Genomic DNA, 72089 nt, shown 5'->3' on the forward strand with positions numbered 1-72089 from the left:
CTGGGCCAATCGATTCCCAATGGGAAGCAGCACCCCTCGAGGTGGCGGAGCTCCTAGGCTGCCGGTTGGCTGGTGTCTAACGTAAGGGTGCGGGGCCGCAAGTTCGCCACGGAAGCAGCGCTTAGATGGCTATCTTAGAGTTGCGTGGGTTGAAGGTACTGCCGCCGCCGGATCTGGATGACTGGGAGTCTTTGTGGATGGGCCCGGGGGTGGCGCAACCATGGCAGTGCGGTGGGGCGAGGAGCGGGGTTTTGGCCGGGGCCACGGACGGCGGAGGAAGGCTGCTCTGCCGTTGGTCGCTGGCTCTTTGGGGAAGATTCCTAACAGTGTCAGCCGGGAGGCACAAGACGGCCATCAAGCCATCCGGCGTAGATCGGACAGTACCAAAATAAAATAAAATCATGTGACCCCAATTTAGTCTTCAGTCAACACACGTGTGACCACTCTCGTACCTTGTTGTTGATCTCTTAGTGTATTTCTTCAGATCAAAGAGATGTGTCGTTCTTAACATTATGTGTTATCTGCATCTTCAGCCACACCGTCTTCCGACTCACCACAGCTGCTCCAACAGGGGAAGCATACACCAGAAGGGAGCTATAGTCCCCACTCAACAGTTCACTGCATTGAATGCACGTGCCCGACATGGACAGCCACAACAACTGCAGGGCCATCGACAAGTCAACACATGATGCTCACTCCTATGGATGGCGGCCAGATAGGTTGTACCCTCATCTTACTTGTGTGCAACATTTATGGCTTTGTTATTCATCTAAGCATGGAAAATAGATTATCACCTTTCACTGTATATTCATGTTGATCTCTTACGGGTCTTGTTCAGGAGTTAACGCTGTTCCATAGTTCAGCTAAGATACTTGTTATTTAGGTAACGTTGTTCTGTAGTTATCATCCATCAACCAATGCTATCCACAGGCTGGTGATTATAGTATTATACCACTTCTAGTATTACCTATGTTGTTCTTTAATACTTTTGTGTGTCATCTAGTTAATCTCGAGTACAAACGATACATATTCTGTAGCTTTCATCTGTGTTCTCCCTTTAGTTTTTGAGACCTGTTGCTGCTAGTTAACCCCAGTCCTACTATTTATGTCGTCTCCTACATGCACTCATTACATAAATCTAACTACTAGTTGTCTTCCATGCATGTCAGATATAATTGCACACTGATATATCCACAAGAACCTCACGGAGCAATGTAAAGGCCAATAAACTTGATTTCAGTGATACCCAATATGATGGAACATGTAAAGGCAGTTCTTCAGAAGACTTGCAGAAAGATGTTGAATCCTCTTCACCCCACAAGGTCCTTGCTCTAACTTGGCCCGTGATATGGGTACAACATGCATATAATGTCCTAGAGTGTATCTACTCTGTTGCAATGCCATGTGCTTAGCATGCTGATCATGCATGTAAATATGTCATGCCTTCCTGTTTTTCAGTACCTATTCCATTCATGATAACATGTTTTCAAATTCAAGTACTGTCATTCTACTCTATCGCAATGCCATCTGCTTAATTTGGACATCATGCTTCCGAATATCTTATGCACTGGTATTCATCAGTATGTACTTCATCTGTCTACCATACCATGTTTTTTTACATTGAAGTGATGTTCTAGTGCTCTGTTACAATGCCATCTTAGTTTCCCAATCATACACGTGTATGTTGCCTTAGTTTTTTTATACGTATTCCGCTAGCATACAGTTTTACATTCAACTAGTGTTTTTTACTGTGTTGTCTTGTCGTATCCCTAGCTCTTACACCATACTCCCTCCGTCCGGATTACATGTTGCCGAAATGGATAAAAAAAGATGTATCTAGAACTGAAATACACCTAGACCCATCCATTTTTTTCCGGATGGAGGGAATACATGTCAATATGTCATGCCTTTCTATTCTTCAGTACCTATTCCATCTCTCTGCTGTAGCATGTTTTATAATTGAAGCACCATTCTTCTATACAACGCATGCAAGGGGAAGACGACTATGTTAGAATCTGAAGGGTTACAAACCTGGTCTTTGCAAAAGATCCAAACGCCAGGAGATAATAAACCAACTCCAGTTTTTATAGATACTGCTCCAGCACAGAGAAACCCAACTCCTACTGATAATAAGCAGATTCCAGTGGCCAAAGAACTAGTCCGCTCCAGTCCAGGAAAAATATGTCAACTCCATTCTAAGAAGCGTGTGCGTATTCTTGCATCATGAAATTTTATAGCATGCTGATCATATTTTCTACATGTTTCTTACCCATCTCTCTTTTAGAAAATAAGCTTAATAGATAGAAGAATTTCTGCATTGGTATCGTCTGTGAGGAAAGATTTTTTACAGGAATTGTCTGTGCTCCAATGCAGATGTAAGTACCTGTTGTATATCACTATATTTTTACATCAGCATGTATTTTGTTAATCGGCGTGAATCCAACCTTTATCTGATCTAAATTTAGTTGTAGCAAAATGTATGATTAAAGGCCACAATGTTGATTTTTGTAAGGAAAACTGCCTGGTAGTTTTGCATCCTGAGCTACATGAGTGTACTATCTCATATCAGTGGGTTTGAATACTTTGGTCCTGCAGTGGGTTTTTAGTGTTTTTTTACTGTGTTGTCCTGTCGTATCCCTAGCTCTTACATCATAATCCCTCCGTCCGGATTACATGTCGCAGAAACGGATAAAACTGGATGTATCTAGAACTGAAATACGCCTAGACCCATCCATTTATTTTCGGATGGAGGGAATACATGTCAATATGTCATGCCTTTCTATTCTTCAGTACCTATTCCCTCTCTGCTATAGCATGTTTTATAATTGAAGCACCATTCTTCTATATAAGGCATGCAAGGGGAAGACGGCTATGTTAGAATCTGAAGGGTTACAAACCAGGTCTTTGCAAAAGATCCAAACGCCAGGAGATAATAAACAAACTCCATTTTTCATAGATACTGCTCCCGCACAGAGAAACCCAACTCCCACTGATAATAAGCAGATTCCAGTGGCCAAAGAATTACTCCGCTCCAGTCCAGCAAAAGAATGTCAACTCCATTCTAAGAAGCGTGTGCGTATCCTCGCATCATGAAATTTTATAGCATTCTGATCATATTTTCTACATGTTTCTTACCCATCTCTCTTTTAGAAAATAAGGTTAAATGATAGAAGACTTCCTTCATTGGGATTGTATTCGAGGACAATATCTTGCGGGAATTATCTGTGCTCCAATGCTGATGTAAGTACCTATTGTATATCACTATATTTTTACATCAGCATGTATTTTGTTAATCGGCGTGAATCCAACCTTTATCTGATCTAAAATTAGTTGTAGCAAAATGTTAAAGGCGCCAATGTTGACTTTTGTAAATAAAATTGTCTGGTAGTTTTGCATACTGAGCTGCATGAGTGTACTATCTCATATCATGCACATTACTGAATTGTAGTGCTGCTCTGGTTGCCCATTCATTCATTGTGTCAATGTTGCTTTCGTATTACCTTACCTGGCTGATGATAGCTGTGCCATATTGTGTTAATTTGGTGTTGGCTAGTTGCCCAAACGTTCATTGTGCCAATGTTGCTTTCCTATTATCTGACTTGGCCAATGATAGCAACGCTAGTGTGTTAATTTGGTGCAAGCTGCTGAAGATAAGAAGACAAACTCTGAAAACAGCAAGGTGTGACAGCCTGGTTTTTGCCCTCTTCTTTTTGCCTGATTTTCAGTTGGTTTGATTTTGAAATTTGGAGTTTTGAATCTTTTCATATGGACTTAAACACTTGGGTACCCCTTGACTTTCGCCCAAGTGCCTCATTTCCCTCTCTAACTATCATTCCCTCTCTGGTTCACCTCAAAATAATATTTTGAATATTTTTCTTAAATGAAAAATATTCATTTCCCTCTCTTAAACCCTAGCCAGCTCAATGTGCTCCAAAGCAATCCCAATTTTTCTTGCCCACAAAAATCTGAGAAAATTCACAAATATTCTTTGAACCCTATGGCACCTTCCTGAGCAAAAATATTTCCTCACTTTTTGGAATATTTTTGCTAAGAAAATATTTTCTGTTCTGGACAGAAATGTTGGTTTCTACAGCAACTACCATTTTACTTGCTCCTTTGTGGCTGATTTTTCTTGTGCATCATCATCTTAGTAGATGATTGCTAACCTCCAAAGCCCAGCTCCCAACTCCCAGTAGTATGACCATAGTAAGCTCTCAAAGTTACTGATCAGAAACTTACCAAGCAGTTGAAATCTATTCTACTGCGCCTGCGATCAAACCCAAGTGTGGTAAACTCTAAAACTACCACGAACAACATGCCAGACATGAAGTTTGGACTTAGGTCAGCCTGAGGGTAGAGTTCACGCGGTGACCACGCGTGTGCATGATGCCAACCTGCATGTCGACGCGCTCTGCGTCGCGCCCGAGATTCTGTTGCTCGCGTGCTCGCTTCCCCGACTGCCTAGCCTTGCCAAAACATGCCACAATCGTTGTCCCGAACCTCTTAACTCCCTCCTGGCGCTCGCCGACGCCGGAGCTCGCTGCAGCGAGCACGGGCGCGGTCTGGCCAACGCAACAGTGCGCGGTGCACTGTGCTCGTCGCCTTCCCCTCGCCCCTGTGCTCGTCCCCGATCGCCCACAGTTCTCGCGTGAGCTGCGTCGCCTTCTCCCTCTCTCACTGACGCCGTTCGTCGCTGGGCGCCGCGTCCAGGTGTCCACCGGCGGAGCCCGATCCCCCCCTCAACGCTCGGCTATAAATAGACCCCTCCCCAGCCTCCTCCAGCATCACCCACTCCTCCCACACACTCCACGATCTTGTAGAAGCCGTAGCCCGGCCGGGCAGGCCGCGGGCCGCCGTCCTCGAGCTCGATCTTGCCGGCAATCCCCTCGGGTCGTCTCTGTAGCTCCAGCACCTGCCAGGCCCGAGCAACCCTTCCAGGGCCTCCGCCGCTCTTCGGTGGTGCTGTTCCGCCTGGTTGGAGCCCCTGGAGTCGCCTCTGTTCGCCGTCGTCTTCGTCTCCGGCGACCTCCGCTCTCTGCCTCCGCTAGAGAGCCTGATTCCGACGCCGTCCAACCATCCCTAGCTACTCTACGGGTACGGGCAGGTGCGCCTCCGTCTCCTCTCTCGATCCCTCCCTCTCGTTTTGGCCAAGAAGCCCTCGTCGCCAGCGTGTGCTCCGGCAAAGCCGCGCCGTCCTTTGTTTCCTTCTCCCCCTCCCCCTCACCTGACTATCTGGGCCCGCTAGTCAGCCACTCAGTCCGCGCGCGAAGCGGTACGAGTGGTGGCGCCCGCGAGGCTTTACGCCTTCGACGTCACCCCTAGTCTGTTTTTATTTAAATTCAAAATTCATTTTTCAGAGAGCTTCAAACAGCCAAAACTCTTTAACCATAAGTCCAAATGAATTGATTCTTTTTGCATCATGTTCTTTGTAAAGAAATCTAGCAGCTCACCAAAAATGGGATTTTTCCCTGCTGTCTAGATTTTCTGGTGAATTTCAGAAGGGTTCTTGATATTTTATTTTTGTGTTTATAAATATTTTCAGAGAGTGAAGCTTGTCTTGAGGATCACCAGGAGGCTTGTGAACCTCATCTGCACTAAGGCAAGCCACAACAACATTTTCATGGTGCCATTGCAATATTTGTGATTTTTATAACTTGAATGAATGATTTAATCCATGCATTTAAATCACTATTATGTTATTTGCATTCTGTTAGTTGCTTGTTTAAGTTAATATGCTTGATTTACAGAAGGTTTGAAGCTAACTAAATTGGTAAAGAAACTAGAATTAATTTTTTTTATGAAAGAGTAATATGGTTATGAATATAAGTAATTATTTGGAGTTATTTTCTTGCATGAGAAAAATGATAAAATTTGTTAGAAAAGATTCTGTTTAAAGTGTGGTTTAATCCTAACCAGAGTAGTGTCATGAGTTGTTGATGTTTATGCTTAGTGTGGATATAGTTGACCCAGTTATTTCCGATGATATATGATGCATATGTTTGTGTTGCACTTGCATGGCATGTTATGACACCGGTTATTTTCACGTTAAGTTGAACCTGTTAATAACTCAACTTGAATATATCGTTGACCGGGTCATGGTGCCACTGAATCGAGTTTTTCCCAGTGCAACCACATTTGCCTTTATGGGAAGGCCTTTATTCGGTCCGTTGTCATGCCTCTGGTCGGTGTCTCCAACGAGGGAAGGTTATGGGCGTGCGGTACCCTGGCCCGGTAAGCAGACATAACCTTGTGTGCCCGTTGTTCAGATTATGGTACCGTGTCCCCGTGTGGGACGTTTATGTTTTGGCCACGACGGTGGTCGTTGGTGTCTTTGGTAGACACGGGGCCACCCAGGACTAGCCCAGTGGGGAGTGAGTCGGAGTGGCCGGGAGAGTGTCATGGCAATGGAGGGGTTTCGTCGGAATGCCGTTGGTCCACCTGAGTGGGATGACGAGGCCATGGGTTCGGTGGTGTGGGTACAGTGCGCTACCTCTGCAGAGTGTATTAATCTATCGATAGCTGAGTCCACGGTTACGGACACGCTCAAAAGTAGGTCACACCATGGGTCAACGTTTAATAAATCTTGCACACTAAGTTATGAACTTTGCACTGTCAATGATGGCGGGAAGGTCATCTTGCTGTTTGAGACCAAGTGTTGGTCGTGGTTGTGATCGCCGGAAGGATCACCGTTTGAGACCAAATGTCGGTCGTGGTTGTGGTCGCCGGAAAGATCACGAGATATCCCTAGTTAAGACCATGAGGTTGGTATGTTTGTGATCCAAGAGCGATCACCGTTGGTAAGCCAGTCCGAGTGACTTTTCTCACAAAAGCATGATCACAACATGTTGGATATATTGTTGCATTATTAATAATTGGTTAATTATCATGATATTGTTTGTCATTATGTTTATGCTTGTTGTGAGCTTGCAAGTACATTCAATGTACTGACCTGGCGTGTCATGCCAGATTTCAGGGAAGTCTCGTTGGAAAGGAGTGCTGTCCGAGTCTAGATCGTGTCCACATCGGTGTCCCTGTGCTATGGAGTTTCGCTACGACGCTGTTCTGCTGCCGCGTAGTTGTTATGATCGAGGCCCCTTTATGTTCACTAAATAATGTACATATTGTTCAGCCACACCGTGTGTGCCGCTTGGCCTCGCTACCTGTTGTAATATAAACTTTGATCCGCTAGCATCAATAAAGCGGTTGTTTTCTGTACCAAGATGTTGTGTGTTGCCAGAAGACATGGTCTCTGGGCTGGCAATGCATGGTAAACCGGTTGCTCTGAGCCGGGGTGCCACACAAGGCAACCCCATTGTTTCTTTCCAATAAATCTAGGCCAGGTAATATGGCAATAACTCATGATTAATCTGTTTGGTTCCCCTCCTAAATTATGTTATGATGAAGTGGTCGAGACACTCTCCACTATCAATAATACAAGCCTGCCAAAATCGCCATCTGAATCTGTTCAGTATCCTCTGTCTCGAATGCAACGAAAAAAATGTATGTTTGTGAACCAATTAATGGCTGAAGCAATGATGGAAATGGTGGAGGAATCAGAGGTGCAGAGTCATGCGACACAACAACTGATCAATGTTTTCAGAGACAGTGTAGCAAAGTAGCAAGAACTTGCCCACATGCTTATGGGCGTCATCTGTGCTCAGGTTGCAGATTGTGACATTGTAGATCGTTAGGTTCTGTTTATTTATTTGCACTGGCGTCAATCTTTGATTGCCCAGTGGATGTAATTTCCTGTAATATATGCTGGATGTGCAACGTTTTTCCCTGTATGCCGTACCTTTGCTTGATCGGTTTTGGTCCTGTGCATAATTGCTCGTCGTAATGGGCTCAAATTATCTAATTTGGCCTAAAGACATGTACGAACTTTAGTGGGCCCATGAAGTTAATGGGCCGTTACCAGGCTGAAAGTTAATGGTCGGCCCTCTAAACTCCCGGGTCGTTAACAGGCCGACATCGAAGCGGGCAACAGGTGGGCCCAATTGATTTCACGGGCCGTTAACAGGCCGTTACTAAGTTCGGGCTACATATGGCCCAACTATACTGTGGGCCTTTAGCAGGCCGAAAGCGACAGCGGGCTTGTACTGGACCATGAAGAGCATGGGCCGCTAAGAGGCCGAAAGTTAGGTTGTATTGTAAATGGCCCAACTGTGTTGTGGGCCTTTAGCAGGCCGAAAGAGAAACCGGGCTGGTATTGGACCATGAAGGGCATGGGCCATTAAAAGGCCAAAACTCAGGTCCGACTACAAATGGCCCAACTTGTTTATGGTTCGTTAACAGGCTGAAAGGCACACAGGGCCGGGAATTGGCCCAACACTTAAATGGGTCGCTAAAAGGCCAAAACTCAGGTCCGACTACAAATGGCCCAACTGATATATGGGCCGTCAACAGGCTGAAAGACACACCGGGCAGGAAATTGGCCAAACACTTAAATGGGTCGCTAAAAGGCCGAAACTCAGGTTTGACTACAAATGGCCCAACTGATTTATGGGCCGTCAACAGGCTGAAAGACACACCGGGCCAGAAATTAGCCCAACATTTAAATGGGTCGCTAAAAGGCCGAAAGATGTACATCGTGAAAATTGGCCCATCCATTGAATGGGCCGTTAACAGGCCGAAATCTCATCGGGCCGATATTGAGCCCAAATATATAGCGGGCTATTAACGGGCTCGAACTGACGATGGGCTGCAATGGTGTCAAATCTTTAACGGGTCGTTGACGGGCCGAATTGGCACATCTCATATGGGTCGTGGGCTTAAATGGACCTGACACAAGTAGGCCTTATATGGGCCGGCCTGCTAATTTTTACTGGGCCGGCCTTTTTCACCGGAATGGGCCACTGTTGGGCCGTGCCACGTGTCGACCTATCATAGGCGCCTCCTGTCCAATGAGTGGATGACATCTGTCCCAATGGTGAGGCAACACGTGTTTCCTCCGGCCAATGATGATTTTACACATGGAAAATCCCCATTGGTCCGGGCTGTTAACGAGTTATCGGATCCAAAACCGGACCCGATAGCTTAACGGCGTTCCGTTATGGTGGATGCCACGTGTCGGTCACCCTTGACAAAAGCACTTCTGTGACGCACGATTTATCATCATGGAAGTGGACACTTCCGTGATGATAATTTTGGTAATGTCATGGAACACTTCTACGACAGCACATGTATGACTATCATGATTCTATCATAAAATCGTCATGGATGTACATGCATGACAAAAAACGCGACCTACTATGACAAACACGTATCATCACGGAATTGTTTTTTTGTAGTGCAAGCCCTAAACCAATTCGGTTTGGGCCTAGGGGAGGGGGCACCCCACAGCTCGCTTGCTGCCCTCTGTTTCCACTAAGGCCCATGAAGGCCCATTGACCCCCCGGGGGGGTCCGGTAACTCCCTGGTACTCCGGTATTTATCCGGTGACCCCCGGAACCTTTCCGGTGTCCGAATATAACCTTCCAATATATCAATCTTTATGTCTCGACCATTTCGAGACTCCTCGTCATGTCTGTGATCTCATCCGGGACTCCGAACAACCTTCGGTACATCAAAACACATAAACTCATAATACCGATCGTCATCGAACGTTAAGCGTGCGGACCCTACGGGTTCGAGAACTATGTAGACATGACCGAGACTCATCTCCAGTCAATAACCAATAGCGGAACCTAGATGCTCATATTGGCTCCGACATATTCTACGAAGATCTTTATCGGTCAAACCGCATAACAACATACGTTGTTCCCTTTGTCATCGGTATGTTACTTGCCCGAGATTCGATCGTCGCTATCATCATACCTAGTTCAATCTCGTTACTGCCAAGTCTCTTTACTCGTTCCGTAGTGCATTATCCCGCAAATAACTCATTAGTAATATTGCTTGCAAGGCTTATAGTGTTGTGTGAGGGAGTCCTGGACTAAGGGGTCCTTGGGCGTCCGGCCTGTTATCTACTGGGCCAGACTGATGGGCTGTGAAGATATGAAGACCGAAGACTGCACCCGTGTCCGGATTGGACTCTACTTGGCGTGGAAGGCAAGCTAGGCGACCTATTATGAAGATTTCCTCCTATGTAACCGACCTCATGTAACCCTAGATCTCTCCGGTGTCTATATAAACCGGAGAGCATAGTCCGGATAGGACAGATTCATGACCATATACTCATAGGCTAGACTTCTAGGGTTTAGCCATTACGATCTCGTGGTAGATCAACTCTTGTAACACTCATATTCATCAAGATCAATCAAGCAGGAAGTAGGGTATTACCTCCATAGAGAGGGCCCGAACCCGGGTAAACATTGTGTCCCCCGTCTCCTGTTACCATCAATCCTAGATGCACAGTTCGGGACCCCCTACCCGAGATCCGCTGGTTTTGACACCGACATTGGTGCTTTCATTGAGAGTTCCACTGTGCCGTCGCCAAGAGGGTTGATGGCTCGCCTTGTTGTCAAGGATAATATCATCTCCAGAGGAGCCCTGGCCCCAGGCCAGACCCTCCGACTCGACGGCTTCGTCATGACCGCCGGCTCGGCCCTTAAGCCGACGATGACCTCTCAAGTCATCGAAAATTGCCTCCACGTTGATCCCGAATACTCCGCTCGCATGGATCCAGTGGAGTTATCGTCGTTGAACGAACTCCTGGATCGCGTGGCCGCCTTGGGGGTCGCTACAGACTACGATCGGGTCGGGCTTAAACCCGACCAGAGAGAAATTAAAACTCCACCGATTACCCATCAGATAGCGGTAGTCGAGGAGCGGAGCAACTCTTCCACTATATTGAAGACAAACTATGTTCGGATTGCCGATCTTGAAGAGCCGGATATTTTTCGGCAGAAAAGCATGTCTCTTCCTCCGAACATAGAGTCGGATGACGAGCCTAAAAAATCAGTCGATATCCCGGAGCCCGAACTGTCCGGCCCGATGGACCTCCAAACTCCAGATCCAAAATCGGGTCAGGGTTCGGATTCAATTCCACCCACCCACCCGGACATAGATGCTCTCAGGAGCATGAAACAACAGTCTCAGGAAACGGTCCACCACTTCTGGGCCAGATTCCTCCTTGTTAAAAACAAGGTAAAATACTGCCGCGACGAAGACGCGATAGCAGCATTCTGCAACAACTGTGCGGACGAAGGTATCCTTAACGCCATCAATCGCCGCCGCATACCAAAGTTCGCTGACCTAGTAACTATCGTACAAAAGTACAGTGTGATGGAAAGCGCCCGGAAAACTCAGGCAGCTTGCTGGGAACCATCCCGGCTCCCCTTATAGGCGAAAAGGACGCGCCCCCGTGGCACGCCCAGCCGAACAGTCAAAAAACATAAACCAATTACATTGCACGGTACCGTTCTGGAGGGATTGCTCAATGGCCCATGCAAAATACACACGACGCCGGATACCGTGGCAACCCACAGCCTTAGAGCATGTTGGATACTTCGGCAGGTAGCCAAGAGCGGCGAGGACATCCTTATCAAGGACACCCCAGAACAACACCCTCCAGCAAACGACGACAATAGAGTATTGGCAGTCTTCGAGACATTCGCTTCAACCAACAAGCGTAAAAGGGCCCTGCGCGATCTCGCCGAAGTTTGCCAGGTCGCTGCAATTGACCCCTGGAACGACACGGCCATAATCTTCAACGCTAGGGACGAACCTAAATACAGAACAATCCGAGCGCCAGCTGCCCTAGTCCTCAGTCCCATTGTGGACGGCTTTCGACTTACAAAAGTCCTCATGGACGGCGACAGCGGACTAAACCTCATTTACGAGGACACGCTCCACAAGATGGAAATAGACAAGAGCCGCATCGAGAAAAGTAGCACAACCTTTCGAGGTATCATTCCCAGCCGGGAAGCTCGGTGTGCAAGAAAAATTACACTTGATGTGGTGTTCGGCACGCCAGAGAATTATAGGTCTGAAGAAATAACTTTCCAGGTGGCCCCTTTCAACAGTGGGTACCACGCCCTGTTAGGGCGAGAGGCCTTCATGCGCTTTCAAGCCATACCTCATTATGGGTATATGAAGCTAAAAATGCCCGGGCCTAATGGAATAATCACCCTCGTCAGCGATCCGGACATAGCACTCCGCGCCGAGAATAAAACCGCATCCTTGGCCCTCGAGGCATTGTCTGAGGCCCTTGCGGCCGAAGAACTAACCGCACTACGCTCCACCGTGGATAAGGACGATGTGATCCTGGACAAACGACCCAAATCCACTTCCTTCAAGCCAGCAGAAGAAATAGTCAAATTTCAGGTCCATCCAACAGACCCGAAGAAGACAACGTCTATCGGAGCGCAACTCAGCCCTGCAGTCGACGCCGCACTACGAGACTTCCTGCGCGAAAACTGGGATATATTCGCCTGGCATCCTTCCGATATGCCAGGAATCCCGCGCGAGTTGGCCGAACATAGCCTCAACATACTAAAGGGATATAAGCCGGTCAAGCAAACTCTGCGGCGCTTTTCCGAACCCAAACGACAAGCTATGGGGGAGGAGCTAGCCAAACTCATCGAGGCCGGATTCATCAAAGACATTAAACATCTGAAATAGCTGGCAAACTTGGTAATGGTACCAAAGAAAGATAAATCCTGGCGCCTACGCGTCGATTTCAAAGACCTTAACAAGGCTTGCCCTAAGGATCCCTTCCCTCTTCCCCGCATTGATCAAATCATTGACGCTACCGCAGGTCACGACTCGCTGTGCTTCCTCGATGCATATTCCGAATACCATCAAATCAAAATGAAGGAGTCCGATCAAGCCGCAACAGCATTCATTACACCATATGGGTCGTTTTGCTTCAATACCATGCCTTTCGGGCTCAAGAACGCCGGCGCCACCTACCAGCGCATGATCCAAACATGCCTCGAGAAACAGATCGGCAAAACAGTGGAGGCCTACGTGGGCGACGTCGTCATCAAAACTAGACACGTCGAAACACTAATAGACGACTTGCGTCTCACATTCGACAACCTCCTTACATACGACATCAAGCTTAACCCGGAAAAGTGCATCTTCAGCGTCCCCGCCGGTAAACTATTGGGCTTCATCGTTTCCAATAGAGGAATTGAAGAAAATCTAGCCAAAATCCGAGCTCTGTCACAACTGGCTACGCCAACCGAACTCAAGCAGGTCCAAAAACTTGCTGGGTGCGTGGCAGCTTTAAGCCGCTTTATCTCCAGGTTGAAAGAAAAGGCGCTGCCGCTATATCGCCTTCTACGGCGCACCGATAACTTCGAGTGGACAGACGCGGCGACGGCCGGACTGGAGAAATAAAAGCCCTTCTGGCAAGCAACCCAATCCTGGCCGCGCCAAACGCCGGTGAACCAATGCTCCTATACATATCGGCAACACACCAGGTGGTGAGCGTCGTACTCGTCGTCGAAAAAGAACAGGACGGACACAAATTTCCGCTCCAGAAGCCGGTATACTACGTATCCACCGTCCTCACACCATGCAAATCCCGGTACCCCCATTATCAAAAAATAGCATATGCAGTCTTCATGGCATCTCGAAAATTGCGACACTACTTTCAGGAGTGCTCTATCACGGTGGCCTCCGAAGTGCCCCTCAATGATATAATTAACAACCGGGATGCAACGGGCCGGATTGCCAAATGGGCCATTGAGCTCCTGCCATTCGACATCACGTACAAACCACGTCGAGCCATCAAATCCCAGGTACTGGCTGACTTCGTCGCCGAATGGACAGAAGCCGAACTCCCTAAAGAGTATGACGCATATTCCAACTGGGTGATGCATTTTGACGGCTCCAAGATGTTGGCAGGGCTAGGGGCGGGCATCGTATTAACGTCCCCCACAGGAGATATCGTCCAGTACGTACTCCAAATATTATACACAGACTCCAACAACGCAGCCGAATACGAGGCCTTGCTACATGGCCTCCGGATGGCCGTATCAATGGGCATACAATGCCTGGAGGTGTGCGGGGACTCAAACCTCGCAATATCCCAAATTAATGGAGACTTTGATGCCAAAGATCCAAAGATGGCAGCTTATCGCAATGCCGTTTTGAAGATGTCGGCTCGGTTCGAGGGACTCGAATTTCATCACATCGCCCGCGAAAGTAACCAGGCGGCAGACGTCCTTGCTCGCATCGGCGCTAAGCGCGACCCCGTCCCACCTAACATCTTCCTCGAAAGGCTCTTTAAGCCATCCGTGGTATGGCAAGGGGGAGATAGCAACGACAGTCCCGTTCCGAACACAAACACAGATAACGAACACGCCGATATCATCGGAGGCTCAACCACCAAAGTAACACCATCGGCCCACCTCATCATGGCAGTAATTGCCCCGTGGACCAAACCATTCTTGGCCTACTTTAATAGGAAGGAGCTCCCAGAAGATCAGAACGAGGCTCGCCGCATAGTCCGGCGTTCGAAGGCCTATAAAGTTCACGAAGGAGAGCTCTACAAGAAAAGCACTACCGGAGTCCTTCAAAGGTGTATCTCCGAGGAGGAGGGGTGGCAACTTTTGGCAGAAATTCACGCCGGTCTCGGTGGGCACCACGCCGCAGCCCGGGCACTTGTCAGCAAGGCCTTCCGTACAGGATTTTACTGGCCTACGGCCCGGGCAGATGCACAGGACCTCGTCCAGCGCTGTGTCGGATGCCAACTCTTCGCCAACCAAAGCCATATGCCCCCAACCGCTCTACAAACAATCCCCATTACATGGCCCTTTGCGGTCTGGGGCTTGGACATGGTCGGACCCCTTGAAGGGGGAAGCCATAAGAAAAATATTTGTTGGTCATGGTGGACAAATTCACCAAGTGGATAGAGGCTAGACCAGTTAAAACGGCCGAGTCCGGACTGGTGATTGCATTTATATCCGATGTGGTACACGGTTACGGTGTACCGCGCAGCATCATCACCGATAACGATTCAAATTTCACAGCTGATGAGGTGAAAACCTGGTGTGCTAATCTGGGCATTAAGCTTGATTACGCCTCTGTCTACCACCCGCAAACAAACGGTCAAGTCGAGCAAGCTAATGGTCTTATTATGAGCAGCATCAAACCCAGACTAGTGCGGTCTTTGAAAGAATCAGACAAGCACTGGGTCGAGGAGCTCGACTCCGTACTCTGGGGGCTGCGGACCACACCTAACCGTACTACCGGATACACACCTTTCTTCATGGTGTACGGTGCAGAGGGTGTATTGCCCTGTGATATTATACACGACTCACCTCGAGTGCGTATGTACGAAGAGAAAGAGGCCGAGTTGGATCGGCAGGACAGCCTAGATGCCCTGGAGGAGGAGCGCGACGTCACCAAAGCCCGTTCAGCATTTTATCAACAGCAGGCTCAAAGATATCAAAGCAGAGAAGTACGGGCCAAGACCTACAATGTTGGCGAACTCGTTCTACGCTTGCCGGAGAATAAAAAGGACAAACTCAAGCCCAAATGGGAGGGTCCCTTCATAATTGACGAAGTTCTTACCATAGGAGCGTACCGTCTTTGTGACGCATCAGACAATCGCCTAGAGCCAAACCCCTGGAAGGCGGCCAGACTCCGAAGGTTCTATGCCTAACGCCGAACCCTTTGTTAGTCTCCTTCTCCCCTACAATTTCCATAAATCTTTCCCCCTTTTACACAATTTTTCGCTTTAAAAGCTGTAATTCGGCTTGACCGAATACTGCTGGCGTACACATTTTTACGAACATACGCCCATTATACCTGGGGGCTTTTTTTAACAGAAGCTTGTTAATATTACTTGCCGAGCATTAAGCTCATCACACATACACGTCTCTCCCGTATGTCTTTTCTTCACCATTATATGCATCGATATGACTTAAGTTTTGGCCAAGCTGGGTTGCCTGGCTCCTGTGCTTACCCCTATGTTCCCGATTGTTCGGCTAGGTGGTAAAGGGAGCACCTCTGCGATTGTTACTGCCAGGTCATCCGAATGTGTACCTCAGACTGGGTGAAGCCGAAAGCTAGCGTTCTTAAGGGAATTTTCGGTCGGTGGATGAAAAATATTTTTTGCACTCACTCTATTGTGAACCCACAGAAGTTATACACACTGTGATTTTCACATCACAATTCGGACATGTCTACTAATGCATGCACACCCAGGGAAAGGAACCCTTAACGGAACTATTCTCCCTGGAAGATGTTTCTTACAATCTCAATGTAATATAACATAACTAGCCGGATACAACTTGTCTGTTCAAGAAACTATGACCCCTATGCTTAGTTTTCCACGCATACCCCGGCCTATTCGGCCGTGACGGTATTCGGAAACACTCCGCACCTTCGGGTCCGGAGGTCAAAGCGAAAAGGTCTGCCATGACAAATGATATACAATTCGGCTAGAAATTCCACATGGTGAGGAAAGTACATAGTCACTTGGACTCAAACACTTCTGCCTCTATACCATCTAACAGGCAGTCTAATTTACAATCCTGTTGGGAATATTTGGCGGCCACCTCTACTTGGTCATATACTAAACTAACGGGAATTTCTTCCCCATTCGACCCTACCGGTCCGACCCGCGCCATGTGATTAGGATCAAGCTTGGTGTACCGAGTTTTCACCATGGCCCAAGCCTCTCGCGCACCCTCTCGGCAGGCCGATATCTTCCATAGCCGGATACGTCGCCGCGCTCCTTTAAACAGCTCTACAAGCTCCTCCATACTTCCTGGAGGGGAGGCGGATGGCCATAGAGCCTTGGCAACACTCCGCATCGCCAGCCGAGCCTGTTCGTGCACTCGCGATAGCCCTTGCAGCAGATCACTCGATGATCCGGACACCTCCTCTTCAGGACGGCCCATCAATATACCTGCGATCACAACTATATCAGTTTCATCCACTTCCGAACTACTTTCAAAATAGTTCAGATACGTACTGAATATGCCGCCCGCAGCTTCTTGTTCTCCTTCACGGAATCGGCTAGCTGGGCCCGCACATCTTTCAGCTCTTCGCCTAGCTGGGTCTTGCAATCCTGGAGCTGGTTTTTCTCAATAATGGCATGCTTCAGCACACGATCGCCTGTAGCTTGTAGCCTTTTGGCTTCTTGCTCATTCGCTTGCGCGACTTCCAATGCCTCTTTGAGTCCCCCTGACCATTATGTCATGGTATAAGCAAGACTGTTAGTATTCTGGGCATATAAGTATATTTTCTCGTTGGAGGGGAATATTACCAGGTGACGCCTTCTTGAACTCTTTTAGTTCGGCGGTAGCAGCATTTAGCTGCGTCCGACATTGTTCCAGCTCTTGGGATAGCAGGTTGTTCTTCTCTGTAAGAACCTGGTCATACAACGGTCCTTAAATCAGTTGTACCAACTGCTTTCAGTCCCGGGGGCTACTGGCATAGGCTATCCTTTTTTGACAAAGTAACCTTACCTGCACATCTGTTAGATATTGCCTCGTGGCTTTTCTAAGCCCGTCTCGAGCAGCTCGGATGTATGCGTCGCCCGAGCTAAAGGCATTAAATGCCTCGTCCGAGAACTTCGGGTCTCGTAAAACAGCCCTGCAGCGCCGATGATTCATGGCGCTCTCTACTTCCGAGTTGGTAACGGACATATTGTCCGAACCCTCGGCCGAAGGGCAGTCCGGCTTTGTTCCTACATCGGCCCCCGTCTCCCCGACCGGATCTAAATCTTGGTTGTTGGGAACGCGGCCGGCCGGACCCCCGGACACAGTTCGGCAAACCTTTTTCCTGTAATCAAACAGGCGCATAGGTCACAGTTGGATATGGCCACTGAAAAATATATTTATCCGTACCTCCTCGATGAAGGCCTGGCGGTGCCTTCAACGGCCCTCCTCTTCGAAGATCTGTCCGGCGCAGGAACCGATTTCCTCGGTATCACCGAACGCCTCCCCTGTAGAACGCGCGACAATGCGGTGGGTGAGGTAGAGTAAGAGCACCCTTTCAGAGAAGGTGTTTCTTGATTACTTACCTGTGAAGCAGGAAGAAGACCAGGGTAGACGGCGATGATGGCCACTTCTGTGCCATCATAGCTCGTCTAGTAAAACACCCCCTCCGCGAGCACCACAAATATATCCGGATCCTCTTCAAACCCGGGATCAAGCTCCCAGTTGTGATCCTCTGGCTGCGGGGCGGGACTATGAAATCCCTCGGTGACCTTTCGCCAGTGCTGTCATAAGCAAACAAGCTATAATTTTATCAAAGGTAATTCGGAGATGGAAGGAGCAAAAGCAGAGGGGTTGGGCCTTACCCAACTGGGAGGATTATACATAGAATACCCGTCTCTGAGTTTGATGCGAAGAAATTCCTTTTCCTCCCCTTTGAACAGTTCGGCTAATATATTAGCCAAAGCGGCTGGGGTGTCCGGACCTTTCCGGCTGCAGCGAGAGGCGTCATCCTCCCCATTGTAGTGCCACATTGGAAGCCCTCTGTATTGGAGTGGCTGGACCCCTCGTGCTATGGAAATCACCATAATCTCAATAACTGTGAGCCCGGACTGAGCGAGCTCTTTTATCTTGCTCATCAGCTGACGAACCTCCGCGCCATCCTCCTCTTCAAGGCTCCGGGGACGCCAACTGTGACGTTTCTTTAGCGGGACGCACGCAAATTCAGGCAGACCCTTTCGAACTGGGTCGAGAAGCGCGGCGTCCTCAATATAGAACCATTCGGAGGGCCATTCATCAGGCGCCTTCCTTGGAGTGCCGGATAGATATCCGGTATTGGCGACGCGCCATACTGCGGCTTTGCCCACTTCAAATATCGACCCTTCGTGATTGCGCGGGACGAGATAGAACAGCTTCCTCCACAACTCGAAATGAGCCTCGACACCCAAAAATAATTCGCATAAAGCGACGTAACTCGCAATGTGCAGAATAGAGGCCAGAGTGAAGTTGTGCAGCTGGAGGCCGTAATACTGCAGAAGCCCTCGGAGGAACGGATGGATTGGAAATCCAACGCCTCATAGCAGGAAGGGGACAAAACACACTCGCTCTCCCCCAGACGGATTGGGGAAGTCCTCTGCCTGAGTCCCCTCATTGAAGGAAGCTAGCCCCATTCGAACAGGGACTACATCCGCAGGGGGAAGGAATCCCTGCGTTTGCAACTTTATCAATTGGCTATGAGACACAGAACACCTCTCCCACTCGCCTTTCTCTGGGCCGGGATGAGCGGAGGAGCTGGGAACACTAGCCATGCTGGAATGGTTTCTCCTAAACAGTCTCTGGGGATCTCTTCTACGCGGCGCTAAATGGATCTAGGATCCAATCTCTTTAAATAGGCGCTCTTCCCCGCATGGACGAGGTGTTATTCGCAAAATACCCTGACTTTCCACATTCGCTCGACACGTGGAGGGTAGAGATTATTTAACGTACAGAAGCCAAGGAGGCGACATTGGATCAACGGCCGAATATATTACTTGGAGAGGGAACCCGCCTTGCAACGCCGAAGACTATCTACACGCCGAACACCTCGTCATTGAAGCCTGGTTCGGGGGCTACTGAGGGAGTCCTGGACTAAGGGGTCCTCGGGCATCCGGCCTGTTATCTACTGGGCCGGACTGATGGGCTGTGAAGACATGAAGACCCAAGACTACACCCGTGTCCGGATTGGACTCTACTTGGCATGGAAGGCAAGCTAGGCGACCTATTATGAAGATTCCTCCTATGTAACCGACCTCATGTAACTCTAGATCTCTCCGGTGTCTATATAAACCGGAGAGCATAGTCCGAATAGGACAGATTCATGATCATATACTCATAGGCTAGACTTCTAGGGTTTAGCCATTACGATCTCGTGGTAGATCAACTCTTGTAACACTCATATTCACCAAGATCAATCAAGCAGGAAGTAGGGTATTACCTCCATAGAGAGGGCCCGAACCTAGGTAAACATTGTGTCCCCCGTCTCCTGTTACCATCAATCCTAGACGCACAGTTCGGGACCCCCTAACCGAGATCCGCCGGTTTTGACACCGACAATGTGCATTACCGAGAAGGCCCAGAGATACCTCTCTGACAATCGGAGTGACAAATCCTAATCTCGATCTATGCCAACCCAACAAACACCTTCAGAGACACCTGTAGAGCATCTTTATAATCACCCAGTTACGTTGTGACGTTTGATAGCACACAAGGTGTTCCTCCGGTATTCGGGACTTGCATAATCTCATAGTCAGAGGAACATGTATAAGTCATGAAGAAAGCAATAGCAATAAAACTCAACGATCATAATGCTAAGCTAACGGATGGGTCTTGTCCATCACATAATTCTCTAATGATGTGATCCCATTCATCAAATGACAACACATGTCTATGGTCAGGAACCATAACCATCTTTGATTAACGAGCTAGTCAAGTAGAGGCATACTAGGGACACTCTGTTTGTCCATGTATTCACACATGTACTAAGTTTCCGATTAATACAATTCTAGCATGAATAATTGCTACCTCTTGAGCACTGCGTTGGTTTTCCCTTGAAGAGGAAAGGGTGATGCAGTAAAGTAGCGTAGGTATTTCCCTCAGTTTTTGAGAACCAAGGTATCAATCCAGTAGGAGACCACGCTCGAGGCCCACGCACCTACACAAACAAATAAGAACCTCGCAACCAACGCGATAAAGGGGTTGTCAATCCCTTCACGGTCGCTTACGAGAGTGAGATCTGATAGAGATGATAAGATAATATTTTTGGTATTTTTATGGTAAAGACTAAAAGTAAAGAAAGCAAAATAAACAAAGATAGAAATAGCTAGTTATCTGGAGATTAATATGATGGAAAATAGACCCCGGGGCCATAGGTTTCACTAGTGGCTTCTCTCAAGATAGCATAAGCATTACGGTGGGTAAACGAATTACTGTAGAGCAATTGATAGACCGACTCCTGCCTTCATCTAATACTATTACTCCACACATCGACCGCTATCCAGCATGCATCTAGAGTATTAAGTTCATAAGAACAGAGTAACGCTTTAAGCAAGATGCCATGATGTAGAGGGATAAAATCATGCAATATGATATAAACCCCATCTTTTTATCCTTGATGGCAACAATACAATACGTGTCATTTCCCCTGCTGTCACTGGGATCGAGCACCGCAAGATTGAACCCAAAGCTAAGCACTTCTCCCATTGCAAGAAAGATCAATCTAGTAGGCCAAACCAAACTGATAATTCGAAGGGACTTGCAAAGGTAACCAATCATACATAAAAGAACTCGGAGGAGATTCAAATATTGTTCATAGATAATTTTGATCATAAACCCACAATTCATCGGATCTCGACAAACACACCACAAAAAGAAGAGTTACATCAAATAGATCTCCAAGAGAATCGAGGAGAACTTTGTATTGATATCCAAAGAGAGAGAACAAGCCATCTAGCTAATAACTATGGACCCGAAGGTCTGAGGTAAACTTCTCACACATCATCGAAGAGGCTATGGTGTTGATGTAGAAGCCCTCTGTGATCGATGCCCCCTCCGGCGGAGCGCCGGAAAAGGCCCCAAGATGGGATCTCACAGGTACAGAAGGTTGCGGCGGTGGAAATAGGGTTTTGGCTCCTCTGCTGATGGCTTGGGGGTACGTAGGTGTATATAGGAGGAAGAAGTAGGTCGGTGGAGCTACGAGGGGCCCATGAGGGTGGAGGGCGCGCCCAGGGGGGTAGGCGCGCCCCTGCCTCGTGACCTCCTCGTTGATTGCTTGACGTCCACTCGAAGTCCTTTGGATCACGTTTGTTCCGAAAATCACGTTCCCGAAGGTTTCATTCCATTTGGACTCCGTTTGATATTCCTTTCCTTCGAAACACTGAAATAGGCAAAAAACCAGCAATTTGGGCTGGGCCTCCGGTTAATAGGTTAGTCCAAAAAATAATATAAAAGTTGATAATAAATCCCATTAAACATCCAAGACAGAATATAATATAGCATGGAACAATAAAAAATTATAGATACGTTGGAGACGTATCAATAATAAACATTTATCATGATAAGGAAATATAAATAACAACTTTATTATTGCCTCTAGGGCATATTTTCTTCACATGGGGGGGGGTGCTGCCTCCCCTTGTGGCCCTTCTCTCCTTTCCACTAAAGCCCAGTAAGGCCCAATACTTCCCCCGGTGAATTCCCGTAACTCCCCGGTACTCCGAAAAATATCCGAATCACTCGGAACCATTCCGATGTCCGAATATAGCCTTCCAATATATGAATCTTTACCTCTCGACCATTTTGAGACTCCTCGTCATGTCCGTGCTCTCATCCGGGACTCCAAACAAACTTCGGTTCATCAAATCACATAACTCATAATACAAATCGTCGTCGAACGTTAAGCGTGCGGACCCTACGGGTTCGAGAACAATGTAGACATGACCGAGACACATCTCCGGTCAATAACCAATAGCGAAACATGGATGCTCATATTGGCTCCTAAATATTCTACGAATATCTTTATCGGTCAAACCGCATAACAACATACGTTGTTCCCTTTGTCATCGGTATGTTACTTGCCCGAGATTCGATCGTTGGTATCATCATACCTAGTTCAATCTCGTTACCAACAAGTCTCTTTACTCGTTCCGTAATACTTCACCTCACAACTAACTTCATTAGTCACATTGCTTGCAAGGCTTATAGTGATGAGTATTACCGAGAGGGCCCAGAGATACCTCTCCGAAACACGGAGTGACAAATCCTAATCTCGATCTATGCCAACCCAACAAATACCTTCGGAGACACCTGTAGATCATCTTTATAATCACCCATTTACGTTGTGACGTTTGATAGCACACAAAGTGTTCCTCCGGTATTCGGGAGTTGCATAATCTCATAGTCTGAGGAACATGTATAAATCATGAAGAAAGCAGTAGCAATGAAACTGTAAGATCATAATGCTAAGCTAACGAATGGGTCTTGTCCATCACATCATTCTCCTAATGATGTGATCCCGTTCATCAAATGACAACACATGTCTATGGTTAGGAAACATAATCATCTTTGATAAACGAGCTAGTCAAGTAGAGGCATACTATGGACACTTATGTTTTGTCTATGTATTCACACATGTACTAAGTTTCCGGTTAATACAATACTAGCATGAATAATAAACATTTATCATGAAATAAGGAAATAAATAAGAACTTTATTATTTCCTCTAGGGCATATTTCCTTCAGTCTCCCACTTGCACTAGAGTCAATAATCTATTTCACATCGCCATGTGATTTAACACCAATAGTTCACATCACCATGTGAAAGTTCACATCGCCATGTGACTAATACCCAAAGGGTTTTACTAGAGTCAATAATCTAGTTCACATTGCTATGTGATTAACACCCAAAGAGTACTAAGGTGTGATCATGTTTTTGCTTGTGAGAGAAGCTTAGTCAATGGGTCTGTCACATTCATAGCCGTATGTATTTTGCAAATTTTCTATGTCTACAATGCTCTGCATGGAGCTACTCTAGCTAATTGCTCCCACTTTCAATATGTATCTAGATTGAGACTCAGAGTCATCTGGATCGGTGTAAAAGCTTGCAACGGCGTAACTCTTTACAACGAACTCTTTATCACCTCCATAACCGAGAAATATCTCCTTAGTCTTCTAAGGATAATTTTGACCGCTGTCAAGTGATCCACTCCTGGATCAATACCGTACCCCCTTGTCAGACTCATGGCAAGGTACACAATAGGTTTGGTACACAGCATAGCATACTTTACAGAACCTATGGCTGAGGCATAGGGAATGACTTTCATTCTCTTTCTATTTTCTGCTGTGGTAGGGTTTTGAGTCTTACTCAACTTTACACCTTGCAATACACACAAGAACTCTTTCTTTGGCTGTTCCATTTTGAACTACTTCAAAACCTTGTCAAGGTATGTACTCATTGAAAAAATCTTATCAAGCGTCTTGATCTATCTCTATAGATCTTGATGCCCAAATATGTAAGCAGCTTCACCGAGGTCTTTCTTCGAAAAACTCATTTCAAACACTCCTTTATGCTTTCCAGAAAATTCTACATCATTTCCGATCAACAATATGTCATTCACATATACTTATCAGAAAGGTTGTAGTGCTCCCACTCACTTTCTTGTAAATACAGGCTTCACCACAAGTCTGTATAAAACCATATGCTTTGATCACCTTATCAAAGCGTATATTCCAACTCCGAGATGCTTGCACCAGTCCATAGATGGATCGCTGGAGTTTGCACACTTTGTTAGCACCTTTAGGATCGACAAAACCTTCTAGTTGCATCATATACAACTCTTCTTTAAGAAATCCATTAAGGAATGCAGTTTTGACATCCATTTGCCAGATTTCATAAAATGTGGCGATTGCTAACATGATTCGGACAGACTTAAGCATCGCTACGAGTGAGAAAATCTCATTGTAGTCAACACCTTGAACTTGTCAAAAACCTTTTGCGACAATTCGAGCTTTGTAGATAGTAACACTACTATCAATGTCCGTCTTCCTCTTGAAAATCTATTTATTCTCAATGGCTCGCCGATCATCGGGCAAGTCAATCAAAGTCCATACTTTGTTTTCATACATGGATCCCATCTTAGATTTCATGGCCTCAAGCCATTTCGCGGAATCTGGGCTCATCATCGCTTCCTCATAGTTCGTAGGTTCGTCATGGTCAAGTAACATGACATCCAGAACAGGATTAACGTACCACTTTAGTGCGGACCTTACTCTGGTTGACCTACGAGGTTCGGTAGTAACTTGATCTGAAGTTTCATGATCATCATCATTAGCTTCCTCACTAATTGGTGTAGGAATCACAGGAACTGATTTTCTGTGAAGAACTACTTTCCAATTCGGGAGCAGGTACAATTACCTCATCAAGTTCTACTTTCCTCCCACTCACTTCTTTCAAGAGAAAACTCCTTCTCTAGAAAGGATCCATTCTTAGCAACAGATATCTTGCTTTCAAATCTGTGATAGAAGGTGTACCCAACAGTTTCCTTTGGGTATCCTGTGAAGACACATTTCCCCGATTTGGCTTCGAGCTTATCAGGTTGAAACTTTTTCACATAAGCATCGCAGCCCCAAACTTTAAGAAACGACAGCTTAGGTTTCTTGCCAAACCACAGTTCATATGGTGTCGTCTCAACGGATTTAGATGATGCCCTATTTCACGTGAATGCAACTGTCTCTAATGCATAACCCCAAAACGATAGTGATAAATCAGTAAGAGACATCATAGATTGCACCATATCTAATAAAGTACGGTTATGACGTTCGGACACACCATTACGCTGTGGTGTTCCAGGTGGCGTGAGTTGTGAATCTATTCCACATCATTTCAAATGAAGACCAAACTCATAACTCAAATATTCGTCTCCCTGATCAGATCGTAGAAACTTTATTTTCTTGTTATGATGATTTTCCGCTTCACTCTGAAATTCTTTGAACTTTTCAAATGTTTCAGACTTATGTTTCATCAAGTAGATATACACATATCTGCTCAAATCATCTGTGAAGGTCAGAAAATAACGATACCCGCCGCGAGCCACAACACCCATCGGATCGTATACATCAGTATGTATTATTTCCAATAAGTCAGTTGCTCGCTCCATTGTTCCGGAGAACGGAGTCTTAGTCATATTGCCCATGAGGCATGGTTCGCAAGCATCAAGTGATTCATAATCAAGTGATTCCAAAAGCCCATCAGCATGAAGTTTCTTCATGCGCTTTACACCAATATGACCTAAACAGCAGATCCACAAATATGTTGCACTATCATTACCAACTTTGCATCTTTTGGCATCAATATTATGAATATGTGTATCACTACGATCAAGATTCAATAAACCATTCACCTTGGGTGTATGACCAGAGAAGATTTTATTCATGTAAATAGAATAACAATTAGTCTTTGACTTAAATGAATAACCGTATTGCAATAAACATGATCCAATCATATTATTCTCAACGCAAACACCAAATAACAGTTATTTTAGGTTCAACACTAATCCCGAAGGTAAAGGGAGTGTGTGATGGTGATCTTATCAACCTTGGAATCACTTCCAACACACATCGTCACCTTGCCCTCAACTAGTCTTTGTTCATTTTGTAACTCCTGTTTCGAGTTACTAATCATAGCAACTGAACCAGTATCAAATACCCAGGGCTACTACGAACACTAGTAAAGTACACATCAATAACATGTATATCATATATACTTTTGTTCACTTTTGCCATCCTTCTTGTCCGCCAAGTATTTGGGGCAGTTCCGCTTCTAGTGACCATTTCCTTCGCAGTAGAAGCACTCAGTTTCAGGCTTGGGTCTAGCTTTGGGCTTCTTCATGGGAGTGGCAACTTGCTTGCCATTCTTCTTGAAGTTCCCGTTCTTTCCCTTGGCCTTTTACTTAAAACTAGTGGTCTTGTCAACCATCAACATTTGATGCTTTTCTTGATTTCTACCTTCGCCGATTTCAGTATCATCAAGAGCTCGGGGAATCGTTTTTGTCATCCCTTGCATGTTATAGTTCATCACAAAGTTCTAATAACTTAGTGATAGTGACTAGAGAACTCTGTCAATCACTATTTTATCTGGAAGATTAACTCCCACTGGATTCAAGGGATTGTAGTACTCAGACATTCTGAGCACATGCTCACTGGTTGAGCTATTCTCCTCCATCTTGTAGGCAAAGTACTTGTCAGACGTCTCACACCTCTCGACTCGGGCATGAGTCTGAAATACCAATTTTAGCTCTTGGAACATCTCATATGCTCCATGAAATTTCAAAACATTTTTGAAGTCCCGATTCTAAGCCGTAAAGCATGGTGCACTAAACTATCAAGTAGTCATCATACCGAGCTTCAAACGTTCATAACGTCTGCATATGCTCCTGCAATAGTTCAGTCGCCTAGCGGTGCATCAAGGACATAATTCTTCTGTGCAGCAATCAGGATAATCCTCAGATCACAGACCTAGTCCGCATCATTGCTACTATCATCTTTCAACTTAGTTTTCTCTAGGAACATATCAAAATAATAATACAGGGGAGCTACGCGAGCTATTGATCTACAACATAGATATGCAAATACTATCAGGACTAAGTTCATGATAAATGAAAGTTCAATTAATCATATTACTTAAGAACTCCCACTTAGATAGACATCCCTCTAATCATCTAAGTGATCACGTGATCCATATCAACTAAACCATGTCCGATCATCACGTGAGATAGAGTAGTTTTCAATGGTGAACATCACTATGTTGATCATATCTACTATATGATTCATGCTCGACCTTTCGGTTTCAGTGTTCCGAGGCCATATCTGCATATGCTAGGCTCGTCAAGTTTAACCCGAGTATTCTGCGTGTGCAAAACTGGCTTGCACCCATTGTATGTGAATGTACGTAGAGCGTATCACACCCGATCATCACGTGGTGTCTCGGCATGACGAACTGTCACAACGGTGCATACTCAGGGAGAACACTTGTACCTTCACTACAAAAAAAAGACACATCCGTGAAATTTTGGGCCGAACGAATTTTTTTTCTGTCATACTTATGACACTTCTATGACGATAATTGTGACAAAACCCGGTATCATCATAGATCTGGTGGGCTCCTACTTCTATAACAAAAAATCATGACAAAAAATGGGTTTTTCGTCCTGGGCGGGCCGGAGACACAACTGCATGACATTCTTTGGGCCGTCCATGACGGAAAAACCGTGGTAGAAGCGAGGGCGAGGAAAATATCAGGGAGTTCCCGGTTACGGTGGGTGGTGGGGGGCCGAGCGATGCGCGTTTCTCTCGTACATGGTGTGTGGGTGCGAGGCGTTGGGCTCTAACTGAACCTGACCGATTGCTCTAAAGGCTACGCGTTACTAAACCCGAGCGATCGATCAATCCCTTGTTGTTAACTGAACCCGAGTGATTCCTTCGCTACTGCTGCTAACTGAAGTCGATCGATGCTGCCTCTGGATGAACAGTGAGCGTTGTTGGGGGGGTTTGGATGAACAGTTCCTGGCGGGGGGTTGGATGAACAGGACCCTGTGGTAGTAGAGGTTGTTGCCGCTGGATGAACCGTACCCCGATCGATCGAGTCGGTGGATGAACAGGACCCCGTGGAGGGCTGCATGAACAGGATCCCGTGGAGGGCTGGTTGAACAGTAGCCGGTGGAGGGCTAGATGAACAGTAGCCTATGGAGGGGTGGTTGAGCAGGACCGCGTGGAGAGGGCTGGTTGAACAGTAGCCGGTGGAGGAGTGCGCGGTGGAGGCTGGATGAACAGGAGCCCGTGCATGAACAGTCGCAGGTGGAGGCTGGAGAAGGTCGACGGTGGATGAACAGTAGCCCGTGGAGGCTGGAGGAGGTCGACGGTGGAGATGAACAATATCCCGTGGAGTCCCGTTTTGCGGTACGCCACACCCCTCCCGATGAACAGGACCCCCGTTTCGACCGTAGCACTCCAACACAAGTCTGTTTCCTCCCTTTTGTGGTACGCCACACCCCTCCCGATCAACAGGACCCCGTTTTGACCGTAGGAGGTATGTTTCCTCCGTTTTGCGGTACGCCAGACCCCTCCCGATGAACAGGATCCCGTTTCAACCGTGGCTAGTCGAACACAAGGTTGTTTCCTCCGTTCTGCGGTACGCTAGGCCTCGTTTCCATCGGCTGTTCCGTCCAAGCCGGTTGGCTCCCGATGAACACGACGAATTCCGTTGCCTCCCGATGAGCACGACGCATTCCGTTGCCTCTCCATGAACACGATGATGACACAGTTTCTCCATTCTGACCCAGCCATGTACATGAGCCATGGCCATGCGTATGCACGAGTAGGCATTCGAGACCCCGCCCGTATGTACGTACGTGGCCGTATTTACTTTCTTGCACCCTGGCCACTGTATGTACGTGCACATGCTACGTGCGCGCCTCTACAACGACCAGTATGTACGTACACGTTCGAGACCAGAATGACAACGCTATGTATGCTTCAACTAGGTGGGTCCCGACTGTAAGGCACTTCCTTGTGTGTGAAGATGTAGCTGGTGGGTCCCAGCAGTCAGCGGGTGAATCATTTTTTCTGCCCGTAATATGGACACACTTCCTTGCGTGCAAAGATGTAGCTGGTAGGTCCCAGCAGTCAGGGGGGAAACGTTTTTTTCACGAAATACGGTGGCCCGTCCGGTGGGTCCCTGCTGTCAGGTGGAGGAATCATTATTTTTGCGTAGTAAGGAGGCACTTCCTTGCTGCGGCCGTGGACCCAGCTATCAGCCTCTCCACATACAGTACTCTTTCGATGGAAGTCGGTCGTTGACCACATTGACCTCGCCGCGCCGAGAGCACCATGGCGGTGGACAACGGTGAGGCCTAGAAAGGGGACGACGCGGAGCCGGGGAAGACGCGGCAGTGGATGCCCATGTGGAGAGGAGTATGAGGGTTCACTAGTTCGGCTACGGTGTGAGGATGCCGTCACCGCAGGGCCTGGCCAGCGGTGGGAGTGGTAGGGGCGGTGAGGCCTCCGAGGCAGCACAGCCGGCCACGGGAGGCAGGAGCAGGCGGCACGACTGGCGCTGCTTTGGGCAGCTGGAGCAAGAAGACCAGAGGTTGAAGAATCACGACGGCCGTTGGATGGACATCGTAAGGCCACTGCAGCTAGAATCGTTTATATTGACTAACTTGACAAAGCCCTTGGTACGCGTCAACTTAGTAGGCCCACAGGTCAGCCTCCAAAACGGTGCGCCCCAGATGTCAGGGGGAGGAATCATTTTTTGGGCGGCTGAAGCTAGAATATCCGAGATTGAAGAAGAAACATGACATCCATTGGATGGACATCCAACGGGCACTGCTGCTAGAACCGTGTGTTGACTATAAGTTGACAAAGCCTTGCATACGCGTCCAACTTACTTTTTTTAGGGGACACGTCAACTTAGGAGGCCCACAAGTGTGTGGCAGAGAACTTATAGCCCATTTGCGATTTGTAAGAATGTACAACCCATTTTTGAGTTCTAATGGAATTTACTACAGCCCATTTACAGTTTGTTAAAAGTAGAGCCCATTTTCTAGCTAGGACAATGATTAATAATTTCAACCAACCGTTCAAAACAGAATTCAATAAAATTTCCCACATTTTGATGGGATCCGAAATATTTTTATCCTGAAATTTCTAGTCAGATTAAATACAATTTCAATATAAATTTGTATTACGTAAAAATCCAACGAAACATTGCACGCACAACAATTAATGAAATTAAAATTTTCAAAATCCAAAAGTAATATTTTATAAAGTAATTACGTGTTTGGTGCATTTTTTATAGTTACTGCCCAATTTTTATAATTACATCCCATTTATTATTTCTTAAAGCCCATTTTCTTGTTAAGCTTAATGCACCCCTCCTAGGAAAGATTTGCAGCCCAGCGGGGCGGAGAATAACAAGTTCACCCGGATTGTGTACAACTGTCAGCCCAGTTGCATTGCTGATGTTGAAAAAAAAGGCTTGTGTAGTACAGTACAACCTTACATGGCTACTCAGCCCACATTCAGCGATGCCGAAAAGGCCCAAACAAGGCTTCTGTAAAAAAAATTGAAGTCGCTGAGCTCAATTAATAACTTAAGAAAAAAGTTAGAGTACAGTGGAACCTAATTAAAAGCTGTCACGAGCGAAGAAATAATTCAACGGGTCCCACTTGTGCATGTGTGTGTGTGTGTTTGTGTGTGTGTGAGAGAGAGAGAGAGAGACCCATCGGTCGATGCTCGTAAATACATCTTTTAGTCATATGCATTGATGATGCTCAGTAAAAATTTATATAGTTGACACGATCATATAGAACATCATAGCACACTGAACTTGCATACAAAAATTTCACGCAGGCGGCATAATCAGGGTGGAAGCAGTGGATCGCTATGGGTAGGGCTATGTTGAAACCAACGAACTCGTACATAACAGTTCATCGTCTTTATCAATGACGGGGAAATATCTTGAATGTTGTGCAAAGAAAACAGACAGACAACACAATATATAAGTTCTGCTAGAACATTAAGTTGACGTACGACCCTTTCTAGAAAAACTTCAGGTAAAAAAATAGAACAGGTCACAATCAAATGTACTGGCACATCAGTGCTTCACACCCATAGCTCAGATTTAACTAGTACAGTATCTGACAAGATTCAGTTGTTACCTCAAATTAGAGCACATCCAGGCAGCCAACCCTGCCTCTTCTCCCAAAGAAGCAGTGGCCTCCACCGCGCGATGGAGTAGGCCCTGTGCCATCCATTGTTCCGAGCAACACGGGGAAAGTCTGACGTTGACTCCTGTAATGGACATCGTCGACGGACCCGGGCACCAGCGGCGGCGGTAGGACTTCAATTGATGGATTGACCACTTCTTCGACATGCACGGACACTCGATACAGGTACATCCCTAACGTGGTCCGCGACGGCTTTGATGGCGACAAATAGTACAACCCCGGTTCCTGCACCGGTATCTCAACACCAATCACCTTCGGTATGGTGGACGGCTTCTTCATCCATGCCATAACCGTCAGAGCCCAGCTGTCTGGAGGAACAAACATTCTTACGAGCTCACCTCCAAGGTCGTTGATAAGCTCATTCAAGGACTCGTTGTTCCAAGCACATCGAGGCATGCCGTGGAAGGTAAGCTTTGTTAAAAAATCAAGCTCAGAGGGCACCGAGCCCCATCCTGGGTGCCACCGGTCAAATCTCACCAGCGCGCCATCGCAGAACAAACGCCGGGAAGATTCGAGCACACGACTGCAGTCAAAAGTTGTCCGGAACCTGACAAAGAAATCAGCCGGTGGCGGACAGACTTCCACGAGCAAGTGACTTATTTGGATGCCATGTGCAATGCCAAGAGCTTTGACAAGGTCGTCCGGCGAGACGGGAGGCCGGTCGCCATTGATGGTTACCATCAGCACTTTGGCGGCAAACTGGTCGTTAAGCGCCGCCATGCCACTGTTGAGCGACAGCACGCAGCGCCCGAAGGCAGGACGGACCTCAGGATCTCTGGCCCAGAGATCCGCGTTGACCGGCGACATGATAGTGCGCTTGAGTACAGGGAGTACAGGAGGGGGATTTGGGGGAACTGGAGTAGGAATCGAGATTCCAGAGGTGGGGGAGGGGCAGGAGACTGGGGATGAAAAGGTAGCATGAATTTCAAACACGCACAAATATGCTCTCGGCGCGCAAGCGCACGAAAACACCGGTGGCGCCCACATGTCGGCCTTAGAGTCCCTATTCTTTCTTTTTTTTGAGAGCCCGACCTTTTTTTTGAGGATCTTTTGAGAGCCCGGCCTGAGAGTCATAATTGACCTATTTGGCATTGCGTTACTACTCGGCCCATATTCAACGACACCTCACTGGCCCAAACAAGTGTACATCATCGAAAAGGCGCTGAGCTCAAATTATAACTTGAAAAAGGAGATATACTCTTAACACTGGAGAATGGTGATGCCCTCATTTAGCCCACCAACAGTTCGAGACAATAAACTGTTCGAAACAACGATATATACAACATTCAAACACTAAATAGTGACTACTACTGACATAAACAGCAAGACATGATAGTTCATAAGAAGTCTTGCTACACCACCAAAAAGCACCCATGTGCAGCGCTCAGACTCTCGTGACCCAGACGAGAATGACATTCTAAATAGAGGCAACTATTACATAGTAAGAGTGACATAGACGAGGATGACCAAATGCCAAGGAATATGCATAACAAAAGAGAGAACTACCCATCCAGAACAAGCAGCAAAGACAACAAGTCAATCGAAGAGGGATGATCCAACACCATCATAATTTGCATCCCCGGTTCAGCCAACTGTGATCCGGAGACACCAGTACTCCACCCTTTCTACGCAACAGCCCAATTACCTATCAACCTAAAGGCTTGAACCACATCACTGCCTGTCGGACTCGACACATCCAAGGATCAAATTTAATCCAGATGCCTTTGTCATTCTCACCTTCTTTTGGCTGCAGGTTGTATCGTTGACAATCAGGGGAGTTTGCTCCCGAACTCCTAGGGCTTGCCATGTAGACACAGTTTTCCATAGCAAACAGAGCCTCTCTGCCATCACGGTCCTTGCCAACGGTGATCTCCTGGTTAATCGGATAATTGAGTCCAAGAAACAGAGAGTGTGAACCAAGGCTGTTTACCCGCCTCCAACTCAAAAATCCTGAAGGCCCCAACAAGCTGGTATCCTGCTCATAGACGTAACAACCACTGTCCGGATACTCACGTATTTCACGGTGTTTGCATGCAGTGGGGTTTTTGCAATATAAATTTTCCAGCTCATGTGTCCGAATGATCATCAGTCTTTTGCCGTCGTCTGATCAAGCGAGGAACCAATTGTGCTTCCCTGTTTTTGGCAAAGGTGGTGTGATTACAAAGGGCAGTAACTGTAGGGACACTGCATCATATCAAAAAGGACAGGCATTGTTAATGTAAGATCAGCATTGTTCAGAGTATGAGTAGGATAATGCAAGGAATAACATTGATATGTCCCTGTTGGAACTAGGAGGAAAATACAGGGAAATGTATACTGGGTTTGAAAATATAGAAGTGCCATGCATGGTTATACTCATGTTATCTCACAATCGATTCTTCACAGGAAACTACCATGTCATGCATGTTATGTAATCATGTTTTGTCCTCACAAACAAATTCTTCAAGGAAACTAACAGACCATGCATTGTTATATACTCATGTTCTGTGAGCAAATTTTTTGTGAGCATATTATTCTAGCCATTGATTGCTGAAGGGCGAACATAGGTATGTACACATGGTAAGCATTACAAGATTTCACTACTTCCAAATATAGAGTTCTCCATATGCACATTTACTTCCCTAATGTATGGTTAGATGAAACCAACAGTGTGATGCATGTTTCTACATCATGAAAGTGAGGAAACTAACATGGAGATTCATACACACTCATATTTAGTAGTATGTAGATTACTATAAAATAAGGAGAATATCAAAATCTTCCTAACCGTTTGATTATTCAGGGGTACAAATTGGCTGTAATGACATGGTCACAATCGCATGAATTAACTCATGCCAAATATAGCTGATTTACGGCGTCTCTAATGGATTGCCATAGTTCTACTCAAATTCTGCTCAAACAGGGATATGTCAATCATCACAAAAAGTTCAAATAGTGTCATGGTGTCATCATTAACATCAGACGAAAACAACTTACATGCGCCGTCTCAGCAATACGTGGTGCCATCTGCTTTGTCGATCACGTAGATGATGGCATTGTGTTCAATAGCATCACAGAAGTGTGTATCAGCTTTGACGATGATCCACTGCGAGCTGAGGTGTCTCCAGCTAAAGAAGGCACAGGCGGAAAGATAGGCGAGTCCCTTGTCGAATAAGGCAATTAGCTTGAAGTCTGCGTAATCCGCATGTCGTGTGGGCACTTGGCAGATTACAATCTTCTGCAAAACAAGGTGCGTCCAATTGACGACGTAATCTAGATGACTTGGACCGCGACGGTAAAACTCTATATCATCCAACGGAGGAAGGATAATCTCATGGGAGGTCTGGAAGTTCACGAGCACCAACTTTTTCCCGTCTTCTCTGACGGCAGCCATCCAGTGGGAGTTCATGCCAACCCAGTACATACCTGCAAGAAGTTTCGGGCGATGGTGATCGGATCGAAGTTGAGGGAAATGATGTACGGCGACCCACTACATACCTGCAAAGAAGCTTCGGCTAATGGAGGTCGGATTGAAGTCGAGGGGCATCATGTACGCCTCCATATCATGGTGAGAAAATCTCGCAAGACCAGATAGCAGCAAGCAGGGTGTCTTGAAAAGCTTAGGCCTCGCTTCGACAATGGCTGTGTGCATGCCCCTCGAGCATGCAGCCAGCCGCAAGGCGCTCAACATATCCATACACGAACAACAGAGGCCGAGGACGTCACTGAGGAGATTGCTCCAATCGCGGCTCATATGGATGCCGCGCGGTTCGTGTTCGGCCATGGTGGAGTTTGGAAGGTGGGGTTTTGGGGGGCTTGATTTACGGGGGAGAAGGCTCTGATACGTCTCCAACGTATCTATAATTTTTGATTGTTCCATGCTATTATATTATCTGTTTTGGATGTTTAATGGGCTTTAATAAACACTTTTATATTATTTTTGGGACTAACCTATTAACCCAGAGCCCAGTGCCAGTTTTTTGTTTTTTCCCTTGTTTCAGTGTTTCGCAGAAAAGGAATATCAAACGGAGTCCAAACGGAATGAAACCTTCGGGAGAGTTATTTTTGGAACAGAAGCAATCCAGAAGACTTGGGGTGTATGTAAGGGAAGCAACGAGGAAGGCACGAGGCAGGGGGCGCGCCCACCCCCCTGGGCGCGCCCTCCACCCTCGTGGGCCCCTCGTGGCTCCCCTGACGTATTTCTTCCTCCTATATATACCAATATACCCTAAAACCATCGGGGAACAGAATAGATCGGGAGTTCCGCCGCCGCAAGCCTCTATAGCCACCAAAAACCAATCGGGACCCTATTCCGGCACCCTGCCGGAGGGGGGATCCATCACCGGTGGCCATCTTCATCATCCCGGCGCTCTCCATGACGAGGAGGGAGTAGTTCACCCTCGGGGCTGAGGGTATGTACCAGTAGCTATGTGTTTGATCTCTCTCTCTCTCGTGTTCTTGAGGTGATACGACCTTGATGTATCGCGAGCTTTGCTATTATAGTTGGATCTTATGATGTTTCTCCCCCTCTACTCTCTTGTAATGGATTGAGTTTTCCCTTTGAAGTAATCTTATCGGATTGAGTCTTTAAGGATTTGAGAACACTTGATGTATATCTTGCCGTGCTTATCTGTGGTGACAATGGGATATTCACGTGATCCACTTGATGTATGTTTTGGTGATCAACTTGCGGGTTCCGCCCATGAACCTATGCATAGGGGTTGGCACACGTTTTCGTCTTGACTCTCTGGTAGGGACTTTGGGGCACTCTTTGAAGTACTTTGTGTTGGTTGAATAGATGAATCTGAGATTGTGTGATGCATATCGTATAACCATACCCACGGATACTTGAGGTGACATTGGAGTATCTAGGTGACATTAGGGTTTTGGTTGATATGTGTCTTAAGGTGTTATTCTAGTACGAACTCTTGAATAGATCGATCAAACGAATAACTTTGAGGTGGTTTCGTACCCTACAATAATCTCTTCGTTTGTTCTCCGCTATTAGTGACTTTGGAGTGACTCTTTGTTGCATGTTGAGGGATAGTTATATGATCCAGTTATGTTATTATTGTTGAGAGAACTTGCACTGGTGAAAGTATGAACCCTAGGCCTTGTTTACTAGCATTGCAATACCGTTTACGCTCATTTTTATCATTAGTTACCTTGCTGTTTTTATATTTTCTGTTTACAAAAACCTATACCTACCATCCATATTGCACTTGTATCACCATCTCTTCACCGAACTAGTGCACCTATACAATTTACCATTGTATTGGGTGTGTTGGGGACACAAGAGACTCTTTGTTATTTGGTTGCAGGGTTGCTTGAGAGAGACCATCTTCAACCTACGCCTCCCACGGATTGATAAACCTTAGGTCATCCACTTGAGGGAAATTTGCTACTGTCCTACAAACCTCTGCACTTGGAGGCCCAACAACGTCTACAAGAAGAAGGTTTCGTAGTAGACATCAAGCTCTTTTCTGGCACCGTTGCCGGGGAGGTGAGTGCTTGAAGGTATATCTTTAGATCTTGCAATCGAATCTTTTAGTTTCTTGTTTTATCACTAGTTTAGTCTATAAAAGAAAACTACAAAAAATGGAATTGAGTTTGCCTCATACGCTTCATATTTTTAATATCTTTCGTGAGAATGATGGAAAGGAAAATTGTGCTCAAGTGCTAGAAGAAGAATTACATAAAATGCTTGGCATAAAATATGTGAATGATGAGCATGATTGCAATGTTGTTAGTATGAATTCTTTGAATACCCATGATGCTAATGATATGCAAAGCCACAAGCTTGGGGAAGCTATGTTTGATGAATATGATATTTTTTGTCCCCCAAGCTTTGATGAGCAAATTTACTATGATGAAAGCATGCCTCCTATCTATGATGATTATTGTGATGACACGTATGCTTTAAAGAATAATGATAACCATGAAACTTGTCATCTTGATCTTAATTTTCAATCACATGATAATTATTTTGGTGAGTTTGCTCCCACTATTATTCATGAGAAGAAGTTTGCTTATGTGGAGAGTAATAAAAATTCTATACTTGTGGCTCATGAAAAGAATGCTTTAGGTGCTGGTTATATTGTTGAATTCATTCATGATGCTACTGAAAATTATTATGAGGGAGGAATATATGCTTGTAGGAATTGCAATAATATCAAGTTTCCTCTCTATGTGCTTAAAGTTTTGAAGTTATGCTTGTTTTGCCTTCCTATGCTAGTTGATTATTGTTCCCATCAGTTGTTTGCTCACAAAATCCTTATGCATAGGAAGTGGGTTAGACTTAAATGTGCTAGTCATATTCTTCATGATGCTCTCTTTATGTTTAAATTCTTATGTCTTATGTGAGCATCATTGAAATCATCATGCCTAGCTAGGGGCGTTAAACGATAGCGCTTGTTGGAAGCCAACCCAATTTTATTTTAGTCTCTTGCTTTTTGGTTCTGTTTAGTAATAAATAACCCATCTAGATTCTGTTAAGATGTGTTTTTATGTTTTAATTAGTGTTTGTGCCAAGTAAGACCTATAGGATCTTCTTGGATGATAGTTATTTGATCTTGCTGAAAATTCCAGAAACTTTCTGTTCACAAAAAGAATTGTTAAAAATCACCAGAACGTGATAAAATACTGATTCCAATTGCAGAAGATCAATAGACAAATTATCTAGGTCTTCCTATTTTGGTAGAAATTTTGGAGTTCCAGAAGTATACGTTTGATACAGATTACTACAGACTGTTCTGTTTTTGACAGATACTGTTTTCTATGTGTTGTTTGCTTATTTTGATGAATCTATGAGTAGTATCGGAGGGTATGAACCATGGAGAAGTTGTAATACAGTAGATATTACACCAATATTAATTTAGAATGAGTTCACCATAGTACCTATGTGGTGGTTTTATTTTCTTATACTAACGGAGCTTACGAGTTTTCTATTAAGTTTTGTGTTGTGAAGTTTTCAAGTTTTGGGTCAAGATTCGATGGAATGTGGAATAAGGAGTGGCAAGAGCCTAAGCTTGGGGATGCCCAAGGCACCCCAAGGTAATATTCAAGGATAACCAAGCGTCTAAGCTTGGGGATGCCCCGGAAGGCATCCCCTCTTTCGTCTTCGTTCATCGGTAACTTTACTTGGAGCTATATTTTTATTCACCACATGATATGTGTTTTGCTTGGAGCATCTTTTATTTTGTTTTGGTTTGCTTGCTGTTTGAATAAAATACCAAGATCTGAAATTATTAAATGTTAGAGAGTCTTCACATAGTTGCGCAATTATTCTACTACTCATTGATCTTCACTTATATCTTTTGGAGTAGTTTGTCGTTTGCTCTAGTGCTTCACTTATATCTTTTAGAGAACGACGGTGGTTTTATTTTGAAGAAATAGATGAACTCTCATGCTTCACTTATATTATTTTGAGAGTCCTAAACAGCATGGTAACTTGCTTTGGTTATGAATTTAGTCCTAATATGATGGGCATCCAAGAGGGATATAATAAAAACTTTCATATAAAGTGCATTGAATACTATGAGAAGTTTGATTCCTTATGATTGTTTTGAGATATGAAGTGTTGGAAATATTCCCTAGAGGCAATAATAAAATGGTTATTATTGTATTTCCTTGTTCATGATAATTGTCTGTTGTTCATGCTATAATTGTATTAACTGGAAACCGTAATACATGTGTGAATACATAGACCACAACATGTCCCTAGTAAGCCTCTAGTTGACTAGCTCATTGATCAATAGATGGTTATGGTTTCCTGACCATGGACATTGGATGTCATTGATAACGGGATCACATCATTAGGAGAATGATGTGATGGACAAGACCCAATCCTAAGCATAGCACAAGATTGTGTAGTTCGTTTGCTAGAGCTTTTCTAATGTCAAGTATCATTTCCTTAGATCATGAGATTGTGCAACTCCCGGATACCGTAGGAATGCTTTGGGTGTACCAAACGTCACAACGTAACTGGGTGGCTATAAAGGTGCACTACAGGTATCTCCGAAAGTGTCTGTTGGGTTGGCACGAATCGAGACTGGGATTTGTCACTCCGTATGGCGGAGAGGTATCTCTGGGCCCACTCGGTAATGCATCATCATAATGAGCTCAATGTGACTAAGGAGTTAGCCACGGGATCATGCGTTACGGTACGAGTAAAGTGACTTGCCGGTAACGAGATTGAACAAGGTATTGGGATACCGACGATCGAATCTCGGGCAAGTAACGTACCGATTGACAAAGGGAATTGTATACGGGATTGATTGAATCCTCGACATCGTGGTTCATCCGATGAGATCATTGTGGAACATGTGGGAGGCAATATGGGTATCCAGATCCCGTTGTTGGTTATTGACCGGAGAGTCGTCTCGGTCATGTCTGCATGTCTCCCGAACCCGTAGGGTCTACACACTTAAGGTTCGGTGACGCTAGGGTTGTAGAGATATTAGTATGCGGAAATCTGAAAGGAGTCCCGGATGAGATCCCGGACGTCACGAGGAGTTCCGGAATGGTCCGGAGGTAAAGATTTATATATGGGAAGTCCTATTTTGGCCACCGGAAAATGTTCGGGATTTTTCGGTATTGTACCGGGAAGGTTCTAGAAGGTTCCGAAGTGGGGCCCACCTGCATGGGGGGACCCACATGAACGTGGGTATTGGGGGCAAGGCCCCACACCCCTGGTCAAGGCGCACCAAGATCCCACCTTAGAAGGAATAAGATCATATCCCGAAGGGATAAGATCAAGATCCCTAAAAAAGGGGGATAACAATCGGTGGGGAAGGGAAATGATGGGATTTCTTTCCCCCACCTTTGCCAACGCCCCAATGGACTTGGAGGGCAAGAAACCAGCCCCCTCCACCCCTATATATAGTGGGGAGGCGCATGGGAGCAGCACCCCAAGCCCTGGCGCCTCCCTCCCTCCCGTGACACCTCTTCCTCCCCGCTTGCGCTTGGCGAAGCCCTGCCGGGATCCCGCTGCTTCCACCACCATGCCGTCGTGCTGCTGGATCTCCATCAACTTCTCCTCCCCCCTTGTTGGATCAAGAAGGAGGAGACATCCCCGCTCCGTATGTGTGTTGAACGCGGAGGTGCTGTCCGTTCGGCGCTAGGATCATCAGTGATTTGGATCACGACGAGTACGACTCCATCAACCCCGTTCTCTTGAACGCTTCCGCTCGCGATCTACAAGGTTATGTAGATGCACTCCTCCCCTCTCGTTGCTAGCATCTCCTAGATTGATCTTGGTGACACGTAGGAAAAATTTGAATTTCTGCTACGTTCCCCAACAGTGGCATCATGAGCCAGGTTTATGCGTAGATTCTATGCACGAGTAGAACACAAAGTAGTTGTGGGCGACGATTTGTTCAATTTGCTTACCGTTACTAGTATTTATCTTGATTCGGCGGCATTGTGGGATGAAGCGGCCCAGACCGACCTTACACGTACTCTTACGTGAGACAGGTTCCACCGACTGACATGCACTTGATGCATAAGGTGGCTAGCGGGTGTCTGTCTCTCCCACTTTAGTCGGATCGGATTCGATGAAAAGGGTCCTTATGAAGGGTAAATAGCAATTGGCATATCACCGTTGTGGCTTTTGCGTAGATAAGAAACGTTCTTGCTAGAAACCCATAGCAGCCACGTAAAACATGCAACAACAATTAGAGGACGTCTAACTTGTTTTTGCAGGGTATGCTATGTGATGTGATATGGCCAAAAGGATGTGATGTATGAGATTGATCATGTTCTTGTAATAGGAATCACGACTTGCATGTCGATGAGTATGACAACCGGCAGGAGCCATAGGAGTTGTCTTAATTTATTGTATGACCTGCTGGATCTCCATCAACTTCTCCTCCCCCCTTGCTGGATCAAGAAGGAGGAGACATCCCCGCTCCATACGTATGTTGAACGCGGAGGTGCCGTCCGTTCGGCTCTAGGATCATCGGTGATTTGGATCACGACGAGTACGACTCCATCAACCCCATTCTCTTGAACGCTTCCGCTCGCGATCTACAAGGGTATGTAGATGCACTCCTCCCCTCTCGTTGCTAGCTTCTCCTAGATTGATCTTGGTGACACGTAGGAAAAATTTGAATTTCTGCTACGTTCCCCAACATGAAGATGGTGATATTAGAGTCATGCTAGTTGAGTAGTTGTGAATTTGAGAGATACTTGTGTTAAAGTTTGTGATTCCCGTAGCATGCACGTATGGTGAACCGTTATGTGATGAAGTCGGAGCATGATTTATTTATTGATTGCCTTCCTTATGACACACTCCATCATTGTCATATTGCTTTGCATGATCATGTAGTTGACATTGTATTTATGGCAAAGCCACCGTTCATAATTATTTCATACATGTCACTCATGAGTCATTGCACATCCCGGTACACCGCCGGAGGCATTCATATAGAGTCATATTTGTTCTAAGTATCGAGTTGTAATTCTTGAGTTGTAAGTAAATAAAAGTGTGATGATCATCATTATTAGAGCATTGTCCCAGTGAGGAAAGGATGATGGAGACTATGATTCCCCCACAAGTCGGGATGAGACTTCGGACGAAAAAAAGAGAGGCCAAAGAAGCCCAAATAAAAAAAAGAGGCCATAAAAAAAAGAGAAAAAGGCCCAAATAAAAAAATGAGAGAAAAAGAGAGAAGGGGCAATGCTACTATCCTTTTACCACACTTGTTCTTCAAAATAGCGCCATGATCTTCATGATAGAGAGTCTCCTATGTTGTCACTTTCATATACTAGTGGGAATTTTCATTATAGAACTTGGCTTGTATATTCCAATGATGGGCTTCCTCAAATTGCCCTAGGTCTTCGTGAGCAAGCAAGTTGGATGCACACCCACTTAGTTTCTTTTGCTGAGCTTTCATACACTTATAGCTCTAGTGCATCCGTTGCATGGCAATCCCTACTCACTCACATTGGTATCTATTAATGGGCATCCCTATAGCCCGTTGATACGCCTAGTTGATGTGAGACTATCTTCCCCTTTTTTGTCTTCTCCACAACCACCATTCTATTCCACCTATAGTGCTATGTCCATTGCTCATGCTCATATATTGCGTGAGGATTGAAAAAGTTTGAGAACATCAAAAGTATGAAACAATTGCTTGGCTTGTCATCGGGGTTGTGCATGATTTAAATATTTTGTGTGGTGAAGATAGAGCATAGCCAGACTATATGATTGTGTAGGGATAACTTTCTTTGCCATGTTATTTTGAGAAGACATGATTGCTTTGTTAGTATGCTTGAAGTATTATTGTTTTCATGTCAATATTAAACTTTTGTTTTGAATCTTATGGATCTGAATATTCTTGCCACAATAAAGAAAATTTCATTGAAAATTATGTTAGGTAGCATTCCACATTAAAAATTATGTTTTTATCATTTACCTACTCGAGGACGAGCAGGAATTAAGCTTGGGGATGTTGATACGTCTCCAACATATCTATAATTTTTGATTGTTCCATGCTATTATATTATCTGTTTTGGATGTTTAATGCGCTTTATTAAACACTTTTATATTATTTTTGGGACTAACCTATTAACCCAGAGCCCAGTGCCGGTTTTTGTTTATTCCCTTGTTTCAGTGTTTCGCAGAAAAGGAATATCAAACGGAGTCCAAACGGAATGAAACCTTCGGGAGAGTTATTTTTGGAACGGAAGCAATCCAGAAGACTTGGGGTGTACGTAAGGGAAGCAACAAGGAAGGCACGAGGCAGGGGGCGCGCCCACCCCCCTGGGGGCGCCCTCCACCCTCGTGGGCCCCTCGTGGCTCCCCTGACGTATTTCTTCCTCCTATATATACCAATATACCCTAAAACCATCGGGGAACAGAATAGATCGGGAGTTCCGCCGCCGCAAGCCTCTGTAGCCACCAAAAACCAATCGGGGCCCTTTCCGGCACCCTGCCGGAGGGGGATCCATCACCGGTGGCCATCTTCATCATCCCGGCGCTCTCCATGACGAGGAGGGAGTAGTTCACCCTCGGGGCTGAGGGTATGTACCAGTAGCTATGTGTTTGATCGCTCTCTCTCGTGTTCTTGAGGTGATACGACCTTGATGTATCGCGAGCTTTGCTATTATAGTTTGATCTTATGATGTTTCTCCCCCTCTACTCTCTTGTAAATGATTGAGTTTTCCCTTTGAAGTAATCTTATCGGATTGAGTCTTTAAGGATTTGAGAACACTTGATGTATATCTTGCCGTGCTTATCTATGGTGACAATGGGATATTCACGTGATCCACTTGATGTATGCTTTGGTGATCAACTTGCGGGTTCCGCCCATGAACCTATGCATAGGGGTTGGCACACATTTTCGTCTTGACTCTCCGGTAGAGACTTTGGGGCACTCTTTGAAGTACTTTGTGTTGGTTGAATAGATGAATCTGAGATTGTGGGATGCATATCGTATAATCATACCCACGGATACTTGAGGTGACATTGGAGTATCTAGGTGACATTAGGGTTTTGGTTGATATGTGTCTTAAGGTGTTATTCTAGTACGAACTCTTGAATAGATCGATCAAACGAATAACTTTGAGGTGGTTTCGTACCCTACAATAATCTCTTCGTTTGTTTTCCGCTATTAGTGACTTTGGAGGGACTCTTTGTTGCATGTTGAGGGGTAGTTATATGATCCAGTTATGTTATTCTTGTTGAGAGAACTTGCACTAGTGAAAGTATGAACCCTAGGCCTTGTTCCTAGCATTGCAATACCGTTTACGCTCACTTTTATCATTAGTTACCTTGCTGTTTTTATATTTTTAGTTTACAAAAACCTATATCTACCATCCATATAGCACTTGTATCACCATCTCTTCGCTGAACTAGTGCACCTATACAATTTACCATTGTATTGGGTGTGTTGGGGACACAAGAGACTCTTTGTTATTTGGTTGTAGGGTTGCTTGAGAGATACCATCTTCAACCTACGCCTCCCACAGATTGATAAACCTTAGGTCATCCACTTGTGGGAAATTTGCTACTGTCCTACAAACCTCTGCACTTGGAGGCCCAACAACGTCTACAAGAAGAAGGTTGCATAGTAGACATCAGGCTCTCGGTGCTGGAGCGGCTAGCGAGGGAATAGTGGTACTGGGGGAGGCGAGCGAGGCGAGGGTACGCGGGGACACAGTGAGATGATGAAGAGTGACCTCAGGATCTTCGGCGAGACGGAGATGGAGATGGAGTGGTGCCAGGGGAGAGGGAGACGAGGCGAGGCATGCTATACAGCGGCGGTGACAGTGACTGCACAGTGCACAAGGTGAGGCTGACTTTGGTAACCCAGACACGCCGCCTGGACTGGTGTCACCTCGGGCGCAGGGTCTTGTCACTTCACTGTGAGGACCGGATGAATAATAGTATTTTGACCATCAAGTGTAGCACAGTTGTACTATGTACTACTACTAGTAGGAGTAGTAGGAACATGAGTACTCCCTTTGTCCCAAAATTCTTATCTTAGATTTGTCTAAATACGGATGTATCAAATCACGTTTTAGTATTAGATACATCCGTATTTAGACTAATTTAAGACAAGAATATTGGAACAGAGGGAGTAGTACTCCCGTACAGGGACACATGTAGCGCTAGAAGGATGGGCACGTACAGGGACAGGCCCCACTCCTCAGTCTACCCGCGTAGCCTTTTCGTTTAGTCTACCTAGCCGTCTAATCAACTGCTTGCAGGCCACTTCTCCCATTTACTTCTCCATCGGGAACCGATTTTCCTCGACTTCTTCACTACTCCTTCATCTTCATTTGCATCCAAACCACACTGCATTCACATTGTTTTAACCTCTTCACATCCTCCTGGAGTAATTCCGAAGCCCCTATAAATAATCATCTTCTTCAGTTAGACTAGCCATCTAATCCTAGTTCTCCAAACCATAGCCCTCCGGTCCAGCGGTTCCAAATGGCGAAAGAGATCGAGATGCATGTTTTTAATGTCCAACATGTCCTCGTTGAAGGCTCGTTGAGCATAGTTGCCACAGTCACCGACCACCCAAGGGTTGTTCGGAAGTGGATCATCAATGTATCCAACTCCCTCCAAAAGGTGGAGATGAAGGTCATCAATCTCGACGCAGAGTACACGGAGCGTGCCACTGGGAAGATCCAACGTGTCGCCGTCCTTCAGCTGTGCCTTGAAGATGATGTTTTGGTGTACCACATCATACATGCGCCCTCCATACGAGGTGAGCTTCACGATTTCTTGTCTCGGGATGACATATACTTCTATGGGGCAGCCATCGCAGGGGACAAACAGAAGTTGGAGCCGTACAACCTTGATTTGAAAAGCATCGCTGACGTACAAACCAAAATAAAAATTCCTGTAGAAGATTGTGATAAACCGACACCATCCCTATTCGACGTAGCAAATTTTGTGCTCGGAACGAATCTTCAGAAGGGTGATGAGACGCTGGCATTAAGGTCGTCTGGATGGGAGAATTATCCCTTGATGTACGAGCGGATTAAATATGTTGCCCTTGATGCCCGTGTGAGTTTCGAGATAGCTGCAAGGTCCGGAGAGCTTGTTGCGAAGCCGTCTCCCACAGAAAATGAGAACAAGAAGAAGAAGAAGATGCTGCACCAGCAGCAGGGCATTATGGATGGATGAACTATTTCCTCTGTTGTAAAAAAAATTATTCCCTCTCTCTGTATATTGATATAGATGGACTATTTCGATGGTGTGCATGTCTTTGGAACAAGTAGTAGCGTGGGTCCGCTTGACTATAAGGAACTATTTATCCGCCTAGCTTTCTCTACTACTCCTTCCCGTGATCGGTATGCAATGCATGTGTCCGTAGACATGACAGCTTGTCCATGGAAGTTCAACTACGGCGACCATCACGTTTCATCCACTGCCACTTGGGATTCCCACGACGCCGCTCCAACCCACGACACCACGTCCCCCGACGTGCGCCTCACCCTCTCGGCCGCACTACCCCTCTGCCTTTGTGTGCATGACATGTGGGCCAACTGAAATGCGGCAAGCATCAAGTTTCTACCATAGCCATACTCTCAAAAAAAGTTTCTACCACAGCCACATGCGATTCCCACGACGCCGCTCGAACCCATGACACCACACGTCCCCCGACCTGGGGCTCACCCCTCTCGGCCCCACTGCCCCTCTGCCTTCGGGAGCATTACATGTGGACCAGCCACCTATCGGGTCCACTTGTTATTGACTAAAAGGCAGGTGTCGTGAGGCGCTGAAGCTCATACCGAGGGCCCCGAGAGGTAAATGTAACTCCTGCGCCAGGCCTTGTGGTGCTACCGCTGCACGAACTCGTGGCAAACTCGAGATTTGTTTCTTTACTATACATGCACACAACGATTTAATGGACATTGTAATCTCAACATATGATGGGGAGCTCTAAATTTGAATTTCAAACTTATAAAACGAAAAAATTCAAAACAAATAAACTGGGAGAGAGGGAGTATACCGTAGGATGTGTCCCATACGAAACAAGTCCCCTGGTTTGTCACCGCGAAGATGTGGTTAGAAAGGAGCACAACATCTTCGTACTCGTACGACAACAAATCAGCCGCAGACAGCATCGTCCACCTTTGACCGCCATGTGCAAGGTTCGTGATATCTTCTTCAATCCCACTGTGGTTCCATCGTACCAATTCAGGCGGTGGCGCGTCGCATGTCTGATCCCAATGTTGGACAAAGGTTCTACGAGAACGGTGTCACTGTTGTAAATGTTGTGCAAATTGATGTTGGTACCCTCCTGTACATATGCAAGCCAATCTCCACTCGCACCGAGCCTAACCTGTGAAACAGTGGGCAGGGGGAGAATTAGGAAATGGACACAAAAGTAGTCTTTAGAATGCATTTACTACATGATCAAACTCATCTTACCCGCTCATCGGACAAAATCCGAGTGCCCCTCAACGTCGGCATCTCAAGGGGCGTCAAATTGCAACTATGGCCACGCCGCGCTGGAGAGACCCCCAAGGAAACATCCTCGTGCGTTGCACGGAACATCAAGATGCATTTGTATGAGTAGTTTATCTTGTGAGAGAAAAGGATGACTGAGGGAAGGCCTTATTTGCAAATGTGGAGAGGGGTGTAGGTTTCTTTTTGCAAAATTGCCACAGTTTTCTTCCTATCCATCAGATATAAATCGGACGGCCTATATTGCAGGGTGGCAGGCACACCATCATCACCAACTCTGTTTTTTCTATAAGACTAGCAAGATGCCTATGCGTTGCATGTAACATCAAGATGCATTTGTATGAGTACTTTATCTTGTGAGAGAAAATGATGAACGAGGGAAGGCCTTATTTGCAAATGTGGAGAGGGGTGTGGGTATCTTTTTGCAACATTGCCATAGTTTCCTTCTATCCATCAGATATAAATCAGACGACCTATATTGCAGGATGGCAGGCACACCATCATCACCAACTCTTTTTTTATAAGAGTAGAGTAGAGACTAGCAAGATGCCCGGGCGTTGCACGGAACATCAAGATCTTGTGGGAGAAAAGGATGAACGAGGGAAGGCCTTATCTGCAAATGTGGAGAGGAGTGCGGGTAAATTGTCATAATTTCCTTCCTATCCGTTAGATATAGATCGAACGACCTATATTGCAGGATGACAGGCACACCATCATCACCAACTCTGCTTTTTATAAGAGCTCTTATAAAAAGCAGAGTTGGTGATGATGGTGTGCCTGCCATCCTGCAATATAGGCCATCCAATTTATATTCGACGGATATGAAGGAAACTATGGCAATTTTGCAAAAGGATACCCACACCCCTCTCCACATTTGCAAATAAGGCCTTCCCTCGTTCATCCTTTTCTCCCACAAGATAAACTACTCATACAAATGCATCTTGATGTTTCATGCAACGCACGGTCATCTTGCTAGATAAGAGGGGTGTGGGTATTTTTTTGCAACATTGCCATAGTTTCCTTCCTATTCGTCATATATAAATCGGACGACCTATACTGCAGGATGGCAGGCACACCATCATCAACAACTTTGTTTTTTATAATAGTAGATTAGAGATAGAGATAGAGACTACTACTACCAATGTGCTAGCTGTACGTTGCAATGGATCCAAAGTAGTAGAATAATACTTGTTCACGGGCTTGAAATATAAACACTCTAGTTTTGATATACATATATCAGTAAAAGTAAATCATACTTCACTCAAAATATATTCCTCGGGCTATTTTGATGGTTTCAAGATAACAGGTTTAAAAAAAATTGGAGCTGTTTTTTTACATTTTGTAGCGTGGCACGCATCCGGTGCACCTAAGCATCTGAAAAAAATTGAGTTTGGGTCGGTGGCACACCCTGCGGCAAGATGCCCGTGTGGGCTTCTTTTATAATTAGCAAGATGCCCGTATATTGCATGGAACATCAAGATGCATTTTTTACAAAACACCTGTTGTGATTGACCCTTGCAGGAGTAATCCCATGTGTAAAAACTAATGATATCTCGAGAATTTTATCGGAAAAATGGTATCTTTGGAACAAGTTTTCTCTACTAATGCTCGTTGCAGTGAGCGGTATGCAATGCATGTGTCAGCAGACATGACAGCTTGTCCATGGAAGTTGAACCACGGTGACCATCACGTCTCTTGTTTCTACCACTGCCACACCCACGCGTGATTCCCACGACGCCACTCCAACCCACGGCATGACGTCCCCCGACGTGCGCCTTATCCCTCTCGGCCCCACCGCTCCTCTGCCTTTGTGAGCATGACATGCGGGCCAGCTGAACTGCAGCGAGCATCAACTTTCTACCACAGCCACACCCGATTGGACGCGGTTTTCCTGCTCCGCTCCTGTTCTCCGATCCGTACTCCCGCACCATCGAATTTTCATCCAGCGGCTATGACACATCTCATCCCGGGCATCAATCCTCAGCTGGAGTACTTCTGTACTATAGGTAGTACCCGCCGGTGTGGCCATCTACGCGTCGTAACGCCTCGACGCCGAGCTGTGGCACCCTCGCCACGGCCACGCCACCACCGGCCGGTTCATCTCAAACAAGTGAGTCGCGAACCACGCCACCACCATGAGAATGACATGTGGGCCAGCCGCATTTAACGTCCGCATGTCATTGACTCATAGGCTGGTGCACTAAGCCACTGAAGCTCGGTCCCGTGGGCCCCGAGAGGGAAATGTAACTCCTGCAGTAGGCCTCGTGGTGCTCCCGCAGTACGAGCTCGTGCCAAACCAAAATCTCTACTCTCTATATCTATATCTATATAATTATACTTACTCTTATAAAAAACAGAGTTGGTCATGATGATGTGCCTGCCATCCTGCAATACAGGCCGTCCGATTTATATCTGACGGATAGGAAGGAAACTATGGCAATTTTGCAAAAAGATACCCACACCCCTCTCCACATTTGCAAATAAGGCCTTCTCTTGTTCATCCTTTTCTCCCACAACATAAACTACTCATACAAATGCATCTTGATTTTCTGTGCAACGCATGGGCATCTTGCTAGTTATGAATAAATAACACTCTATCAATGAGCCCCATCAGACACCAAATTTCTTGGCTTCCGTGCTATAGCTAGATCTTCCCCTCATTTCTGTTTTCCAACCCGATGGCGGGCAGGGTGCGGTTTGCCAATAGTCGGTTTGCTCAACGGTGGTCCCACATGAAAGTAAAAATGCTTGGCAACACGCCTTCCCTAGCTATGTGGCGTGCCGGATGGGCCGTCGAGTACTCCCGATTCCCGGGTGTGTGGGGGTGCGACACGAACGCGTCAGGCCTTTTCCTTTTACTGGCAATGTGCCCGTGCATTGCGACGGATCCGAAGTAGTAGAGTAGTAGTACTTGTACACAAACTTGAAAGAAATCACTGTTGTTTTGATATACTCCTAATATATTACTTTTCACTCAAAATATATTTCTCAGGCTGTTTTGATGAGGTGAGGGAGGGATGAGGTTGCTTTCAAGATAATAAGTGGTTTTCTGTAAATTGGAGCAGAGAAGTGGGCTATAGTTGCAAAAATGCCCCAGCTTACCTCACAGCCGTTAGATGCAGATCTAATGGTCAGAAACGACGGATGGCAGACACACCACCATCACCAACTGAGTCTTTTATAGGAGTAGGAGTAGAGAAAATGTATAAATTGTAACATTTGGTTCTGCTCCTTGGCACGATCGATAGATAGAAATAACGATTGGAAATGCTAGGGCGGGGCTATTTCCGCGAGATAAGCAGGGTACGTAGTAGCTAGGTTGGCGCATCATTGGTCACATGCGGTCCGACATGTTCTAGTGTTTCTAGCAAGATGCCCGTGCATTGCACGAAGTTGATGGAAAAGGTAAGCACAACTTATAAATTGACGGATGGAGTACTAGTTACAGTGATGCATAAAATTAAGCAAAGGGGTCGCACATGTCGGTATTGACTGGAACGAGAATGCAATAGCACAATAAGAATTAAGGCCACGATGATGCGATCGCAGTGGTTGTTACAGGAGGCAAGAAGAAAGATGCATCCATCAACGTATGACCTCCTCCTCCTCAACTTAGTGCATCGGGCCACCGACTGGCGGCTTTTGTGGCGAGGTCAAGGTGCTTCTCAGCGAAGGCATCCAAGGCTTCCAGCCGGTTGAGGAAGGCCAACATCGTAGCGTCCTCAATGTCCTTGTAGATACCTATGTACATGATTTGCTCGTACATGTGGATGTGTAGCTCGACGAATTCTTGCAGGGCGAGGCGCCTCGCGGCGAGCGCGACCTCCAGGTGGACATTCTTCGTGGCGTCGGCGGGCAGTCGCAGGGCCACCAGTGCTTGAAAGAGGTTCCGGCCATGGAGGCCGATTAGGGTGGCAGGCAATGAGGAGCCCGGGCGCGCGGGCTGGAGGAGTACGGCGATGTCGTCCCCGAGCTTCTTGAGGACGAGGAACTTGTTGGTGCTGGCAACGATCATCTGGTCCAACTGAGAGTTGTAGTTGGCGTCGACGGCGGCCATCCACCAGCCGGTCGCGAACACCGTATGGAGACGATCCTCGGCGCCATGACGCAGGCCGGCGTCGTGGACCATCTGGCACAGTCGCTTGCCGCTCGCGCGCATCGCCGCCATGGGTTTGGAGTGAGAAGTTTTGCGCTTAGTGCTGGTGCTTAGGCAAATGCTTAGGTGCGTACGATGTGGTAGATGCATTGGAATGGAGGGGTGCCTTTATATCAGTGCAAACTACTACCTCTTCAGCTTGTGTTGGTTTTTCCCTTGAAGAGGAAAGGGTGATGCAGCAAAGTAGCGTAAGTATTTCTCTCTGTTTTTGAGAACCAAGGTATCAATCCAGTAGGAGACTACACGCAAGTCGCCTCGTACCTACACAAACAAATAAGAACCTTGCAACCAACGCGATAAAGGGGTTGTCAATCCCTTCACGGCCACTTGCAAAAGTGAGATCTGATAGAGATAATAAGATAAACATTTTTGGTATTTTTCTGATATAGATTGAAAGTAAAGATTGCAAAGTAAAAATAGATTGGAAACTTATATGAATGAGAATAGACCCGGGGCCATAGGTTTCACTAGTGGCTTCTCTCAAGATAGCATAAGTATTACGGTGGGTGAACAAATTACTGTCGAGCAATTGATAGAAAAGTGCATAATTATGAGAATATCTAGGCATGATCATGTATATAGGCATCACGTCCGCGACAAGTAGACCGAAACGATTCTGCATCTTCTACTATTACTCCACACATCGACCGCTATCCAGCATGCATCTAGAGTATTAAGTTCATAAGAACAGAGTAACGCATTAGGCAAGATGACATGATGTAGAGGGATAAACTCAAGCAATATGATATAAACCCCATCTTTTTATCCTCGATGGCAACAATACAATACCTGTCGTTTCCCTTTCTGTCACTGGGATCGAGCAACGCAAGATTGAACCAAAAGCTAAGCACTTCTCCCATTGCAAGAAAGATCAATCTAGTAGGCCAAACCAAACTGATAATTCGAAGAGATGATAATTCGAAGAGACTTGCAAAGATAACAAATCATACATAAAAGAATTCAGAGGAGATTAAAATATTGTTCGTAGATAATCTTGATCATAAACCCACAATTCATCGGATCTCGACAAACACACCGCAAAAAGAGTTACATCAAATAGATCTCCAAGAAGATCGAGGAGAACTTTGTATTGAGATCCAAAGAGAGAGAAGAAGCCATCTAGCTAATAACTATGGACCCGAAGGTCTGTGGTAAACTACTCACACATCATCGGAGAGGCTATGGTGTTGATGTAGCAGCCCTCCATGATTGATTCCCCCTCCGGCGGAGCACCGAGAAAGGCCTCAAGATGGGATCTCACAGGTACAGAAGGTTGCGGCGGTGGAAATAGGGTTTCGTGGTGCTCCTGGATGTTTTGGGGTATATGGGTATATATAGGAGGAAGAAGTAGGTCGGTGGAGCTGCGAGGGGCCCACGAGGGTGGGGGGTGCGCCCAGGAGGGGCAGGCGTGCCTCCCTGCCTCGTGGCCTCCTCGCTTCTTTCTTGATGTCCACTCCAAGTCCCCTGGATCACGTTTGTTCCAAAAATAACTCTACCGAAGGTTTCATTCCGTTTGGACTCCTTTTGATATTCCTTTTCTGCGAAACACTGAAATAGGCAAAAAAATAGCAATTTGTACTGGGCCTTGGGTTAGTAGGTTAGTCCCAAAAATAATATAAAAGTGTATAATAAAGCCCATTAAACATCCAAAACAGATAATATAATAGCATGGAACAATCAAAAATTATAGATACGTTGGAGACGTATCAAGCATCCCCAAGCTTAATTCCTGCTCGTCCTCGAGTAGGTAAATGATAAAAACAGAATTTTTGATGTGGAATGCTACCTAGCATAATTCTCAATGTAATTTTCTTTATTGTGGCATGAATGTTCAGATCCGTAAGATTCAAGATAAAAGTTTAATATTGACATAAAAATAATAATACTTCAAGCATACTAACTAAGCAATCATGTCTTCTTCAAATAACATGGCCAAAGAAAGTTATCCCTGCAGAATCATATAGTCTGGCTATGCTCTATCTTCATCACACGAAGTATTTAATCATGCACAACCCCGATGACAAGCCAAGAAATTGTTTCATACTTTTGATGTTCTCAAACTTTTTCAATCTTCACGCAATACATGAGCGTGAGCCATGGACATAGCACCATATGTGGAATAGAATGGTGGTTGTGGAGAAGACAAAAAGGAGAAGATAGTCTCACATCAACTAGGCGTATCAACGGGCTATGGAGATGCCCATCAATAGATATCAATGTGAGTGAGTAGGGATTGCCATGCAACGGATGCACTAGAGCTATAAGTGTATGAAAGCTCAACAAAAGAAACTAAGTCGGTGTGCATCCAACTCGCTTGCTCACGAAGACCTAGGGCATTTGAGGAAGCCCATCATTGGAATATACCAGCCAAGTTCTATAATGTAAAATTCCCACTAGTATATGAAAGTGACAACATAGGAGACTCTCTATCATGAAGATTGTCGGTGTCAAAACCGGCGGATCTCGGGTAGGGGGTCCTGAACTGTGCGTCTAAGGCGGATGGTAACAGGAGGCGGGGGACACGATGTTTACCCAGGTTCGGGCCCTCTTCATGGAGGTAATACCCTACTTCCTGCTTGATTGATCTTGATGATATGAGTATTACAAGAGTTGATCTACCACGAGATCGTAGAGGCTAAATCCTAGAAGCTAGTCTATGGTATGATTGTTGTTGTCCTACGGACTAAACCCTCCAGTTTATATAGACACCGGACGGGGCTAGGGTTACACAGAGTCGGTTACAAGGGAGGAGATCTACATATCCGTATTGCCAAGCTTGCCTTCCACGCCAAGGAGAGTCCCATCCGGACACGGGACGAAGTCTTCATTCTTGTATCTTCATAGTCCAACAGTCCGGCTAAAGTATATAGTCCGGCTGTCCGAGGACCCCCTAATCCAAGACTCCCTGAGTAGCCCCTGAACCAGGCTTCAATGACGATGAGTCCTGCGCGCAGATTGTCTTCGACATTGCAAGGCGGGTTCTTCCTCCGAATACTCCATAGAAGATTTTGAACATAAGGATAGTGTCCGGCTCTGCAAAACAAATTCCACATACCACCGTAGAGAGAATAATATTTCCACAAATCTAATCTGCTGACACATTCTGCAGCATGACATCACACCACGGCCCGGTCATTATTCGAACCGCTTTTCTCAACCAGCCACTGCACATATTGTGAGGCGGTTTTCTTGGCACGTCTTGTCGAAGCAGAGATCGTGTCCCCTTATCACGGGATTCTCATCAATACGGGTGTGGGTAACCCAACTGCGCCATCAATTACGGCACTTGGGGAATATGCGAGTTTACCAGGTAGGTGGGGAGGCGCATAGTTCCTTCCGCCATTATAAAGGGACAAGGATTCATCTTTTTCACCCACGCCTTCTTCCTCCTTGCTCATCCATTCTTGCGCACTCGAGCTCCAGTACCCAAGTTCACGTTTTTCTCCTCAAACCACCACAAGCATGTCCGGAGAGGGAGGCAAGTGGATGGTCTCCTCCGTTTCGGAGGAGGACAACACAAAGCTACGGGGAGCCGGATACCTGGCCACAGATATCGCGCACCGGCTACCAGATGCGGGGCAGATCGTCCCTACTCCAGAACCCCATGAGAGGGTGGTATTTCTTACCCACTTCGTCCGCGGACTGGGATTTCCCCTCCACCCGTTTGTCCGCGGGCTCATGTTCTACTACGGGCTGGACTTTCATGATCTGGCCCCCAATTTCATCCTCAACATCTCGGCGTTTATCGTCGTGTGCGAGGCCTTCCTCCGCATCAAGCCCCACTTCGGCCTGTGGCTGAAGACCTTCAACATTAAACCGAAGGTGGTGATCGGCCAGCAAGCGGAGTGCGGAGGCGCCATGGTGGGCAAAATGCCCAACATCACCTGGCTCGAAGGCTCCTATGTGGAGACCGTAAAGGGGTGGCAATCGGGGTGGTTCTACATCACCGAGCCGCGCGACACCAACTGGGTGGCGGCCCCCGAATTTCGATCCGGAATCCCCATGTGGCTCACCTCCTGGAAAGAGAAGGGCCTATCCTGGGGTTCCTCGGTAGAGCTGACCGGACTCCAGACATGCGTCAAAAACATGATGAGCAAGAAAATCAAGCTTGTCAACGTGGTCCAAGTCATGCTCTTCCGCCGGATCCTCCCATGTCAAAGACGGGCATTCAATTTGTGGGAGTTCGACCCGGCCAAGCACCAGACGCTGCAAGAGCTCTTCGACACGACGCACAAGGACATCTGGAAGGTGCTGTTCAAGGGCGCCGAGGTACCTCCTCCCCTTACCGAGGACCGCGGACTTAGCGCAAAGCGCCCTGCCAATCCGGTAAGTCTTTTATATCTCATAAGATTTTTTCCGTAGTATAACCCTGCGCGGGGTCTAAGCCTCCATGCCATTTAACAGGACTAGGTAGCGACAGCGGAGCAGATCGATTGTCCGGCTCCCTTGCCCGAAGATCCAGCAGATGCTCTCCTAACGGAGATGCCGGTTCCGGCGCCTTATGAGGTGCCGGAGAAGAAGGCCAAGAAGAAGGCCACGGGGACCAGGAAGGGTGTCCAGCGCAAGGTTATATCGGACTCATCGTCCGAAAACACCAAGGCGCACTCCTCCCACGAAAATGAGGAGGAAGAAGAGGAAAGTTCCCCCCCCCAGCCAGGGGGGACAGGAAAAGGAAGGCCGCCCCATCAGGGGAGGCCGAAGGGTCCAAGAAGGGAAGGACCCTCCTCCCGGACTGCTCCACGATGGCCGCTTTCAGCGATGAGGAGTGGTTACCCAGGGACAAGCCCCTGGCGAAGTCGTGAGTATCCGGATACCATAATAATTCTTGGTATGTCTTATTGTACTGTTTCTTATCACGCCACGCATGATTATGCAGTCCATCCCAAGCCCATATTGACGTGTCTTCGTCGGATGATTCTTTGGGCCCGTCAGATATGAACAGCGATTCACTCCCGAGCGCTTCCTCCCCCCGCCCTACGGACGACGCCGAGGTGTTGTCTCAAAGGGAACTGAACCAAGGGGAGACAGTCCCGGAGGCGTTGGGCGCACGAGGGGCAAGACTCCCCTGGGCCCTAACGCCGGTGGCAGCAAGCCTAGCCCCAAGCCGAATACGACACCGGAACCTCCAGTGGTTCTGGATTCTGTCAGGCGACCCCTCGCTAAGGGGGGCAAGCCGTCTGTGCCGATGCCCTATGTCCATCCAGAGGCATCGGACAACTTGCTGGAAGTGCTTCGCAGTGCTTCCATTGACGAAGAGCACCGCACTATTATGAGTGCGGTAGTCAAGAAGGTTCAGTCCGCGAAGAGCGGACTAACTGAAGCCTGTGCCAGCCTCCTAACCGGCTTTGAGGTAAGTAATCAAATTGTGAGAAAATGTTACAGCATAGACAGTAGCCCCTGATGCTTTGTTTGGCGTTCGCGAAGAAAGGCCGAATAGAGGATTAAATAACAATTGCAGGAGTCTAATCATAATGTGTCTATGTGAATAAGCAGGCTTCACTGCTGGCCGCCGCTGCTCGTACTGCGGAGGTCGCCGCACTGAAGCGGGACCTTTAGCGGTCCAAGGAAGAGCTCGGCCTTACCGAGAGGCAGCTCGAAGAGAACAAAGGTAAGTGACACCCCGTCTGAGTATTGATAAATAAAAATTTGGTTTTGGAATAATAGGATCGTCATGAATTGTGCTAGGGGCCACGACCGAAGTGGCGGCCCTGCAGAAGGCGCTATCCGAGGCCGAAGACAAAGCGGCCAAGGAGCGCATCGAGCGAGAGAAGCAAGAAGCCCGAGTAGGCGAGGTGCAGCAAGAGCTCCAGGCTCTGGTCAAGAAACATGAGTCCTTGGAGCTTGACTCTAAGACGCAAGGGTCCGAGCTTGCGAAGGCCCTCGAAAGCGCACAACATGCCAAGGCCGAAGCCCAAAAGGCCCTCCGGGAAATTGAGGCGGTTAAGAAGATAGCGGCGGGTAAGGCATTCATTATGCAAAGCAAGCATGTGAAGGAAACTTTCTTTTTACTTACCCGAGTTCGGAGCTCTCCAGGAGCGTTCGCAGATCTACCCCGCAGTGTGTCGGATGCCGCGGAGTTCTACCGGGCTGAGGAGGGGAGCTCGACGGAGAAGTTGTTCTGGTCTCAGTATACTGGGACCGAACACCCAATGCCCTTGAGCGACCAGTTGAAGCAACTGGTCGAGCTTCACAAGGCGGCCGAACAGGCCATGAAGGGTCTTATAGTCCGGATGTGGCCTGGCGAGCCCCTGCCTGATAGCTACTTCGGTCTGGTGAGGCGGCTTGTGAATGCCTGCCCACGGTTTGAAGTCATAAAGCGGTCCGTCTGCATCGAGGGTGCGCGCAGGGCTTTTGCCCGGGCGAAGGTGCACTGGGCGAAGCTGGACGCCGAAAAGCTGGTGAAGGAGGGGCCGCCGGAGGGCAAGGAGCATCGCCACCCCGAAAAGTATTATGACAGTGTCCTGAAGGGTGCTCGCCTTGTGGCGGAGGAATGTGCTAAGGATGTAATATTTGAATGAATGTACTCATGTGATCCTGTAATATGAAACGAGTTCATTTGCGCTATGCAACGCTTGTTAATTTAAAATATTACCTTCTGTGCGGCCGTTTATAAAATCTGAGAGTTGGCCAGTCGTCGGCTTCTGCCCCCATGTAACTAGTACTGAGGTGTTCGGGATAAACCTGAGCACTCTTTATCCCAATTTTGGGTCCTTCGAAGGAGGTGTTCAGCACAACGAACCAGGCAATCGGACTATAAAGCTTTATCACTCTCACTTAGCCATAGAAGTCTACAATTTTAAATTTTGGCGAAGCCCCTAGTATTCGGAAGGCCGAATTTGGGGCGCTATATACGCCTAAGTCGGGCAAGGCCGACTCCTCGCCCGAAGCGGAAAAAGTCTTTAAGGACTTGAGACCTCTCGAACAGCGACCAGCTCTCGCCTCATCATGACAGTCAGTTTTCGGCTTTCTCTACTGAGGTGCTCGTCCGGAAGAACCGGGACACAATCGCAGTAGTTCTCCCAGTGCTACCTTAGCCGATATTGCGGAACGTAAGGTACCAAAACATGGGAGCCGGGCAAACCCAACTATTGACCCAAGACATGATTCGGAGCTGATGCATATAATGCTATAAGTTCGGGGTGCCGCACTGTCGAAAGTGTTCGGACTTCTCACGCCGTGTTATGGGGTATACTGAAGCCCCTGGCGCACTGGTCGTACCAGAATGTACGGGTGCAATTTGTCGTAAATAAGCAGACAAGGAAAAAGAAGAAGAAGAAAGGGGAATGCAATAATAGGCTAACGCTATGCATTGTTATTAAATAATACGTCAAAGCGTACGGATACAAGTAGTGCAATAAGCAAAAAATAGGACTATTTGACATGTCCTATCCAAGGGCAAGCTGCGTATGGGTATGTAAAGCAGGTATATCGATCGTTATCAGAGACCACCTGGGGATTCCCTTGTACGTCAGAGCGTCTTGCTTCCTTGGTATTTCCTTGCCGCGATGGGTCCAACAATTAGACTGCCGGAAAGGGCTTCCAGAGAGTAAGGTCCTGAAAGAGAGAAAATGATGAAGGTATACGGCCCCTGGGGCGGTTGAGCCGCATTGTGGGACGTGCCGTAGCGGTGCCTCCGCCTATGCCCATGGTATCTTGAGTGCGTAGTTATGTACGCGCGGCGCAAATTTCGCCACTTGACTGGGACTAGGGCGGAGGCCGAATTGCTAGGCGAGCTCAAAACGTGCCTGGCGATCCTCTTGCGGGGTACTCCGGACTCGCTTGAAGGTGTCCGGGGTCTTTTTCGCCGAATTGGCGGTTTGCCTAATAAGGCTGCTTTGCGCTTCTGCTGCGAGGGCCGCAGTGTGCTCCTCCGTGCGGAGCGAGCGCTCTGTGTTTCCATTAACTGTTATAACCCCGCGTGGTCCTGGCATTTTGAGTTTGAGGTATGCATAATGCGGTACCGCATTGAATCTGGCAAATGCGGTTCGTCCAAGCAGTGCGTGATAGCCGCTGCGAAAGGGGACGATATCGAAGATTAACTCCTCGCTTCGAAAGTTGTCCGGAGATCCAAAGACCACTTCCAGTGTGATTGAGCCCGTGCAACAGGCCTCTACACCTAGGATTACACCTTTAAAGGTGGTTTTGGTGGGTTTGATCCTCGAGGGGTCTATGCCCATTTTGCGCACTGTATCCTGATAGAGCAGGTTCAGGCTGCTGCCACCGTGCATAAGGACTCGAGTGAGGTGAAATCCGTCAATGATGGGGTCAAGGACCAATGCGGCAGATCCGGCATGATGGATACTAGTGGGGTGGTCCCTGCGATCGAAGGTGATCGGACAAGAGGACCATGGGTTGAACTTTGGGGTGACTGGCTCCATTGCATAGACGTCCCTTAGTGCACGCTTCCGTTCCCTCTTGGGAATATGGGTGGCGTATATCATGTTCACCGTTTTCACTTGTGGAGGGAACCTCTTCTGTCCTCCTGTGTTCGGCGGCCGAGGCTCCTCCTCGTCGTCGCTATGCATCCCCTTGCCCTTGTTTTCGGCGTTCAACTTGCCGGCCTGCTTGAACACCCAACTTATCGGGGGTGCCGTGAATTTGACACGAGCGATCGAGTATGCGGTCCAAACTGGACGGGCCTGGATTGCTTCTTTTGAACGGCTTTTTCTGCTGACCGGATTTAGAGCCACTGGATCCAGCATTGACTGTCGTGTCTCCGGCGTTGTCGCCGTTGTTGCGGCGCTTGTGTCTGTTGCGACGTGGTCTGCCGTTAGTATCTTTGGCATCTGAATTGCCAGGATTTCTTGATGTGTTGTTGCTGCGAGCCAGCCAGCTGTCCTCGGCAGCGCAAAAGCGGGTCATGAGTGTCGTGAGGGCTGCCATGGACTTCGGCTTCTCTTGGCCGAGGTGTCGGGCGAGCCACTCGTCCCGGATGTTATGTTTAAATGCTGCTAAGGCCTCGGCATCCGGACAATCGACAATTTGGTTCTTTTTAGTTAGGAACCGAGTCCAGAATTTCCTGGCCGATTCCCCTGGCTGTTGGGTTATGTGGCTCAAGTCATCAACATCTGATGGTCGCACATAAGTGCCCTGGAAGTTGTCAAGGAATGCATCTTCCAAATTCTCCCAACTGCCAATGGAGTTTGCTGGCAGGCTATTCAGCCAATGCCGAGCTGGTCCTTTGAGTTTTAGTGGGAGGTACTTGATGGCATATAGATCGTCACCGCGGGCCATGTGGATGTGGAGGAGGAAATCCTCGATCCATACCGCGGGGTCTGTTGTGCCATCGTATGACTCAATGTTCACGGCTTTGAATCCTACTGGGAATTCATGATCCATTACTTCATCGGTGAAGCATAGGGGGTGTGCGGCGCCTCTGTGCCGGGCTATGTCACGACGCAGTTCATACGAGTCTTGTCTGCTGTATTCGGCCCGGCCGGATTTGCTTTTAGTGTATCCGGCGTGACGATCATCGTCACGCGTTGGGGCGCGACCCCGTGATCCGTAGATCGATCTTGTATGTCCTGCTTTGTTTTCCAATACGTCTCGCAGGTCCCGCGTGTTGCCCCGGGCCTTGGTATTTTTGTTTGAATGGCGGCGGGGTGCGGGCTGGACTTCGGGCTGATATGCCCCTCTGTCTCGGCCACGAGGTGGCCGATCAGCCGCATCATACGCTGGTGATGTAGGTTTTAATGCTTCCTCCTCGAGTTGGGGTAGCAACCTGCGCTTTGGGTAACTCTTGGTTGGGCGCTCGAGTTCGTATTCCTCGGCCGCCAGGACTTCAGTCCATCTATCCGCTAGCAGATCTTGATCAGCTCGAAGCTGTTGTTGCTTTTTCTTCAGGCTGTTTGCTGTGGCTATAAGCCGGCGCTTGAAGCGCTCCTGCTCGACGGGATCCTCAGGCATGATAAATTCTTCGTCGCCGAGGCTCACCTCGTCTTCGGAGAGAGGCATGTAATTGTCATCCTCTGATTCTCCGTCTGCTGCCTGTTCCGGAGGGCTAGCTTGTTCATCCTCCCGCTCGAGGTCTGGCTGGAGGGGATTGTCGTCGTCTTCGGCACTATCCGGAGCGTTATTGTCTCTTGTGCCGGTATCGCTGCTTTTGCTATGGCGGGACTTAGAGCGGCGCCGCTGACGTCGGTGCTTGGATTGCTTCTTGGAGGGATTATCCTCCGCTGTCTTATCGCCATCGCCTTCTTTGGGGGTGTCCACCATGTATATATCATATGATGAGGTGGCAGTCCAGCGCCCTGTGGGCGGTGGTTCCTGTTCGTCTCCTGCATCGTCGTCCATACCGTCGATGTCTTCGGAGCCGAAATCGAGCATGTCGGTTAAATCGTCGACAGTGGCTACTAAGTGGGTGGTGGGTGGGGAGCGAATTTCTTCGTCGTCCGCATCCCATTCTAGCCGGACATAGTTCGGCCAAGGGTCTCCTGACAAGGAGAGAGACCTCAATGAGTTTAGCACGTCGCCCAGTGGTGAGTGCTGAAAGATATCCGCGGAGGAAAACTCCATAATCGGTGCCCAATCGGATTCGATAGGCACGGACGCAGGCGGCTCGGAGCCCATGGCCGGGGACGAATCCAAGTGTCCGGCCACACGGGTCTCATAGGAAGTGAAGTCAGCATTCGGCTCTATCGCCGCTGAGTGCGCGGCCTTCGTGGCGGGTCCATCCACCCGTCCTCGGACGGCGCAATCTGTTCCGGATTGAGGGCCGGAGTAGTTGCAGGTGTGATCTCCCGAACACTGTCCGACGGCAGAGCTAAGTCATGCTCGTCGTGACTGTGCGGCGCACCTGACATGGGCTCGAATCCGTCGAAGATCAAGTCTCCGCGGATGTCGGCAGTATAGTTCAAGTTTCCAAACCTGACCTGATGGCCAGGGGTGTAGCTCTCGATCTGCTCCAGATGGCCAAGCGAGTTGGCCTGCAGTACGAAGCCGCCGAATACGAAGATCTATCCGGGGAGGAAAACCTCACCCTGGATCGCATCGTTGCCGATGATCGAAGGAGCCATCAAGCCTTGTGGTGACGGCACAGTGGAACTCTCAATGAAAGCACCAATGTCGGTGTCAAAACCGGCGGATCTCGGGTAGGGGGTCCCGAACTGTGCGTCTAAGGCGGATGGTAACAGGAGGCGGGGGACACGATGTTTACCCAGGTTCGGGCCCTCTCGATGGAGGTAATACCCTACTTCCTGCTTGATTGATCTTGATGATATGAGTATTACAAGAGTTGATCTACCACGAGATCGTAGAGGCTGAACCCTAGAAGCTAGCCTATGGTATGATTGTTGTTGTCCTATGGACTAAACCCTCCGGTTTATATAGACACCGGAGGGGGCTAGGGTTACACAGAGTCGGTTACAAGGGAGGAGATCTACATATCCGTATTTCCAAGCTTGCCTTCCACGCCAAGGAGAGTCCCATCCGGACACGGGACGAAGTCTTCAATCTTGTATCTTCATAGTCCAACAGTCCGGCTAAAGTATATAGTCCGGCTGTCCGAGGACCCCCTAATCCAGGACTCCCTCAAAGATCATGGTGCTACTTTGAAGCACAAGTGTGGTAAAAGGATAGTAACATTGTCCCTTCTCTCTTTTTCTCTCATTCTTTTTTTTGTTTGGGCCTTTTTCTCTTTTTTGGCCTCTTTTTTTTCTCTTTTTTCTTTTTTTTTCGTCCGAAGTCTCATCCCGACTTGTGGGGGAATCATAGTCTCCATCATCCTTTCCTCACTTGGGACAATGCTCTAATAATGATGATCATCACACTTTTATTTACTTACAACTCAAGAATTACAACTCAATACTTGGAACAAAATATGACTCTATGTGAATGCTTCCGGCGGTGTACCGGGATATGCAATAAATCAAGAGTGACATGTATGAAAGAATTATAAGGGTGGCTTTGCCACAAATACGATGTCAACTACATGATCATGCAAAGCAATATGACAATGATGGAACGTGTCATAATAAACGGAACGGTGGTAAGTTGCATGGAAATATATCTTGGAATGGCTATGGAAATGCCATAATAGGCAGGTATGGTGGCTATTTTGAGGAAGGTATATGGTGGGTGTATGATACCGGCGAAAGGTGCGCGGTATTAGAGAGGCTAATAATGGTGGAAGGGTGAGAATGCGTATAATACATGGACTCAACATTAGTCATAAAGAACTCACATCCTTATTGCAAAAATCTATTAGTTATCGAAACGAAGTACTACGTGCATGCTCTTAGGGGGATAGATTGGTAGGAAAAGACCATCGCTCGTCCCCGACCGCCACTCATAAGGAAGACAATCAATAAATAAATCATGCTCCGACTTCATCACATAACGGTTCACCATACGTGCATGCTACGGGAATCACAAACTTTAGAACAAGTATTTCTCAAATCCACAACTACTCAACTAGCATGACTCTAATATTACCATCTCCATATCTCAAAACAATTATCAAGTATCATACTTCTCATAGTACGATGCACTTTATATGATAGTTTTTATTTTACCTATCTTGGATGCTCATCACATTAGGACTATTTTTTTAACCAAAGCAAATTACCATGTTGTGCTAAAAGACTCTCAAAATAATATAAGTGAAGCATGAGAGATCAACAATTTCTATAAAATAAAACCACCACAGTGCTCTAAAAGATATAAGTGAAGCACTAGAGCAAAGTTTATCTAGCTCAAAAGATATAAGTGAAGCACATAGAGTATTCTAATAAATTCCGATTCATGTGTATCTCTCCCAAAAGGTGTGTACAGCAAGGATGATTGTGGTAAACTAGAAAGCAAAGACTCAAATCATACAAGACGCTCCAAGCAAAACACATATCATGTGGTGAATAAAAATATAGCATGAAGTAAACTTACCGATGGACGAAGACGAAAGAGGGGATGCCTTCCGGGGCATCCCCAAGCTTAGGCTTTTGGTTGTCCTTGAATTTTACCTTGGGGTGCCTTGGGAATTCCCAAGCTTAGGCTCTTGCCACTCCTTATTCCATAATCCATCAAATCTTTACCCAAAACTTGAAAACTTCACAACACAAAACTCAACAGAAAATCTCATGAGCTCCGTTGGCGAAATAAAACAAACCACCACTTTAAGGTACTGTAATGAACTCATTATTTATTTATATTGGTGTTAAACCTACTTTATTCCAACTTCTCTATGGTTCATAAACTCCGATACTAGCCATAGATTCATCAAAATAAGCAAACAACACACAAAAACAGAATCTGTCAAAAACAGAACAGTCTGTAGTAATCTGTATCTAACGCAAACTTTCTGTAACTCAAAAATTCTACCAAAATAGGACGACCTAAATAATTTGTTTATTGATCTACTGCAATTGTAATAAGTATTTTATCATGTTCTGTTGATTCTTAACAATTGTTTTCGTGAACAGAAAGTTTCTGACTTTTTTCAGCAAGATCAAATAACCATCATCCAAGAAGATGCTATAGGTTTTACTTGGAACAAACACTAATTAAAACATAAAACCACATCCAACCAGAGGCTAGATCAAATATTTATTACTAAACAGAAACAAAAAGCAAGAAACAAAAATAAAATTGGGTTGCCTCCCAACAAGCGCTATCGTTTAACGCCCCTAGCTAGGCATAAAAGCAAGGATAGATCTAGGTATTATCATCTTTGGTATGCAATCCGTAACTGGCTCTCATAATAGATTCATAAGGTAATTTAATTTTCTTTCTAGGAAAGTGTTCCATGCCTTTCCTTAATGGAAATTGGAATCTAATATTCCCTTCTTTCATATCAATAATTGCACCAATCGTTCTAAGGAAAGGTCTACCAAGAGTAATAGGACATGTAGGATTGCAATCTATGTCAAGAACAATGAAATCTACGGGCACATAATACCTATTTGCAACAATAAGAACATCATTAATTCTTCCCATAGGTTTCTTAATGGTGGAATCCGCAAGATGCGTGTTTAAAGAACAATCATCAAATTCACGGAAACCTAACACATCACACAAAGTTTTTGGAATCGTGGAAACACTAGCACCCAAATCACACAAAGCATAGCATTCATGATCTTTAATCTTAATTTTAATAGTAGGTTCCCATTCATCATGAAGCTTTCTAGGGATAGACACTTCTAATTCAAGTTTTTCTTCATAAGATTACATTAAAGCATCAACGATATGTTTGGTAATAGCTTTATTTTGACTATAAGCATGAGGAGAATTTAGCACGGATTGCAACAAGGAAATACAATCTATCAAAGAGAAATTATTATAATTAAATTCCTTGAAATCCAAAATAGTGGGTTCATTGCTATGTAAAGTTTTGACCTCTTCAATCCCACTTTTACAAATTTTAGCATCAAGATCTAAAAACTCCGAATCATTGGGACGCCTTTTAACTAAAGTTGACTCATCTCCAGTCCCATCATTATCAAGATTCATATTAGAAAACAAAGATTTAATAGGAGACACATCAATCACTTTTAGATCTTCATCATTATTATCATGAAAACTAGAAGAACACGCTTTCACAAAGCAATATTTTTTAGCACGCATCGTAGCGGTTCTTTCTTTGCATTCATCAATGGAAATTCTCATAGCTTTGAGAGACTCATTGATATCATGCTTAGGTGGAATATATCTAAGTTTCAAAGAATAAAGATCAAGAGAAATTCTATCCACATTCCTAGCCAACTCATCAATCTTAGGCAATTTTTCTTCAAGCAAAGCATTGAAATTATTTTGAGAAATCATAAATTCTTTAACACTAGTCTCAAAATCAGAGGGCATCTTATTAAAATTTCCATAAGAGTTGTTGTAGGAATTACCATAATTATTAGAGGAATTACTAAGATACGGCCTAGGATTAAAGTTTCCTCTATAAGCGTTGTTACCAAAATTGTTCCTACCAACAAAATTCACATCCATAGATTCATTATTATTCTCAATCAAAGTATACAAAGGCATATCATTAGGATCAGAAGAAGCACTCTTATTAGCAAACAATTTCATAAGTTCATCCATCTTTCCACTCAAAACATTAATCTCCTCTATTGCATGAACCTTTTTATTAGTAGATCTTTCGGTGTGCCATTGAGAATAATTAACCATAATATTATCTAGGAGTTTAGTGGATTCTCCTAAAGTGATTTCCATAAAAGTGCCTCCCGCGGCCGAATCTAAAATATTTCTAGAAGCAAAATTCAATCCGGCATAAAAATTTTGTATAATCATCCATAAATTCAAACCGTGTGTAGGGCAATTACGTATCATTAATTTCATCCTCTCCCAAGCTTGTGCAACGTGCTCATGATCAAGTTTCTTAAGATTCATAATATCATTTCTAAGAGAGATGATCTTAGCGGGAGGAAAATACTTAGGGATAAAAGCATCTTTGCACTTATTCCATGAATCAATACTATTTTTAGGCAAAGACAAAAACCAAGTTTTAGCACGATCTCTAAGCGAAAACGGAAATAGCTTCAATTTAACAATATCATTATCCACGTCTTTCTTATTTTGCATATCACACAAATAAACAAAGTTGTTTAGATGGGTAGCGGCATCTTCACTAGGAAGGCCAGAGAATTGATCTTTCATGACAAGATTCAACAAGGCAGCATTAATTTCACAAGATTCAGCATCGGTAATAGGAGCAATCGGGGTGCTAAGAAAATCATTGTTGTTGGTATTGGAAAAGTCACACAATTTAGTATTGTCTTGAGCCATCGTGGCAAACAAGCAATCCAACACACAAGCACACAAGAAGCAAGCGAAAAAGAGGCGAACGGAAAAGAGGGCGAATAAAATGGCAAGGGTGAAGTGGGGGAGAGGAAATCGAGAGGGAAATGGCAAATAATGTAATGCGAGGGATAAGAGTTTGTGATGGGTACTTGGTATGTCTTGACTTGTGCATAGACTCCCTGGCAACGGCGCCAGAAATCCTTCTTGCTACCTCTTGACCTTGCGTTGGTTTTGCCCTTGAAGAGGAAAGGGTGATGCAGCAAAGTAGCGTAAGTATTTCCCTCAGTTTTTGAGAACCAAGGTATCAATCCAGTAGGAGACTACACGCAAGTCGCCTCATACCTACACAAACAAATAAGAACCTTGCAACTAACGCGATAAAGGGGTTGTCAATCCCTTCACGGCCACATGCAAAAGTGAGATCTGACAGAGATAATAAGATAAATATTTTTGGTATTTTTATGATATAGATTGAAAGTAAAGATTGCAAAGTAAAAATAGATTGGAAACTTATATGAATGAGAATAGACATGGGGGCCATAGGTTTCACTAGTGGCTTCTCTCAAGATAGCATAAGTATTACGGTGGGTGAACAAATTACTGTCGAGCAATTGATAGAGAAGTGCATAGTTACGAGAATATCTAGGCATGATCATGTATATAGGCATCACGTCCGCGACAAGTAGACCGAAATGATTCTGCATCCACTACTATTACTCCACACATCGACCGCTATCCAGCATGCATCTAGAGTATTAAGTTCATAAGAACAGAGTAACGCATTAGGCCAGATGACATGATGTAGAGGGATAAACTCAAGCAATAAGATATAAACCCCATCTTTTATCCTCGATGGCAACAATACAATACGTGTCGTTTCCCTTTCTATCACTGGGATCGAGCAACGCAAGATTGAACCCAAAGCTAAGCACTTCTCCCATTGCAAGAAAGATCAATCTAGTAGGCCAAACCAAACTGATAATTCAAAGAGACTTGCAAAGATAACAAATCATACATAAAAGAATTCAGAGGAGATTCAAATATTGTTCATAGATAATCTTGATCACAAACCCACAATTCATCGGATCTCGACAAACACACCGCAAAAAGAGTTACATCGAATAGATCTCCAAGAAGATCGAGGAGAACTTTGTATTGAGATCAAAAGAGAGAGAAAAAGCCATCTAGCTAATAACTATGGACCCGAAGGTCTGTGGTAAACTACTCACACATCATCGGAGAGGCTATGGTGTTGATGTAGAAGCCCTCCGTGATCGATTCCCCCTCCGGCGGAGCGCCGGAAAAGGCCCCAAGCTGGGATCTCACGGGTACACAAGGTTGCGGCGGTGGAAATAGGGTTTAGTGGTGCTCCTGGATGTTTTCGGGGTATATGGGTATGTATAGGAGGAAGAAGTAGGTCGGTGGAGCTACGAGGGGCCCACGAGGGTGGGGGGCACGCCCAGGGGGCAGGCGCGCCTCCCTGCCTTGTGGCCTCCTTGCTTCTTTCTTGACGTCCTGTAACATCCCAAAATTCTAAATTTTGGAATGTTATATTAAATAAATTATTATGATTGTTTATTTGATTGATTGACTGAAAGTGAGTGAAATTTGAAAATTTTGAAGTTGGATGAGAGGGAACGAAATGACTTTCCCAAACTTTCATCCTTGCATTTTATCTCAATGAATTCAAATTCATTTCAACACAAAACCCCAGAGTGAAGATGACATGACTTCTTCCATTTGAAATCCAAAGGGTTTTTGAAAAGATTTGAATTCCATTTGGAAATATTTCAAATTCTAAAAAACTTTATGCAACTCAATGATTTTCATGAGAGAAGACAAAATGACTTCTTCAATTATATGAAATATGAGTTGGAAGTCAAAAAGAATCAAATTGAAAGTCATTTGAAAGTATTTTGAAACTTCCCTTTCAAATTTGGAATTATTTGGATTTTATTCAAATTATTTTTCTCCTAAAGATAAATAAATGGAAATAAGGGTAAAATGATTCCCTTCAATGGAAAATTAGGATAAAATGATTTTGAAATCATTTTGGTATTTTAAAAAATGATTTTTTGTTGAGTTTTATTGCAACAGTAGCTCTGTTTGCTTTATTTAAATATTTGTTGATTTTATTTGGACTGGAAAATATGTTCATGTTTTAGGATTTCTTTTTCTGAAAAGTTTGATATATTATATTCCTATATAATATTTTCTTATTTGCTCTTTATTTCAGTTTTCCTTGTCTATGTTTATAAAAAAAACTGGCGAAGCCCAGCCGCACCAGGCCCAGCCTCCTCCACGACCCAACAGGGTCATCTTCCTCCTACGAACCTTCAGAAGCAGAACGCACACACGCAACCCACCCCGCGCTCCATCCCCTTCCCTCCTTCCCCTTTTCCAAGAATCCTCTGAATGGATCCACCTCCTTCCCCTACACCTCCTTCTCCAAGTAAAAGGCCATTAATGCCCCGGATTTTCTCGCCGGAGATCCGAACTTGCCTTTTTTTTGCTCGCCATGGCTGCACGCAGATGGCCACCCCCTCGCCCTATAAATACCTCCCTCGTGTTTCCCTCTTTCCCCTCGCACAAAGCCCTCTCCTATGGGAGCTTATCCCCCTCCCTATCCCCCATAATTACTCATCGGAGTTCATAAACTCCGGCGGCTTCTCCGTGGCCGCCCGAGGCGGGGTTGGTACTTCCTCGGCCTCCCCTGAGTTCGCTGAGATCTCCTCTGCACCGTCCCGTGCTCTCCTTCCTCTAGGAGCCCCTACAACCTCGGATTCGATCTTCTTCCCCAACTCCGGCGACTACTCCGGTGAGATCAAAGAAATCCCGTAATTCTTTTTTTCAGAAAAGTAGCGATCTTAGAAAATTCATATCTAGTAGTATACATATCCAAATTGAGTGGTTCTTTTTGCATTGTGTCACAAATTTGTTAAAGTTTCTGTTTCTGCAATTGGATTTCAAATTTGAGTAGTTTAAAATTGAATTTGATGAAATTTGTTCAAATTAGTAATTTGGCCATAACTTGAGTTTTATAAAATATTTTTGATTGATTCTTTTTGCTACTGCCTTGTTATTGTTTTGTTTATCCAGTGGCATATAGTTATTTATTTTTAGTTTATTTGAAATTAGGTGTTTAGCAAAACAGTACTGTTTTAGTTATAGTTTTGTTTTAAGTCTTTTCTTTATTGCTTTTATTAGTTTTAAATTATTTCTTTTTGTCACTCTTGAAAAATTTAGTTTAGTTTCTGTTAGTCAACAAAAGAAAATTTTGTTTTTGTTTTAAAAATTTATTTTACTTAGTTTTGTAGGAAAACTTGTTTAGGTCATAGTTAGTGTTTCATAAAAGCTTTTTATTTGTTTCTTTTTGCAAATAAAATTTTATGAAAAATACCTTCTGTTAAATTAGTTGTTTTACTTTGTATTTTCTGTTAATTTATTAGTTTAGTGTTTTAATTGTTGTTAAGTTTTTACTTAGGACAAAACTGTTTTGTGTTATGTCTTAGAGTTTTCTTTAGTAGTTTTGTTGTGTAGTTTTCCTTTGTTTTTATTTGGTGTCCCTTGTTGATTTGCATTTTATTTGTTGGTTTTATTATGAGTGTTAGAATTGTTTGCTAGTATGTTTGCTTATATGAATGCTATGTTTGACTATATAGATTTTCAACGGAGTGACGAATAGTTCTACCAAGTCATTATTCTAAGAGTGTTGTTATCTTCATCAAGTAATACCAGGCAAGTTCACTTTGACCATGTTTTTCATACCTATCTTTTATTGCATTTAGTGTCATCTTTGCAACAATCCCTCCAGTAGTGATATTGAATTCTTGTAGTTGAGTAGTATGCATGAGGTAGGAACCCATCACCCTGTTACCAAGCCCGGGACATTATTTATTTTAATGCTACGCTATAGTAGACGGGGTTTGGTATGAGTGCATGAGAGTGGTGTGAAGAAGGAGGACTCTACGTCAATGACGACAACTCCATGATGGCATATGCGAGGACTGCATCTTCAAGGCCTCAAGACTTCAAGACTCGAGACAAGAATTCAATACACACTACTGGGTGAAGGACGGTTGACGGGCACCCTGGAGAAACCAGTGGATGGCCGGGATGCATGGAGAAGCGCCATGACATCTTGCGGAAAGCTTCACCCAGACTCAAAGAGACGGAAGAATACTTCATGCCCGGAAGCTTACCTGTGCAACCGAAAGTCACTATGGGCTCTGGCTTGGTTGACCTTAGTTGTGACTCTGGCTGGGACGGTGCTAGCAGATGTAGAACTACGGTAGGATTGGATGAGCACCGGACAGTGGTCAGAGGAACTCTTTGGAAGACCATGTTTCGGTCATCTTGTTCTCAAACACCCTGAAGTGCGAGAACGTAAAAAGAGGGATCGAATCTTCCGGGTAAAGTGTACAAACCTCTGCAGAGGGTTTAAACCTAATCGATTAGCCGTTTCCCCGGTTACGGACAATTTGAGCCTCTGGACTTGGATCTATCTCGGAACTCTCAACACCGGACTGATAACATAATTGTGGGCAACTTATGATGATTTGGGCCATGAGACATCGGTTGGCGGAACCATGTCATGATAGGAAACTCCATAGTATAGACTCCTGAATTTCTTTGATGTAGGGAAAATAAAACCAGCTTTTATGCAAAACAAAACTCAGACACAGAGCCACAAAGCCATATTGCATATAGTATAGTTTTATCATGTGTTTTCTCATGCTGTGATCTTGCCGGTACATTCAATGTACTGACCTACACGGCTGCAACGTATCATGTTGCATATACTTTCTTCCAACGAGTAAGAGTACGATACAGGGTTACGGTCTACACTCAACCTGCCGATGGCGTTGATGGGACTCCACACCCGGCTATTTGTTTCCGCTGTGACTTATGAGGTATATATCAGTTTTACGTTATTTATACATGTGATTGCACTTTGATATATACATTGATGTATTGTGTGTGCCAACATACTCATCCAGGGATGGCACAGAAACACAGAGACTTGATCGTCTGAGATCGGGTCGCTACAGATATGGTATCAGAGCACATGTTGACTGTAGGACGTGACCCTAGAAACTGGAAAGCCCTAGGATAGGATATCT

This window comes from Triticum aestivum, chromosome 4D (assembly GCF_018294505.1).
Source record: "Triticum aestivum cultivar Chinese Spring chromosome 4D, IWGSC CS RefSeq v2.1, whole genome shotgun sequence".
NCBI classification, from domain to species: domain Eukaryota; kingdom Viridiplantae; phylum Streptophyta; class Magnoliopsida; order Poales; family Poaceae; genus Triticum; species Triticum aestivum.